Source organism: Galendromus occidentalis, unplaced genomic scaffold (assembly GCF_000255335.2).
Source record: "Galendromus occidentalis unplaced genomic scaffold, Mocc_1.1 scf7180000077446, whole genome shotgun sequence".
Taxonomy (NCBI): domain Eukaryota; kingdom Metazoa; phylum Arthropoda; class Arachnida; order Mesostigmata; family Phytoseiidae; genus Galendromus; species Galendromus occidentalis.
The window spans coordinates 727,050-791,322 of record NW_003805434.1 but is presented as its reverse complement, the minus strand read 5'-3'; the positions used below and the strand labels follow the sequence as shown (position 1 = coordinate 791,322).

Sequence of the window (64,273 nt, the reverse complement as noted above, 5' to 3'; positions counted from 1 at the left end):
TAGCGGACTCCGTGATCAAGGCCGCAAGGATACGGCTCTTATCGAAATTTTAATTAAAACAAAGAGCTAATTTAGTTTTTTTTTCGTGAGCTGCAGCAAGGTTGAAGGCGTTTTCGGCGGATCCGATTGTTGAAGGCGTCAAAGCTTGTACGTATTTTCGACGCAGATATATCTGCTTGCCACCGCTAGGAGATACCCGAACGGGAATCGCGATCCCGCCATACGTGAAATAATTGTCCCAATAGCGAGCAATTCGATGAGGGGTAGACTCTGGAAATTCCGGAAACACTTCGTAGCCTCACTGACGATGGGAGCTGAAACTCCCCACTTGATCGAGATCGTTGTCTCAGCGATACATTCATCGAAATCGTTATTGAGACGAACAGCGGAATGGACCGCACGAATCAAGGCTCTGAAATTCATGTTTGTGATCAGTCATGTATGCATGAATACCTCCATGAGTTCGTCAACAACGCATCGTTTCAAAATTTAATCAGCGTGTGAGCTTCTTAATTGATTTTTTTTTCACTACTAGGCAGGTGCCACGAGCGCAATCCCTGGTGATGTCTAACGTCACGTCTTCCGGTGCGCTCGTCACCGAGAGCGTCGTGTCACGTGGCAGGGCTCCGTAGACGTCTACGAACTTCAACAGTGAACGCCCCTTCCGTTGAGGCACCGAAATCCAAGCAGAAAGTGGTGGCTCTGTGGCTTGAGCGGCTCAGGATCAGGGGGAGCTCCAAAATCCGAGGCTCCGAAAATTAATATTCCCAGCAACTTCCCCGCAAGCTACCCACTTCTCCCCGTAGAGATCCCATAGTCGGTGGGGCTAGAAAGGCTCGGATGAATTTGGACCGACAAACTCCGAAGTCATGCCGTAGCGGCTCGAAGAGCAACGCGTGCCGATCAAGGTTACAGGCCGCACCCTCACCTTTCCGGGGTCAGTTGTGGTCGACAATGCGGCGGTCTGTCGATCGATCGGTCGATCGTTTGAATTCTCGCTCCTCTCGCGGCGGAATAATTCGATGTCGGTGCGTGTTAAACCCGAATTCTGAATTCTGTTTTCTTCTATCGGATACACTATCGACCAATGTATCTTTTGTTTTCTCTAAGTTTCTTACGGCTGCGTCGGCCACCAATAGGAACACGAGCACGACGACGTCGAGGCACGAGACACGAGAGAAACAAGGAATCGCCGTTGTTACACAGGACGCCCCCCCCCCCTAAGGTCCTATATTTGTTTGATGATGTTCTTTCGAATTTTTTTCCACGTCTACCCTGTAGAACTGTAGACGCACACACGCGGAACCGACCCAAGGCTACATGCTGCATTTGGCAGTGGTAACCGCGGCGCTGCCTGGCGGCATCAGCGCTCGGTTGGCTGCGATTGCTTGCTTGTTGTTTCGACCACGCGGCGATGACGTTGATGATAAATCCACTCCAGATCCCAGCCCGGCGAGGGCGGCGGAGGTTACCGCCCGAAAATCGTATCTGATACTTTCGCCATCCGTCGAAGATGTCATCAGCATTGAAAACTCCCAACTACCGCGAAACAATTTCTTTGGACGTTTCCCTCATCGAATCGAGCCGTTGTCACCGGACGAGCTTGATCCGATGACGCGAGGGGTACTGGGCCACCGGACGAGCCTTGCCGCTGCTCTCCGCGTGACTTATGGATTGCCAATGATTGCGTGCCTAAATCTACGGTCTCGATCGTTGAACGAATGGTCGGGAAAATTCGTCGAAGAGTCTCTTCGGGAGGACGCCGCTCACGCGTGGAGCGCCAGACGGGTAGGCGGCCTAACGGGCCCCCGTAGACGCAGCGTGTGCAGAATTAAGTGCGCTTCTGTTGCAGCCGATTTTCGATCGCTAGACACCGTTACGGTGTGGCATGGCGGCGCCGGCACCACCACCGGTGGCTCCATAAGCGTTCCCCTAGCTAGTCGAGAGAGCACCGATCCGACCTGTACAGGGATGCTTAGGCTGAAACCACGACATATGCACTGGGAAAGCGAATAGAGCACTAACAACAGCTCACACGCACGAGTTAGTGGATGGGGCATCATCGATTACGGGAGGTCACGTGGGAGAATTTGATTGAGCGTCGTTCAGCGGAAGAACGAACGCCAAAGCACTTGCCAAATCCTAATCAAAAATAATTCAATGTTTATTCTACCATTCAGCGGCGCTAGTCATGTCGTCCCGCCAGATTCATGTGAATAAAAACGTCAGACAGCTGTCCCCCGTGAAACTGATCGCTGTTTCGAAGGAACTCCGATGAGCAAAGTTTTATGACAGCGGTCTCCCACATGACTGAGAGAGAGAACTTTTGACTTGATAGATAACAAGAGTCACAGCTCGAAGTGATCTCTCTATGCAAGAGGATGGCTCCAGTGTCATCGAATTGATTTCTAAGAAATCCGCGAACGATTGCCTGTAGGCAAACGCTAACAAATCACTTACAACTAGACTCAACCGTAAACCGACAAGAATCTCTGTGATCATTCGCGGGGAGGAGACGTATCAAAACATCGATCGCCATAAACAAACAGGCGTCGTCCGCGCCGCCGGAAGAGATGTTCCGAGCGAATGATGTGCAATCGATCTCCATCGGTACGGACCGCTAATTGTCCGAGTGAGATACGAACCCGACCAAAGCGACGCTGTGAATTCTCAGGAAACAGGATGCCGGGACTCGGAGGAGGAGGGCTAGAGGTCTCTCTGTGTTCTTTCGGAGCTGCAGCTCTCGACCTCTCCGGACAACCCAGAGCGCGAGCAATGTTGGTGTAAACGAATTGAATGTCCGCATCATTGAGGAATCGTCGGCAAGCTCCGAATGAGTCCAAAAAGAGCATAGGAACATCGGTTCAATGATGACGAAATGTCAATGACGAGTTTTATCGGAGCAGACCGTCTCTACGCGACGCTCGCCGCAGCAGCTTCTGCTGCTGATCCTGTTTCCAGTCGCATGACGTATCGGAAACACGCCGCAAACTCCTCCAGCTCTGTCGATGATGTCGAAATTCTTCTGTGCTGCAATTCATCGGGGGCTGACCATTGATCGCATCGCTCCCTCAGCTGTTGCCGCTCTCTCCCTGGTTTTGCATTTGATTGTGTACATGGAGTATGAACAGTGGTGCCGTGAACGGTCTGGCGCCGGGGACTGTGGAAGTAGTAGTCGTAGTCTGTCGCGCTGTCTCCACCCGTCTCGCAGACATACAATTAGAAACTGGTTCACCACCAGCGGCAGCATTCAATGTCAGAGCGAAAAGTATTTTTCTGACGCCCTCTCGTCGAGTCAAAAGTCGGAGGCGTACGCATTCGTTCCGTAGGGGTTTCGATCAGCTGTTGCCACCGCCGCCAACATACCGCTACGTATGTCGTGGAAAGCCCTTCGTGACCGGAGTGAGTCGATCAATGCCCCGGAACCCCGTTCGACGGTCGTATCGTCAGACGCATTGTCATCCGATGCACACGGAATCCACACAAGAGTCGGTCGGGAATCGTCGAACTTCATTGCGAGGATCGCGAATCCTCAGTTGAACTCGATGTGTTCCGACGCATCAATCTTCTGGACCGGTCCTCATTAGAAATTTCACCATCCGTCAATCTCGAATGCGCTCCACTGACTGTCAGAATACATTCGGTCGCTCGCTCGGTAGGTAGGCTGATGGGCCGGTTTGTTAGTCGCTGGCTCGATCGTCAATCAATCGTCCGGAACAACGACAAGAACTCGTTCAGAGGCCATATACAAAAAATATGTCAATCTAAACTTCTGTCCGCGGAGCTCTGTGCAAACAACCGGACGCTTTTGATCGATGCTCATCTCTGGTGGGCAGCCGAAAGACGTCGCGATCGTCCATGCGATCAGCTGATTGTCCGAGCCGTTTCCGAATGCCTACCTGTAGCCTCAGTCTTTTCTGGAGTGAGTTCCTGGGCACTCGAAATGACCCAAGTCCAAGTTGCCTTGGATCTGAAGTCGTCTCAAGGACATTACCGAACGGATATTCGTCTGTCGTGGTCTTCCTCCGGAAAAGAAGCACTTCTCGGAAGGTAACAAGGAAAATTACATAACCACCGAATCGACGAAGCACCTTTTCTCAAACCTAGAGAACAGCGATCTTGGTGTCCTGCTCGGGCCGCGCGGAAGAGCTCACCATGAGTCTTGGGCGAAGAGATCGCGAGAAAACGCTTCTAGTGAGATTCTTGTTCTCACATCATTCCAAAAATCTCCGGGCTGAAAACCGCTCCGAAGGAGAATCATCCGATCGAATCTACCCCGAAAAAGGCACATAATGAATTGCCACACGAAATTCTCTAACTGAGTTCCTCGGAGGGCTCACCTCGATTCGGCAGTCTGTTGGCCTTGGCGTGGAGATAATCTCCGTGCAGATCCGATCTTTCCACTCGAGAGCTCTCGTTTTCGATCGATTTCTGACCTCGGAGACGTCGACGACTTTTCCCGGAGATTTCCGAATATAATTACGACAACTGTATCCAGAGATAGAGTTTATCCAGAACGGAGTCGTGAGAAACGAGCACAAACACAAAATTATCTCTTCTGCACTAATTCGGACCGAGCCGACACTGGATTCACGTGCAGCACGAGGGCACTGATCCTTCCTCTCTTCTTTCCGTCTCCAACGAACGTCTGAAAGTGCGCCGGCTTAGCTAGTGTAGTGTTCCGCTGGCTTTCTTGCTCGATCAAAAATTCGGAAAGGGCGACTGACGTCCAGAGAGGAGAATCCGAGTGTTCGCCGTGCCACTCATGAACAAACCCTCGATCCAGTCAGTCACACTGCCGGTGGCTCGGTCGGCATGAGCTGCCTGCCGCCATACGCGGCGTTGCCCCTCAGCGTATTTTACGTCAGGAGCGATGCCGACTTCCAATGAAAAAACTGAACAGTAACAGTAAGACTCCTGGATGATTACCAGCCTTCTAGCAATGATTACGAATTCTGCTGAATAACGTCGGTGACGGTTTCCGGCGTCATATGTATTCGTCCCGCATTCTTCACCGTAGGCGCATCGATTACGCTGCGACGGATTTATCAAGGTGATTGCACGAGAGTTTTCGAGCTCGGTACAACAAGCCTGCAAAATTTCCCGAGCACTTCAGACCTACCCGTCGAAAATTCTCATTTTACCCGAATCCCGAGACATTCGAGTGCTAACTGACTGCTTTTATTTCGCAGTTGAAGTGTAAGAAGCGTCATAAGGGGAGTTGAAAACCTTTTGTCACAAAACACCTGTTTCCGGGTGATCCCGAGCGCGGGGACTAATAGATCGATCCGGGGGTGCGAACAGCGTTGCTCTGCTTCCGATGTCCTCCATATTTGAATCCGCTCCTGCGTTGGATATTTCATCGATCGGAAATGATCGGAATCTTCGCGCAGATTATGCGAAAGGAAATTGTTTTATTTTGAAGGCCCCTGTTTCCCCCATTTATAATAACAGATTCAATTGATCGATTCAATTCTAATACTATGTGCGAAGGATCGCTGGAAGCAGAATAAGAGATCGCGACGAGCGATATGTACATCACGAGGACACTGAGCACCAGAAATTCAGGAGCTCGAGAGGCGATCGTGATGCACGAAGGGCAGTGTCTGCACGAATATTCCCCAACGGAAGACTCCCCATGAGGCATGCCGTCGTATATCGCTCTCATCCGATTTAGTGATGCCCTCTTCTTGGGCTTTGGTGGACCCTGTCGACCTTGTAGATCGTTTCGAGTGCCATGGTAGGCTACTCTGGCCACGATCCTTCCGAGTATCGGATGCGAACGGGGAAATCATACCTCGGATCGCTGACACCAAGCGTGATTCTCGAGGATACGTCGCCGCACCGTCATTGGGCCATTCTTGAAGGTCCGGAATCAGTGTACTCCGACCTTGGTTTCGAGGAAGAGCTCGGCCATCAACATTTCTTATGATTCGGATGATGAATCCTGTGAATTTATGTATCTGGGGTCCGACCCGCGGTGGAACCGGGAGGTCTCTGGGGGAATGGATTCTTTCCTAAACCCCCCTCATACATGGCGCTCCGCGTCTGGATCCACCTCTTGCTCGAACGAAGGAGCGATCAAGGAGATAAATGCAAAAAAAATGAGATGCAGGTTTGCATCTGACAGTCCGGTGGGGTTTCTGTGTTCCCTGTCGATTCGACACCAGGGTTCGCTTTCGAGAGGAACGATTTAGAACCCAAATAATTCCTCTCGTATGATTCTGCAATCATCTCGAGTAGACCTTCATACGTATTCCTGTGATCCGTTGTAAACAGCGCGATCAGCGTTACCGTCGCGGGATAATCGTCGATTCCGAGAACTGAAGTTTCCCAATCCAATCGAATCAAATCAACACAGCGCGAGAATTGCGATTCGCAATCCTATGCCGCGCCGAACCTGAAGGAGTCCCAAGCTCTACTATGTTTCAGCCGCCTGTGACGAGGAGGAATACCTCAAACAGTATTCGGACGGGCTTGGGATGGGGGTCAGTTAGAGATAGGGCTGTGCGGTGCCCAACGAACGACGGGGATGACTCAGCTAAATTCGAGGGAAGAATAGTTTTCGGGATCTCAAAGGAAGCAATGGATTGCGCATCATTTTTTCTTCGAGGATCTACGACTGCAACGAACTACTTCCGCTTGAGATTACCGAACGGAGTGGAACCCTTGAAGTAGTCACTGCACAGAGCTGCGAAAGCTTCATGAACACTCGGAGCGTTTTTGAATTCTGTTTTTGATTTGATAGGACTCGCTTATAAAATAAAATAATTTCCCATGAGTAATAGGTCCGTTTGGTCATGGGGAATTTCGCCATATCGTAGTTTCTGAAAATCGTCATCATATCTGCGTAAATCACGTCACGCCCCGTAGAATTCCTCTCGGTATACCGATGCTATCTACAGCATGTGCAATCACTAGATAGGTCGCGTTCCGCTTCTGGGTGCGCAAAAAAAGCCCCTCGTGGAGGTATGTATTCGCGAATTCGCGAAGAAATTGTCCAATTGATATCAGTAAACTCCACCGTGAATTGACGTGTTCTTCCCAAGGAACCCACGAGTGTGCGGAGCCTCGTTCAAATAAGCCCGATAGCTACTCTACTCATGAGGGCGTACAGCTCTCCCCCCTGTTGCTTCCCACTGATCGGTTAGACTCGAGATCGGATCCAATTTTTCTTTGCTCAGGACTCAGGTGCCCCATCCGCATATTTCCTTTCGGAACTTCAGACCCTTTACCGTACGTCGGCTGACGCTCGGCGCAGGAGACGGATTTTTTCGATGTCCGAGTCACTTGGTGTTCAAGTCTCCTGATTCCGTATTCCTGCGGAACGGGAATTCCCAACCCCGGTAGATCTTCAGAAGATTCCAAACTTCCGCGAACCGTCCCGAAAGGAGCCGTGACGTTGCATTACGACCGGTAATGATATTTTCGACTTTGGGCGAGTAAATTTCTCCGAGAACATACCGCGGTGTTACAGGCATATGTCCATGGGTATCATATATCGAAATTCTGGAACCCAGTCGGCGGAAGGGATCCCGACTTGGATATTCTCATGGTCCAGGGCACCGTGAACTCCCCACGGCATGCTGTCTAGCATAAAATTTCTGAAAGGCGATCGATCCTTAGAGGCTCTTGCCACAAATCGACATTACCGAATTTCGCTATATGTCTCGGGCCCCGAATTTCGCTCGCTAGTTTTACCGAGAGACGGCTTTGAAATTCGGGTGATACTCATCAGCTGGCTCTGAGCTCTTGATCTTCGAAATTCTCCCTATCTACAGCCTTCTCTATTTCATTTCCATTCTCTCTGCCGATTCTTCCTGGTCACTCGGGAGCAAAGCAGAGAAAGCTGAGCTAGAAGACAGACGGATGACTCCCTGCGAGCTTAGAAGTAGTACGGGAATCTAATCGTAAGAAAGGTGTCCGGTCGAATCGACCGTTTATGTAGGAGGGAGGGATCTTCTTGAGTAGGCGCGTTTGAGGCATGCTTGGAGCAATAATATGTCGTGGCCGACGCGTCGAAAGGAGGTGGAAGTCGCCTAAAGCCCATAATCGCCGCCATCGGTCGCGCTTTTAACATTAGTCTCGGTGGGCTGATTCGTAGGTAATTCAAATCGATCTTCTGGAATAGGCGAACTTTCGGTCGGTCTCTGGAATAAGATCAGTTTGGAGCAATGCTCCCCTTGGAGAAAAGAGAATCAGCTGTGCTCTATATTCTTCTCGGGGCTCGCGGGGAAGAACTGACTCCTCGAGTTGGGAAGCATATTTTCTAATTTCGTCGTCCGAAATGATTATCACAAAAGGGTCCATAAGAAAATTGTTTTCTGATTCTGTTCGACGGTGGCGTGGTTCCCTTTCGCATGCTGATGTTGATTCGGACGTTGCGTTTGTGGGCGATTCGGCATCCGTCCAATCCAAGACCGCACTCAGACTTGGACGCGGCCGCAGACACACTCACGGAGCCGTGAACAAACAAAGTCAATCTGTAGATAGATGAGTGCCTCATTGTGATTTTCACAGAAACTACTTCGAGTCTTGTGAAGAAATATCAGTCGGGTCGACATCCTGCGTTCTTTCTGCTACACAGATATTGCGTCGAACTCCGGACGAAGAAGCAGACCACGGTCGCTCGCGCCTCGGGAAGATCTAGGATTTTTCTGAGGTCTTCCAGTCCATCGCCCCTGCAATTACGGATTTATATCGCTTCCCTGCCAGCTGATATCCGATAATATCCGGGAGGGGGAAATGAGAAGCGGACTCATTGTTCCCCAGTCTTGTGAGCATTTGGTGCAGCTGAGTCGATGGAGTCGAATGATGCATCGCCGCAATCGAAATCACTCCTCAGCGATTCCTGGATTGGCTTTCCAGGAGCCGAAAAAGGTCGTGTTTTCCCGCCATGAACTTCCAGCGAGCATGAGAGAAATACATTCCGAGCTCGATTCTTCAACCGTGAACACCGCACAACCAATCGGGAGCGATTTATTCTCGATTCCGGATTTGGGGTGAAAAATGCTTTTTACCGTCGAGTTCCTCCACGGTGATTTCGGGAGGGATCATTCCTAGCGAGGATCACTCGTTATTACCCTCGAACTTGTTCACGGCTTCTTCCATGCAAGCCTGTACGATGGCCAGCTCCGACTTGAGCTTTTCTCCGCTACCAAAGTAGTCCTCAAGGGTCCCTGCCCACTGAAAAGCGCCGATTACATTGTCATGGCAGGGAGGAGTACGTTTCTATCGACTTTACGAGGAGGCATCCCACTGGTCGTCCGTCAGTGCGTATTTTGAAAGTTTATACCATCATCGTTGTGTTAGAAGGGTTTGTTATGACAGTAAATTTTCTCACACTCGGCTGCTTACAATAGTGGTACCCATATCGACGTTCTCCTTACAGATCATTCGAATAACTTCCGCTTCTGTCAATTGACCGAAAGCGCTCAGTCGGGTTGCCCAGTCGGTGGTTAGCTGTGAAGAGTAAGTCCAAAGGAATCGATTGCCATCTCCGTTGGCTCTTAAAGAGACGTCAAATCGTCGATACCATGTGAGGAGGAAACTAGCGATCTTTGGATCACACGGATGCACTTACCTCGGGGTCGAGATCCCGTCGCAAGCAGACTATGGCATAGTCTAGCGGGACGTCATCGAGGGCTGCAAGACCAACATCGGGATCGTATTGTTGGCGGTGCCCATTTTACGCCTTGATACCTGACTCTTTTCGATGCTTTTCGGATGTATCGAAAAATCCCAAGTATGATGAGCTCCAGGGCGCGAGTTCGCCATCTGCCGCATGGGGACATCACACGGCTCGGAGCTGGGAGTTTCCCCGAAGATGTTCCCAACAATGATCATCGTACCAGAGGGGGAAAACTCAATGATTCGACCAAGCTCTATGGAGTTTCTCCCGCATACTCGGCTAGAACTGTATGGAGTCATCGGGCAGGTCCTCAAGTTCCGAACGATCGAAAGAGCATTCGAATGGATCGGGTAAGGAAAACGAGTGCGGAAGGCATTTCATGAATCCGGTCGTCAAGTCTCGGAGTTTACCACAAATGTTGATGTCCCGAGCTTGGATCGATGAAATGAGCAATGGGAGGAGGAGCGCGGCACACGAAGGGCACATTGTTAAGCTCGATTCTGTTTTTCCGCCTGGACGTGAGTGAGCGGCGTCGGGTTGAGGACTGTAGAAAATTTCCCGCTCATGTAAATATTAATTGATACAGATTAGTTGTACGTGACGCCAAAGGAGAATAAGCGGAGTGACCGCAGTCGAAAGATTCTGTTTACCCCGCTAAGTGGGATGGAGGGAGGCGAAACTGCCCGGACTCCACGCTCGGTGTATCATATGGTTCTCCGTGGTAGTGTTTCTTCGGAGATAAAGTTTCCAGAAGCTTGAATGTTCCGGTCGGGGTATCTGAGATTCCGATCGATTCAGGTGGCCGGGGTCTTATTCACGTTTTTGAGTTGAAAATAATGATGGAGTCAGGACTTATTGTTTTGACAAGGAAATCTAAAAATGTTTAAAGTAGAGCTGTCTGTGCTTGCGCTTCCCTTGCAGATTGTCTGGCTTACTTTAAACTCGAACAAGGTACTTGTATTGAAAACACGATGGCTCACAGTCCACTGCGTGACAACCTGGCTTGGCGATTCCAACAAATGACTCATGCTGTTTTCAATGGATTTCAGCCCGAGGCTTCTCCAGACGAGGATTTGCTTGGCGCTTCCCGGAGACTCCGAGAAAACGCGGAAAGTTCTGGCGCCGGCTCCTTATACTGAGCAAGGATATCGTCAGGAAGTCCCGAAGACGATGAATCCAAAATTTCCTTCAAAGCGGTGAATGAGGGTCGATTCATTGACTGTGTGGGTCACCGGAAGGTGATGCTGCCGGCCTTGGCGTCTTTATGCGGGATGATCGCTCGTCAACTTCACGAAACTTATTAGAAACTCCTTCTTCCTGGATTATGTCGAGCCTTCGCAGAGCGCGCGATGTGTTCAGACGCCGGCTCACGAGCTCCGAAGCGACGAGCGCGTATGTTCTGATATTCATGATTCATGACTTTGTGAGCTGCGAGCCATCGATTGCATTTAGATATTGTGTCGTCTTGACAAGAAATTCCCCGACGAATCTGATTTCTGCCCATTATCCGTCAGGCTCTCCGCCCTCAACTACCTCGGGCGATCAATGCTTATTTAATGGTGAGCCCTCCGGATCGGGCTTTCCCCCGCGCGAGTGAAAAGATCTGTGAAGGGATTCGGACTCGAGAGTTCGATACTGGATGTATCCATTTCTGAGGACAGGGAGGAGGAGCAGACGGAGGGAGGGCAGCCCTTCCCCCTGGTGAATCCGATCTCGAAGTTCAAGCTTTGGAGCAATGCCTCAATTCGGTCCGTCTAGTTTATGTACTCGGCTAGGATAAGGAGGACAGATGAAAAACGGATGGGTCAAACGACGTTGAACGTTCTTTTATATTTCCCATGATTATTCGACTATTCACGATGCAACGCATCGATTATACTTTCAATTTTAGTGTATATCATGAGGATGATAACAATTAGGAATCATGATTCGTTCGATGGAGCATGACAATGATATTGTCTAAATTGGGCAAGGTATCCAGAAAGGAGACTGGAAGTCACAATTTCTACGGGAATCCCAAGCGAGAACAAAGTGAACAGTCTTGGATTTTCGAAAATTCGCGAGTTCCCCCCTTCCACAAAGGAACTCCATCCTGCTAAATTGCATTAGGCCTCGGCTTGTTCGAGGATCAGTTTCTCCTATGACCTCCCACGACAAATACATTATATCAGCCCATCATCGTCATCATCAGTTGTTCTAAGATTCGTGTCTCTACGCCACAGTTCCCATTCGGTTCTCTAAGAATTTCGTTTTAAACTCCCACTCGGTAATGGACAAGATTCGGGCGATTGATAACAGTTTCGCTATATACAAAACATAGTATCTCCTCTTCACATCGCTTGCTGGCTTACATACAAACTCACATCCATCTCTCTCTCGTGCACATAGTTCTACGTTCAGACAGAGATCCGAGTGCCAGGACTCTTTCTCTAATGGAGCTATGTAATAATAGCTTGATAAGCTTTGTACAGACTAGCCAGAAATCGTCCAAAACGTCTGCCGTCCAATAAGCATGGCTAAAATGGCACGTTCATTCCGTTTCGGGTAGAAAGTTCAACATGAGGTTGGAAGTTCGCCTCAGCGGAATTTCCTCACACAAGAGCACGTCATATCCTGGGAGCGTGAGCTTTCGCACCCCACGCAGTGATTTGAAGGTGCTCCGGAGACCTGCTGCTCACAAAAAGCTCTATCCAGTTTCCTCGAAGGCGACGTCATCATTACTGTCCGGTGCGCAACTCTGCGGTTTTCCTCTTCACGGTAGGATCGTTCCCGGTTCCGGGCTGTCTTCCTTCGTCCTCATCCACAAACATACTCAGGTTTTCGTCTATTAAATCGCTCATGAGTTATGAGGAGCGACCGAAGACCGACGAAGTGTCTCCTGATTTCACAAATTTAGGGTACAACAACGGTGTTACGCACCGGTCTCGGGGTTGACGGCTTTCGTAAGTCGAACGAATGCGACTCGCTTCTTCGCTCTCACCTCGTGATGTCAGAACGGACGAGAGATTCAGTTGGGAAGTTAACACAACTTTTGGTCGGATACGGAATCAAATACTACGATCAGCGACGGCAACAGCGACAGGGTTGAGGGCAATTCCAATCAGAGAGATAGTGGAGCCTCATCGATTTCTGTGCTTCTAGTGCTCGTTGTCTTCTATGTTGTTCTCCTCGTCGCCCAGGCCGGCGAGATCGGAGCTCTCGTGATTACGATCATAATTATTCGTTACTAAACGTCATATATTCAAGTTGCATATTATGGATTGGATGCTACGGGCTATTGCGCTGCGAGCTCGATCATGTCACGAAGCAGAGTCTGGTGAAACCGATTCCTCGTGAAAGTTGCGTTTCCTGCGAATCGAAGAGAAAGTCTCAGAGCGACGTCCGGGTAAAGTTCTTGTCTAAGCGGATCCTCGTGCGGTCAGGGGTTCAATGCGGAATCGATTCGATTTCGGAAGAGAGCGTTCCTCCCTCGGACATCAGGTTCTCCAACTAACCTGGTGTTTTGAAGCTGCAAACTGGTCACAACTTCCTTCTCGAGCTGCTGATCTTGGAAGATACTCAACGAGCATCCGTGATGCGTTCCGTACTTTGTGAGGTAAATCTCCCGGAATTTCTGCCAGAACAGAAGAATATCCGTGACAGCCTGTAGGCTCTGCTGAGTACCTTCGGACCCGGGGAAAAGTTCGGCGAGCAGGACGAAAACCGGTCGCACGACGCCTTCGATGAACTGGACCTGGAGCTCAGGAATGAATGCCTTCTCACGATCCATCATCTTGTCCGGATTGATACCCATCGCTTTCTCCAGATCACCTACGATAAACAAATGGAGCACGTCAGAGAGTCCCATTGGGCGCTGCATGTGGCTGACTGAGTCCATGAGGCTCGAAACGTGACCTGATGCGTGGTCACGCAGAGGAAACCTCCGTGCGCCCTCTGCACGCAATCAGATGCTTGATTGAAGAGACATCCAGAAACGATAAGTGAGCGACCAGAAGACTCGTGGAGGCTCGAGTCGTACGGAATCGATGTATCATAGACCAACAATAGGAAATGACGATATCGGAAAGCTGTACGAACCCTGTGAGAAGAATTCCTTGTAGATTAACTCGGCCACTTGCTTCGTCGCTCTCCAATCTTTCGTTTGATCAGAAAGGTCGCACGACGTTACTAGGAGACACATTAGAAGCGAATGATGAGCCGGATCCTTCTTGTTGAACGATTTCACCATTCGGCCAAGAGATGGCAGGATTTTAAAATGGTGACTCAAATCTGTCGCGAGGATGATGTGACCGATGTTCTCGAGAATCTTCGAATATTCGTGGCATTCAAGATTTTCGAAGATGTTGCATCCTTCGGTATTGAGAATGGCCATGGCTTGAGCGATGTGGTGCCTCTCCATCACGGAGCCTTCAGATGAGTAGAGCGAGGCCAGGATGCTTTTCGAATTCACTTGGAAAGTGTTTGTTGTGCCCCTATGATCCAAATCATGACACAGACAGGCCACGAACAGTGACAGCGCCTCGTTATCCCTGCAAGTTGAGAACGACGTAAATAAATTGTTCCCGCGTCCCAGATCGGCCAAATTCCTTTCAAATCTGAACTGGACAGGATCCCCGAATATAAGATTCAATAGAGGGATATGTGCCCCCACCGATAGCATGCCAATCGGAGGGAGAGTCGATGCACGCCGGATTGGAATTGAAGTGATCATATTCGTATCATATCGTACTCACGTGAGGTAACCTTCTCGGTCGAGATGCAAATTCTTTATCAGGAGATAACTATAGTGGGCTACGGCGAACGCGTGTGTCCAGTTGTGATAAGGTGGATCTCTGTATCCCTTTCGAACCATAAGAGTGAATCGCGCCAAGGTTGTTCTCGAAATCCGCCACCGATGAATGAAACCGAGATCTTCGAACATCGTCACCACAGCCTGCAGGGAAAGTATCCGTGACTGTCGGCTCGAGACACGATGCGGTCAGTCACAGCAACCGCAGATTCCGCGCAGAGGACGCTCTGCACCGGTATAATATTCATCAAGAGACGGCGAAGCAGAATAAGACCGGGAACATAGATAGATCAAGAGCGAAATTCCTAATATATTTTCTAGTAGTCTCCGTGAAGCGGTTCGAGCATCTCACCAGTGGAGTATCTCTGTCAGGTATCCCCCGAGGGACCCCGCGGAAAGTTTCGAACGACGGGTGGAAACGCTCGTGAGGTTTCGGGACGAGATCATTGCCGATTAAGGTCACTAGTTGATGGACCTCTTCGTCGGGCACCAGAATATGGTACATCATCAGTTCATTTGATAACCGAGAACGATGCTGTGCATCGCGCACCTGAAACCCAAGCAAAACACCATGAGAAGGTTATCTTTTTCGAAGGAATATGAGAATGCTGGAATAAACCGCATAAGATGATCGCCGGCTCTGGTTCCGATTAGCGGATTATGCAACGATATCCACTGACACATGCCCGTCTGACCTCCATGCGTCGTTCCCCCCACATGAGCTGACAATACTCTACCTAATAGCTCGTTCCCCACAGTTCGACCAGTACTACCACCGATAAACAACTTCGCGCACCTATTTCGTTCACTCGTCTTCCCACGACACTCTTTCCGTGACAGTCTTTGTCTTCGTTTTTCCTGTGCAGGCTCTTGTCACTCTTACTGTCGGTGCTCACGCTGGCTCTCTAATTTCACGGACTCCTTCTCAATTTGGACTGTCCTGGTCACTGTCTCACGAACTCCCGATCCGTTTCGTTTTGCTTTTCGCGCTTCAGAACTCGTGATTTCGAGCCTCTTTCCGACCTCCGACGCCCTCTGGCGGTCTCTCGTCCACGCTATCTCACATGATGTCCTCATCCTGTCCTTGCATGACTATCGTGTGCCCCTGAAGCCCCTGACTATCGTGTGCCCCATGAATGTCCTACTCCATTCTTCGATTCTTCAGCTAATTCCTACTCGAGCCCTAATGTTTTTATAGTCTCATAGCCATTTTCCGTATCTGCCTTCGAATTTTGCCGCTCTTCCGGGGTTCTTCCTTCTTTCTTCTGTCTCTTCGGTCTCTCTCGTCGGTTGCTCAATGATCGCCGAGGTGAGATCGACTTCCGTTGTTTTCTGTATTATTTCTTACCGACCGCATTGTCCCAGCAACATCGACAAGGCTTCGATTTGTTCCTCGTTCTCATCTACAAGCTTCTGCATCCTCGTATAGAAATCTCCGTGAGAGCTCCACTTTTCTGAAGTACTCGCATGTTCTCTAGCCGCTCCTGGTGCGTCTGGGGTTCCGTCAGTCAATGGACTCATCGCGTCGACCCTCAAACCACTAATATTGGGTATACCGACGGAGTCGCTGGCAATAGGCGGTGCATGTTCAGTTCTTATCTTTCTCCGAATGTATTAGGCTATACGGGTCTTTCGGCTTCTCCGGTCGCTACCAAGGCTTCTCTGAATTCCGGTTGTAGCTCCGTCGGTTGCCCCGTATGAACAGGCGATCTCGACACTAGTACCACATTTCCTATTCCATATCTGACTCCGTAAGGTTTTCTTTTCTTATCGTAATCAATCGCGTATTCCCTCTGACTTTCATCGATTTCTTTCCTGATTTCGTCCTGTATTGTTTCTGCTGGTCTTCGAACCGTCCCCAGAAGTTTTTTTACGACTTGCGAGAGATTATCGACCCTCGGCAGGATCTAAGGACGCCCCGGAGCTCGCTGTGGTGGGACCACCGCCGTAACTTCGTTTTTCCATATTTTCGTTCAGTATCGAGCGGGGATATGGGGGATATCGAAGCATTGTCGAGGTGTGAGGAGAAAAACTGCTCAAGACTCAAGACGTCAGAATTGTGGTGTAAAAGGAGCGTACACACTGAGGAGTGCCGCAGACGAACCACGGCGAGACGTTGACCCCGCGCTCGGAGGGCGACCCCATTCAAACGCAGATGAGCGCAGCTTACTCGCGTCTGGAACTCCCCGAAGGCAGACTTTATTTATACTAAACGCAGGGGCTCTCATTCTAAACCGAATCCGACAAGTAGGCTCTGAGCTCTTTGTCTACTTTGGGGACTCTTTCTTTCAAGCTTGCTATCGGAGCACTTGCTCACTACGAGGGCCATGTTGGAACTCTCCAAACTCCGATACATGTATCCCTTCGGAGTATGTACTCAGGTCTTTCTCGTTCCCGAGCACGGGAAGCATCTCTATGCGGGAAGATTTCGAATTCCCAAACAAAAATCCATCGTCAACGTCTACATTTTATGCAGACGTCTACTAGATGGCATGTATCCGACCGCACCTTTTTCCACATTAACGAATGCATGATGGAGATACCGCAGTAAATCGAAAACGCCTTTGCCATTTCCTCGTCGAAGAACGAAAAACATTTCCCGTTCACCTGGAAGAGAGGGAGTAGATTTTATTATTCGGAGAAAATCGATACGAATAGATTCATCCCTACAGGATGCATGGTAGAAGCAGCCGCTGCAGTTGAGCGGCTATCACTCTATGGAACAAATGGAACGAAGATTCCATGGAAGCTTGAGGAACGAATCTCCGGTTCGAGTGGAAGATGCCGCCACACTGACGTCTGAAGATTTGCCCACAGAATCTTTATCCATCTCTGGCGAGTCGAAAACAGTCAGACCAGCCCGCGGCTGGGGAGAAAATTCTGCTTGTGTCGAAGACAGAGCTCTGCGGTGAGCCAACGCCCTCGAGAGATTTTCGCCCTATTCGCGCAAGCTCGGAACCGTGATGAGATCCAAGGCTCTTGCGCGGAGATTAATCGATCTCGTCGGAATTGATGAAAAAACGTCACTCGCTTCACTTTTGAGGATTTTCCGAAGTCCGACTAGGCTATGCGATCCATTGAGAAGCAGGTTCTTTGCAGCTCCTATCCACCCACTCGAGGAAAGAGGGGATAATGTTCTCGATCCAATCATGGAATCTATTCGTAGGTTCATCGTCAAACAACTGAACCGCGCGTAGTACATATTAGCACATTCAACGAGCGATGAGTCGGGGTACTGCGCATCGCACACGGCTCCGCCGCACCGTCCCAGGGCAGAGGAAGACGACGGAAGATTTCAATGGAACGGCAGCGTACGTTGATTCATCGCGACGCGTTGTAGTTGTTACGATCTAGCCAACCAACGACGCTTGTGACAGCAGGGAGCTGATGGAGCCATGGCTTGTTTCCAGGATTCCGAATTCGGACGGACAGGATCCTATACGATGTCTATGGACTGCTCAATTCGACCTCAGGAAGGGCTCACAAGGCGTTTGCCCCGTCGAATCCCCCCAGTAATAGGTGGCTTGGTATCGCTTGGAATTTTTCGCCCTCCTGATCAAAGCCCTGAATTCATCGAAGCCGAAATGTGTCCGAGTAAGTCTGTGTCTACTTCAGATAGCTCGCCGAGAATTTTTCGCTGCCGTTCCCGTGCTAGCCGTTCGTCCAAAGAGCCGTAGATATGAGGCGAGAGTCACAGCACTGAACAAAAGAGGAAATCCGTTCGCTTTAGATTTCGTCAGTGAACCCGAAAAACTCAGCTTCGTAGTCAGTTCCATTGCCGACTGTCCTTCGGCTAGTGCGTCAGAAGACTCCCGGAAACGGGAATTGAAGCAACTGTTAATGTTAAGCCCGCGGCCTCAGACACGGCAAGTCATCAGACTTCGAAGTACTGCGTTGGCATTTGACTCGGAGGCAGACGGGTTTTTTGGTAGATCGCGGGTCTGGATTTCGCGAGAGACGAAGGACTTCGGCTGAAGTTGTAACGGGCGCAATGTGTCGCGATCGAATTCTACTTCGTATTGGACGACGCGAAAATTTCCTCCTAGTCTCTTGAGCTTACCCGCTATCTTTTCCGCTATAGGACGGATACCAGGGAAGGTGTTTTGTGTGCTTAGCAAGAGCTCACCTTGTTACACAACTCGGCCACTCCAATGACTTCCTGGTCATCTTTTATGGGGAAGCAGAGTATATTTCTAGTTTTGAAACCGGTGACTTCGTCCATGCCCCGGTAGAAGAGCGGGTGGTTGTAAGCGTCTCGTATGTTGAGAATTTCACCGGTGGTGGCGACATGGCCCGCTATTCCTGCAAAAGAAGGACATTCGTATCCAGTCTGCGTATATCTCTCCCGCAGCGACTGCCTCGAGCCGGTCTGTCCAGTCCACGGTTCAGGAAACCGCCTCTGCGTCTGAACGTGCTGGCCGAAAACGCATTTAAAACCGCGAGCGGCTCCGCATTGTTGTGTAGACCGAATCGATTCACTGCTGTCACGACAGGAGCTCCACCTTGACATCGTTGCATGAATCGATGAAACATTTGGATGCAACATGATTTCCAATTAGCACCATGTCGAACACGGTCTAAGCCCGGGGTCGTGGACCTCCAACATGGGACGGTATCGCTCGAACTATTATCTCGAGCGCGACAGCTTTGAACCGGCACTCAAGCGAGCGGCGATCTTCATGCAAACAATCCTCACGCGGGATCAACGAGTAGGCTCACCTTGGTCGACCGGAATTCGAACCTCGTGGCAGGTTTCCTGACCGTCTTCAGCGAGATCACCGTCGAATACCTTGGCCACTAACTCCTTCTGTTCTTTATCAAGCAGAAACAGGGAGCATCTCTCGGCTCGCGTGAGATCGCGAGCATCGGTCATGATTTCGCGGAGGAGCAATGTGACGTCATCTGCAAATTGCAAAAGTTGAGTTTAGCGTTAGTGAAAGTCTGAAAGTTTTTTTCTGTCTCTGGGTCGTCCATGAGCTCGTCGCCTGTCGTAGCTCCAGCGAGCGATCAGTATTGAACAAAACGGTGTCTCGCTCGGGGGACCTTGCAGTATAGGTCTTCCCTTCAACAATATACACACAGTGGTAGCTCGGTGAGGCCAGCACCGAGCCAATCAGCCGGTTGGCCAGCCGAATAGTCATTCATCCATTCAAACATTGTAATTTGTCATTGTTGTCAAGCGTCGTTCATGAAGGTAACATTGGCGTCGCGACGCTGTTTCTTGCGGACTTCGAACAGGCCGCCTTCACGCAGACGTAGTCTGCCCGTGTCATGCATCTTCGTTGCCGAGATGGATTGCTCGAACTGCGACTTTTGCCCGTCTGGTGATCAACTTGATTGCTCCCCGTCAAGTGTTTCCGTTCCGGCGGCCAGAATACGGTACCGATCAAGCGGTTTCTGCCGGATCCACCGTCGACTCCAACTTCATGAATCGAAATTCGAGCGAAACTCTACCATTCATTCAGGGATGACGGTGCCCATCGAGACATCGAAACACTTTCGCCCTCGGAGTGGTCCTCAAATTCGCCGTAGCTCGAGTGCTCGGAGCTCAATTGCTCGAGAAGCGGCAACAGAGCGGCCCGAAAGCATTGGAGACCCTCGGCACCTCGACGCGAAACTCGAGAGGTTTGTTGAAATGAAGACCGAGCGGCGTAGAGGTGAGCTTCCCGTGTGAGCTCAGCTGGAATCGCTCCCGCCCGACAATAGACGCGGTGCAATCGAGTCTAGTCGAAGCGGAACGATACGAGCGACGATAACAAAACTGAAGGTTTTGCCTTTCGCAAAGCCTCACCGATCTGGGGTCGGGACCATGGGTCGAAACGACTACTCCGCATACTCGACATCGAGCTAGGTAGATACACTACATGGTTTTCAGTTTTCAGCCTAACTCTTGGGCGTGTCGCCGTCCCTTCAGACAAACGTGACAAGTTTCGGATATCTGCGATAAGCTTGCGATCCGATAATCCCTCATTGTTAGAAGGAGCGAAAGAGCGAAGCTTCGAAAATATCGGACCAAATCAGGTGGAGCAACAATAACGTCGCAGTAGAAGCAGCTGATTTCTCTTGGGAACTCGAGTATGTCAGGAAACTACCTATCGTAGATAACATTCAATCGGAAGCTCGATGCTCGACATGTGTTTCGGAAGAGAGATTGGTGATTTCTCAGCGATACAGGGCTGATTTTGATTCCGCTGCTCAATACCGTTCCCAGATTCGACCTTCCACGTAAACGGGCCAGGAACGGGGAGAGAACGGAACAAGGTCGTCACAAGTGAACGAAACTCTCTCAGTTCAAAGGTCTCGCGACGTGCCGCGTATTTGGAGCGGCGAAATATTTTCGAGAAAGCATGTTATTCGGATGCGAATTTTATAGGCGAACAACAGCAACGACAATAGACCGAAGAGCTACGCTATTGGAGCGATACGAGCTCGTTCAGTCTCTCTGCATGATCACTGGCGATCCGAATCGGTTCCACGAGGCAAGCTCTCTTACAGGTCCGGCCCGTGGCGACGTTGGAGCGGAGATCCTTGGGCAGCTCGGTGGCGGCTCGAGCCGCGCTCCGCCTGATTGCCTCCAGCCAGTCCACCGAGTGAGCGGGCAATAGCAAAACCCCCGGGCACGGCGAGTCTCTCTGATCGTAAAAAGCGTGACTAATTAATATAGTCGCCCCCGCTACCGCTCCCATCGATATTATTACGAGTCCGCCGTGAATCAGTTGCTCGTGATGACCCTTGGCTGTAGTCACCGGCGGCGCTGGTCGCATTATATGTGCATTTCGAATACATGTCCGAAAGATGCCGTTGTTAAGACCGTTTCTTCTCTTCTTCTTTCTTGTCATCATTCGCTCTCGCTATCTCATAGAGGATATTATCGCTTGAGTCGCTGCGACTGATTTCTCTCATAAAAATGAGAAACTATCTTTCCATCCTCCAGGCGGTCGGTCGGTGTCGCCCATCGCGCGCTGGTGGAGTTGCTCGAGATCGGGGAACGAAGGGAAGGCGACTCGACGACTCAGTCGAATGATGAATTTCTCGGCTGGTGGATGAACTGGAACATCGCGCTCACCCTCAGAATCATCAGTGGAAAGCCCGCCTCTTCTCTTCCATGCTCGACCGGCCAGCTCGCTGGCTATCTGCTTGGTCGCTGTCGGTTGTGAGCTGGCGGCGATGCCGACGCTGCTGCTGCTGATGTTATAGAGCGGGAAGACCACCGAGTGACGTCGACTAGCCTTGGGAAACTCCTCACGGTGTCTTTGGATGCGACCGCGGTAGCAATGCGAGCTTAGCCAGGAATTGCCTCTTCATCACGATTGAAAGCTTTTGGCACGTCAGAGCGGGTAACCATCGATGATATTTCGTCGCGACCGTTGGTGATCTTACGGAGACCTTCGAAAATCTCAACATTGAAATGAACACAACCCTTGACCCTATCAGCGAGATCGACGTCATCGTTATCGCGACACTCATCCTAATCGTTTCGTGGGTTTAGACGCGAGAAGCCAACGACGCGCCTTGTTTCGTGCTCCGTAGATACTACTTCCTCTTCGTAATCTCGAGGAGTATCTCTCATGCTTCCGAGTGTTTCGAAGGATCCAGATCCGGGAAATCTCGACAGAGCATTCATTTCGGGACGACCAAGTGGGGAGTCGAAAAATCGCTGGTTGCGCTTGACAATCGAGGACTTGAGCTCACGATCGAGATATTTCATTTCGAGCCGCTTCGAGCGAGTTCGAGAAACTCGAGGAGCGGAGAAAAAACAATTTCAACGTCAAGGTGTAGAGATCGCAGGTCAAGCGAGCCTGCTTGGCTCGGATAGAGTTATTTGAGGTAACACTGATTGCAGATCATGCGACGTGAGCCAAGACCCGGCGAATTCTATTCGAATATGTCGCTGCAGATGCTCGCGGCGTACGAGGCAGAGAGTTCCGCGAGAATCAAAATCCGCCAGCAGTTTTTCGCGAACGACACACTACGAGTCCAGCGTTTCCGAATGGCCTGAAGCAGGAACGGAGCAGTCGGCGATAGACGTGCCTTGACGAAGAGACACTCCAGAATCCTTCGAATTGTCGTCAGCGTGAGAAATGGATCATACGGTGTAATCATGCTTGGTGAGACGAAGTCTTGTTCTCAGAGCACCCATCGCTCCGTCCACGCTCTTGGACAGCCGGATTTTCCGAACGGTTTGCTCGCTTGGACGTACGTTTTCCTACCGTGGCTGGCTGACTTTTATTGCCGGAGCAGCCTCGGTGTCCGATCTCATGAGCTGGATAACGGTTGCTGGAGCAAGGCACATGTCTTATAAGGGAGATAGATATTTAAACAAAGGTGCCCTGCTCGGCAACCGACCGACTGATCTAGGTAGCTTGCCTTTGGGAGAATGGAGCACATTCACCTAATGGCTCACCTCTGGCGTCTCGCGGCCATAAAGTAGGAAGGAATAGGACACGGAAAGCCATGCACCGAGAGACATACCATGGCGGCGAGGAGGCCGACCAGAAGAGTAGGTCTTCGTATTTGGTGAAAATATACCTCGGCAGGCTCCGGCCGGAACGATTCATTTACGAGCAGAGCAACCGATGGCCAACTTCTGAAACGTCCAGCCCACGAGGCTCGTTCGGAAATCGCTCGAGCCGCTCTCTCGAACGCTTCAGAAAATCTCCGATACGGTAAACCCGATAGGGAGTGGTCTGACGGACCGACGGACGGACGGACAGACAGACAGACCGACCGACAGTCTTCGAGCCAATTTAGCCCGATGGTACCAATGAATCAATGGCGGGGAACTTACGCGTCATATGAAGTCTACGAAGTTGAGATCTGTACGAAGCTAACGGGAACTTCCCGCGCAAATCCGGCAAGCCGCACTTTTCACAATGTCGCTGAGAGCCTCGACAGGAATTCCGCGAGACGGCAACGCTCGTCGGTTGAGAGTCTGTCTTCGCGAGGGCATACGACGATCTTCGTTGCAACGTACACGACATTTTGGCGAGGAAGCGAAGCTGATGCCCAGCGGACCGGATTCAGTGGAAATCTGGGGAGGCCCCGACGATGAGACCCCAGCAACGGATGAGCGCCCCGCAACGGTTCTCTCGGGCAGTCCACCCGGAGACACCGTGTGATTCTAATTCGAACGCGGTTTCCACAGTCGCACTAAATATGCGTCGTCGTAGAGCTTGACCGTCGGCCGCTCGAAAGAAACGCTCGGCTCACTGCCTGGCCGGTCGGGCGGACGGGCAGCCTTCGGGCGGGCAAGATGACGAGCGCTGGGAAGACGGAAAGAGGAGTTGACACCGAACAACACTGTTCACCACTCTCTTGAAGCATGTGCTCGTACCGAAGCGAGTTCACGTGCGTCCAAGCGGCTGCTACCGAGAGTCTAAGGTGGGAACGGCGCTCGTGGACGACCAAGAGGCGAGGAGAGGAGGATCGGCGGTGGCAAGAAGCCACACAACCGCCATCTCTGTCTTTGCTGCCGCCGTAATCGTCATCATCAGCATCACTGTAGCCATCAGGGTCCAGGCGGAGTCAGCTGTTCTATCTATCTGGTGACTGTGACACCCTGGCACAACTATGAGTGGATTTCATTGAGAATACTCGTCCGGTATCGGAGATCGTCTTGTTTCAAGCGCGAATCGCACGCGACCCGCGGGTCTCAATGGCTGTGAGCCATGTCGCCTGAGGAAATTCGCAAGTTCGACGCCGACATCGTTTCGAGTCGTGGACAGAAACGCGGCGGGTTTCCCTCGACCCGGTTGGCGAGAAATCGGAACATGCGCCGGATGACTCCCAGCCGAATAGTAATACCTAACCCAACTGGACGGCATAATAAAGGAATGGCCGACTAACCAGGTTCTCGTCGGATGCGCATGTCGAGTGGAAAATTGGATGCGTTCCAATATGCTCCAAGTGGTCTCTTTCCAGAGAGAATGGAAAACCTAAGGCGTTCATGGGGAGCGACGAGAAGGAGCTCCGTCGCTTTCATTAAGAAATTCGGAGTTCTCCCGGAAGCGCATCAAAATCGCCTCTTTCCCCTTTCCCTGTTTTTTCCCCATTCGATTTTCCCCTGATCGATAGACCTTCGATTCCTCGAAGACTCGGGACGAGGACCCGGCTCTCCGCGGATATCGAGACGTCTCAGGCCCCTAACTCGTTAAGAGAGTTGAAGGAAGGCTGATTGTGTAATCGATTCGGAAATCCTAGTCTTTGGTCCGATGATGGGAGGAGAAATTCGATTCTACATAAAGAGGCGATCTGGCTGGGATCCCGGAGTCCAGATCTCTCGATCAATCTTAACAGGATTTCATTATTTCCTGGCCGGGGAGCACGAGAACACATAACAAACAAGGGGATGATCCAATCTCTGAAAATACCCATTCTATGTAGATATCTGATGCAATGGGAAAATAATTCCAATCCTGAATTTCTCCGGGAATCTTAAAATTGAAAACACATGACGTGGTCTACACGAGGCAGGAGGGAGCGATTGAGATGATCGTCGGCTTCGAGTACATTAGCGTATGTACACGTACAAAGATGCTTTCATTTTTTCTGACGTCGCGCATCAGCGGAAGCTCCCGTTTCATGGCATACGGCTTTTCAGCTCCCTGAGTGATTGTTTGTCGACTGTTTGTTTGCCTGCACAGTTTCCCACGTCATTCATGTGTCCCATCGAGTTCCGACGTCGCGATTATAGTTCATGGCGTTTTCGGCCGCGCGAAAGGCGAAACCCGCTCGCACTCATGATTATACGGAGCGAAATCGAAAACCGCTGGCGCCGACAGCCGTAATGACCGTGATTGTCCGTAAGTGCTTCTATCTCGGTGTCTCTCGCGCTAGTTTTCCATTTCTTCCGAGTGCTCATATCTGGTGAGCTTTCGGAGAAGCGCTTGAATGAGTGAGCGGAGGAAATCACGGATCCGTCCGACGCACGCTGGCGACACGAAGTCGGACGCCTGTCCGGCGTTTTTTTTTTGGCTCTGCTTCCCGATGCTCGGACAGCCTGACCGTCGGCGACAGCGGGCTAAGAGAAGCTCTGCCGATGCGTAAGGATCCTGAATGCGAGCGGCGGACTGACGCACGTGGAAACGTTTCATCTGTGGTGTAATCGGTTTCCTTTCAGGCGGACCTTCTCGTTCGACGCTCGGTGAGCGGATCGATAGGCCTCAGGACGATTCGAGCGCATCTCCAGCATCGTTTTTTTTCCTACAGCTCCGTGAAATTGTCGCTGCCGCATGTGGCTCGGAGCTCATAAAGGCTCCTCGGAACGTCGCTGAGCTCGCCATGCTACAATGTTTACCATCACCGTTGATTTTCATCAGGCTGATACTGACGTTCTCACTCTCTCCCTCCGCAGCACGGGACAAAGAAAAACACATGTGTCTTACGAACACCGAGCAAGTTCTCCGAGGAATCGATTAGAGCTGGGACGGATGTCAGAGGGGGCGATATGCACTTAGTCAGGAATTAAGGGCTTGATTAATGACTCTAAAGCGTTTTCGGGCCTCCTGCCCAAGTCGTCTAGGTATGTGATCGGCTCCTCTGTGCAAGAATTCTTCTGCGCGGTGGATAGGAACCTCCCACGGCCGTTCATTCGCCGACATGATCGAAATTCCATTCATGTGTGAGCACAGGGCAGTCAGAACACCTTGTGTGTGCGATCGGAGACGACTGAAATAGGGGAGCCGTGGGCTTCTCCAGAGAGGCGGTCTGAGCAACACGAGAGAGACGACAGGCCCAAACTAGTAGCCGAGACAAAAATGCCGCTGGTCAAGTGCCGGTGTGTATTATTCTGCGGTTGTGTAGAACACGGGGAACCCCGGTCTACCCGTAGACTGAGCAGGGCAGTGGGATTTCCAGAGGACCGAGCACATGAGGGTCGACAGAGTTCGAAGTTTCAAAAAACGGAGAATCGATTTCCGGCTGACCAAATAGTCGGAAAACCTGCGACAGACGTCCCCTCTGTGACGGGTCGGTCGTGAGCAAGCAAGCGAACGCCAACCACTGAATGACTTCCGGCAAACGTTCCTCTTCATTGTAGCCGCGGTCGAAGTTCTAGGGTCGTATCTGTAAATCACCCATCTGTCTTATGGGCTTAGGCAGTCCAATTAAATTATAGCTCAGGCTTGCTCAATTGCCCTAGAGCCGCGGAAGGCTTAATCAAGAACTTGTCAGCTTATTATTTCTCCGCTTGATGCTCTGGGACTTGATCGGTCATTCCGAGCGAAAGATCAAGTCAGACTCCAACGATCGGAGTGAGCTCGAGGAAGCTCTCTACCCAGATCTTCTCTAAAAGAGCGTAAAACGTCCAGATCTGGGACTCCCTCTGTTGAAAGCCCTCTCGTTCCACCGGGACAGTGGTCAAAGGATATTATTCACCGACGAGAGATGGCGACAGGTATTCATATGACGCTATCGATGGTTCAGCGCTCGAACGGCGAACTCGGGCTCCTTTCTCTCGCTCGAGATTATAGGAGATAATTCGAATACGTATTCGAGTACGATGCCTCAGGAAAGCGCCTGAGGCTCTAATGGTCGCATTCGATTGAGTCATTCCGAGTTGAAGGACGCGGAACACCATGCCGTAAAGTATACAAAAGTACTCATCCGGAAGCTTCTCAATAGCTCCGAACGGGGCGTTCCAGTGATTACTTTAGGCAGGTAAAAAGGCTGACGGAGTCGCGGACCCTTGACGTGTATGTATGTATTCGCTTACAAAGAAGCCGACGTCACAACCAAATAGAAACGAATGAGTAGAACTGACTGAGCGAGTCCTGCTAGCTCTACCGGCTGTCAGGTCAGCGAGATGCAGAGAGTGCGTAGTAATTGCTGCTTATCTGACTTGCATGCCTTCTGGCCGTCGAGCTTGGGACTCAATGACGTTCCGGGCTTCTCTTTCAAAGTACTTTCGAACGTAGTAGATATATATTTCCATGGAGTCGCTCGAGCGCGATGGATGGCTCTGCAGAAATGAGATTTTCGAGATGTTTCTCATTGAATTCCCGGTCGGGACACTCAAATGGGATCCAACGACGAGCGCGAAGCGTCCCGAACGTTTAGGAGAACGACGCTCATAGAAACGATATCCTTAACGTTCCATGAGCAAACAGATCATCAGTGGCGTAACGGCGAAGATACGTTTTGTTGGTGGACACCACACACTGATAATGGATATCTATTTTTTTCCAGTATCTTGCTCGGGGGAAAAGGAACGGGAAGAGGAAAAAGAGGCCGGGGTCTCAGGCTACGTGATTTTCCATTGACAACAAGCACCGCGCTGTCGACACAGTGAGTGTCTCCTTTGCCGGTAAGGATAGCTCTCATGTCGGCGAGGAGAGCTTATGTAGTCGACAAGTCATGCAACGAGCCATGCGGCTGGCACAAGAGCGAATGAGCTTGTTACGAGCGATCTTCGAGCTGTTTTTGACAGCGGATCCCTGTCCTCTTCTCCCCGGTCGACCATTCGAACGTGTTCGTTGGCACGTCTCGAGGCCTTTAGGATGTTGATCAATCGATCGATCGGGTGGTCAGTCAGTCGTTCGCTCAACCCGTCCATCGAGCTCCTCATCGGAGGTTCTCTCCGCGACAATCGGTCGGCCCATTTGTGAGTTCGGACCGATCCACCTGCGGTTTCTCTGAACTTCCTGCTTCCCCTCGACCCCTCAGTCTCCTTCCGTCGATGCGGATAGCGATGGTCGCACGCGATTCCGTCGAGAGCACGAAACGACGCCGGAGGGGGAGAACCGCGCAAAAATAGGAAAGTGCGGAACGCGAGAAGATTGAAATCTAAAAACTCGTCAGGTCGATGCACGGAATGCGCAATTACGTCGAGAGCGGTCTCGAGGTCGGGCGGGGGAGGAAGCGGTTCTGATCCTTCTGCAGGATGGAAGCCCCCCGGGAAAGTCTAGCTCCGGGAGAGGGGAAATCGTCGAGGTTCCGCGAATCCGAACCGAATTTCGGGGAAGAATGCCCGTGGACAATCGCCCGCCGAGCTCGACCGCGTCGCATCTCGACGTGTCAAGGCCGCAGGCTAAGAGCGTCATTTACAATAGGAAGCAAAATTCTTTCGACAAAAGACTTGAGTTCCTGCTCCAGCTCTCGGGAGCGTACGAATGTTGATTCCCCTTTGCACCCGTCGAGTCACGTGGATCGCGTCCATCTCCCGAACGTGATATGCTTCGGAGGCAAGATCTAGAGCAGGACGCGGACAGGTCCATCAATTAGGCTATGGGGCGAGCAACCCCTTGAGAACGAGGCGAAAGACCGGATACCGAGACGTAGGAGCGGATGTGAATTAGCTCGGAGATTGTCAATTATTCAGTCTTCGGAGAGTCTCGTCGGCTCCCGAGTTGGCAGTTCCAGGCCGCGGATGAGATCCTCATGACATCTGTTCTGGCGGACGAGCTTCCCCGAACCAGTTCGATCACGCACTCATTGATTAACCGAAACGCCGCCCTCACCGAACAGCGAACATGTCTTCTGGTCACGGCCGTGTCGACGAGCTCGGACCTACTTCAACCAAAGTCTGGAGCGTGGATAAGGAATCGGTCCATTCTATAGGACAGGTAAAGGCGGACTCCCTCCGATACAGGAAGTCACCGAGCGAACTATAAGGAGGTCGAAGCAGTAAGGCCACTGGGTGGGCTGACATCGGATAGTTCGATCGGACCTATTTAAAATGGATTCGACGCCGCGGTTGTCGTGCTTGACACGCTTTATACGCTCCCTCGTTCGTGTCTGCCCGTCTGCCGTGCTGACTGACATCGTCATCGACAGCTGACATCAGAGTCCGGCGTCTGTCCGGCTCAAGCCGTGACCCAGAAGTTTAGGCCGTGCCGTCCCCTTCGGATCCACAGGAATTCCGAGACTGCCACGCCGCTCGTCCGCGCCAGAGATGCCGCCTGAGTGATCCGACACCGATTCTCACCATCCGAAGCAATCGATTCCGGAATCCATCGAGGAACTCTTGAAATCAATCAATAAATGAGTTCGAGGGTGCGACGCATATTTCTCACTCAGAAGGATGGCGACAAATTTTCGGAGCAGAAAATCAGACATCGGGGCGCGCCGAATCGGCGGGAGACACCGACTTCAACTCCTGTACCAGTTCGCAGTTCAATGCGAGACGAGCCTCAAAACGGCTCAAGACGACGAGATATCGTTCGTGTTCTTGTTTCATAAGCCGTTGTCCGAAGCTTGGTTCGTTCACTCCGCGGCAGTCGAGCGCTGACGAGTAAGCGATCGACCGAGCTGACGAGCCAGCGAACAGGCAAACCGTCAGACGGACTGCTTTTGCTAGGGTAGACCCCGTGACGTCAGAAATGACGCTTCATCGTGAGCGGGCATGCCGCTACCGACAGTTCTCCACCACAGGCGCCATCTAGCCCGGCCGCTCGCTCAAGGCGAAATCTCCTCGGGAGAAAACGCGAACACTGAACTTTAATTCACCGCTTTCGTTGCTCTCTCGGGCCGCAGGCGACCAACAGAGTCGGTCACTCGACCTGATCTCCGACCGAGGAAGAACATCTACGGAGAAATATGTCGTGGGCCCGACCCGACCACCGAGGAAACCCGTACGGAAGTCGTACAAGGGAAATGAATGTCATTCGGGAATGTTGAAAACACTGACTGAGGGAAGACGGAACAGCTCCCTTCGAGTTCTCCGGGCTGGAATACGACGCGTCCATCGGTCCGAGGGATCTGAGGAATTCCCTTCATCGTTCAATTAAGGGTCTCGGAACCCACTCAGGGACCGGATCGTGAGAGCGCAGGGTGCTCGACGTTCGAGCCTCGAGACGTTCCGCGGTCAATTCGAGAAGTTTCGATTCATGGAAACCTCGATATCGTTCCGACCTCGATTTCCAGAAGGGCTCGAAGAATATCCAAGGGCCAGAAGAGAACGTTGACGAACGGGCAGGCGGATGCGCGCCGCATCAAGTGGCGCCACAGAGGGCTTTCCCGGCCAAAGGCCTCGTTCGCTGACTGTTGAATTCCTTTAGGATGAATCATTCTATAAGCCACCGTTTTCTTCCCTCCACGAGACGAATCGACGAATTCGTTCGATTCTTTCGCGATTCCGAGGATCCTGATTGGACCGGAGCTCGTAGACGTCGTAAAGGGATAAACCCTGTGCGAGATTCATATCGTTGTGGAGTGGCGCAATGAAATTTCTCCCGATCGCGGCGTGATCCCCTGCTGGCTGAAGCGAGATCGCGGTATCGCTGGTGCTAACGAAAAGCCGTCCAGAATCGGGCTCCTCCGACCTCGCATCTTTCTCCGAAGGGGGGCTCGGTCGCTGTTTTTCTTCTTTACATCGAAACTTGAGAACCTCAGAATAGTGTCTTCGCGGGCCACCCTCTGACTATGAAGTCTCCAAAAGTTTTTTCCCCCCGAGTCGTCTATGGGGCTCTAGAACATACAGCGGGGTCGGTACAATCCGGAGTTCACCGAAAGCCTCGAGCAGCGTAGGAGGCGGTGCGCGATTTCCGATAACGAATCCTAGAACTTCCAGAATCTCTGATCCGGCAGGGGCTCTGGGGATAGATCCTCATCCTTTCGCAGTCGGTGCCATCCGGGAATACACAACGAGGAGCGATTTTGGAAGCAAAAGTACCCGCTAGATCATGCGATGGGTGAATTCTTGTAACAATGCCATCCTAACGATCGCAGTACAATAAAGAGTTCCATGGATTCGCACCCCCTTGCGTTCGCCCTTCAAACCCCGCCTGTGGCTATTCCGCGAGATTTCTCATGGAATTTCGAGCTGATTCGCTGGCAGGGCCCATCCATCCGCCCAGTGGTCAAAACCGCGAGAGTTCTGAGCTCGCGGGACGGAATTCATCTTCCCAGAGTCGCGAACTGAAGGGTCATCGATGGGGCTTCAGTGAAGAGAAAGGTCCACCCGTGCTCCGCTTTCCGAAATATCCAATGAATGAATTCTTTTTTCGAATCAACCACCAACGAGAATTATTATCTGCGGGCGTCGAACAGAGTCGGATAGATGTAGGATCACCAATGATAAACCGGATTCCGATGGTCACGCCTCGAAGCGTCATATGTATGAATCAATGGGCGAATGAGGAACTTCGGCGGATTAAAAGTATTCGATAAATCATCACTTGATCCCATTCCCGCAAAGGTCCCTAACCTGCTGGAAGCTCTCAATATCGACGACGAAAAGTCAGATTACCGCACGCCCGCTGGGGCTGGACCTCTCTCGCCTCAAGCTCTCAAGGCCGCCGTTCGTCCTTTGATTTTGATGGATGAGGTAATATCGATGCTGCCTCGCCAGGATCCGACGTCAATGAGTGACTTCACAACTCGGAGCGATACAGTTCCCTTGGGCGGGATGTGGGGGAACGCGGATCTCCGGCAACCTATTCGAGCCGAATGCGGAGCTCGACAGAGGAGGAGGTGACTCGGTTTCATCGACAAGGCATATCGATCGCGTGCATCTCGTGATACAAAGCCGAGTTCATCGCCCGTGGGAAGTCGCCGAAAGGCGTCGAAATACGGCTCTCCGAGAGAATATTTCACGGGGAGACAAAAACCTATATATTTTCTAAGGGTTGACCTGACGGCTCGGAGCGATACCCAGCGTTCAAGGGTCGTTTCGTTGATTCGTTCGCTCGCTACTTCTTTTCTCGCATTCGGTAAAGCATGCTTTTTGACGTTTGCGGCCTCCGCACCTAAGAGCACTTTGCGAAGCACTTCCCCGTCTCCGGCATCTCAGCAATCGACAAACATGCGCCGGTGGTGGGTCGGACGAAACCCGGAACCAGCGGGCATGACTTCGAAAAATGCAACATAATGGCAGTAGAGAAAAAATATTACCATTTCGCCGGGTGCGCAGAATTCGCTGCGCCACTGTTGCGGACAGGAAGGGGGAGGGGGTCCCGCGAGGTTCGAGAATTTAAATCACCAACAGCTCCACAAGCAGCACCAAGTAAACATGCTCTTCGGACCTTCGAGCGAGATTCGTTGATATTATTGTTATTATCGTCGTCGTCGCCGGCGTTCGTGCGACCGCTCGGACCACGCAAACCTAGAGGCACGTGGTGCACGCAAGTTCCGGCGAGTACGACGAGTCGATTCACTTCCGGGTACGTACATATCTCTCACATCCATCCTGCAGCACGACGCTCCCAAGAATTTGTACGATTGACAACCGTGACGCACAGGCAAGCGACCGAGCCAGTGGCTCGCGATTAAAACAGCAGTGCGTGCATATGACAATTCTTGGAGGATGTCAACGATGCGATACGGGGGAAAGAGCCCGGCACTTCTTTCTGGGTGTTTTTTTTCTTGTGTCCGCTCCCCGGAAATTGGATTCCGCGGTAGAAGACCACAGCAAACAAGAGTCTTTTTTTTTCCTCGCTTTCTCTGCCTGTCCGCGAGATGAAAACCCCCGCCGTGTCACTCACGCGGGGGCGAGGGGGGAGAGAACCCCGCGGAGCTAACTCGCAGGGAGAGAACTTCAGCCTCGGATTGAGGCTTGTTTGCTCGCGCAAATGCGGCGTGTCAGCTCGCGACATCGGAGGAATCGCTCGCTCAGGAATTTGCGTCGCTTGAAATCACGAATTCGAGGCGATTATCGAAAGCTGGAGGCCGGAGACATTTTCGGGCGGGATACGCACTTTCCATGGTGGAAACGCTAGCTTACAACATGACCGACCGAGTTTGGAAGAGGCCTCCGGCGAAATCCTTCAAAAAGCCTTGTCGACGTCTTACGATTCGCAACTAGATTCTGGCCATCGGCGACCCTCTGTTCCAAACGTTGAGATGACGGATCCCTTGTACGGATATCGATCGTTTCGGGCTCACCCGACGGAGCTCAACTTTCCAGCGAGTCTGAAAGCCACGGCAATATTCCCCGTATGTCGCGGAGGCGAGGGGCCCCGAGACTCTCGGAGTTACCTCGGTCGGTGTCACCCCTGGAACACCGGTTTAGGGACGATAAAGAAAGGTTTTCCATGACGTTTCCTCGGATCAGAACCAGGGTCTGTCTGGACGCAAATGTACGGAGCGAGCGATGAATTCATCCGACCTCCTGGAGACAGACCCGAGCTCCTGAATGTCTTTCACGATCCTCCCTTTCCAATGTATCACGGTGAGAGAGCTGTCTCGGTATTCTTGAGAGAAAGAGAGCACACCTGAGCACTGCCGGCTGGTGAGTTGTTTCCTACAGGTACCCGGAAAATACGACGAGTGGCGATGTCCCCCGGGAATGAGACTGCGCCGTTTCCGTATGACATGAGCTGTGAACGCTTCCGTTCCGAAAGGATGACGTCTCGCCCGGAAGCCTCTTGAATTATGAGTATCCCGGGACAAAAAATATACATGTCCGAGGCTCGCCCAGATAATATACTGGACTACCCTTGGGGCTACAGCGACTGTCCAGAGCTGACCAGACGGAGAACTGGGATTCCCGTCTGGAGCTCGTGCGACGCACGATTCCAATCCCTTGAGCAGCCACACTCGGGAGAGACAGAAAAAGGTGGAATTATTCTATCCCCAGGTGGCGACGACGAGAAAACGTCAATTAACACGCGGTCGATCTATTGAACAGATCGATTCACAGGTCCTGCTGCTCCGTGCGTCGACACAGCGACGCCAGGCGCGAGCCAGGGCAGAGCATCTCGATATGTCGCGACGATTACGTCGTGAGCGAATCGATTCGTCGGAAAAGCTCTAACGCTGTCACTCTATGAATGCGCGATCGTTTTCTGATGTAGATGCGCTTCCTGATAAGCCGAGTAATCATCGAAGATTTCGAGCGACATCTAGATGCAAGATCGATTCGAGTGGGTTTGAATGAGAAACGCAACATCGACACGCACCTCGTCTTGCAAGCGAGCGAGCGAGCGATGTTCTCCTTCTTACTCAATACACGCGCTGGTCCAACAATCAAGCGCCGCATCGATGGGCGACAAGAAGCAGTGTCACTTGAAGTGCGCTCTTGGAACGCGTGATATGTTTGACAGGTTTTCCTAACAGAGTCGTAGAAACCTACTTTCTCCCTCGCCGACCCGCTGAAGGAGCGTGATTTCACGTGATATTTCGGGGAATCGCGAGAGGCGCGGACAAAAAAAAAAACTGTACTTACCGAGATGGGTGAAGAGATTTTTTGCAACCGTCAAGAGACTCTTGCATTCCTCCCGGAGCCGTTTCTCTTCCTCGTAGGCCATGGTTCGGAGGATCATCGGTGATACAGCCTTCATGCAGTCGGAGACCTGTCGGGAGGGAATTCTCAGCTGCTTAGGCTCGTATCCGGGGTCCTGGATAACCTCAACTCCACTGATCGATTAGCGGCAATATCCGGTCAACAGATCTGTTTCTGGCCGTAGCGATCGACGTTCCACCTCATTCTTCGACGGAAAGATACATGGACGAGTAGCTACGAGGGGACCGGCATATGATAGAAGAGCAGGATCTGAGGGAAGACTCCCTGGGAATTTCCTTGAGGTTCGAGACCGGGCGGAACGGGGTCGAATCATTCTTTTCCCTTGCATACGTCAGAGTTGAAAGGTGAAGTCGAAGGAATCGAGAACATTTTGAAGCGTTCTGCAAGAACTCACCCTGACTCGATCCTGTTCGTCGAACTGCGACGAGCTCTTGTTGGCTACGCATGCTACCAGTGTGAGTCTATCAGAGTTCGTCGGATGGTATACCGGAACTAGCAGGGTGTTCATCAGTGAAGTTCCGATCAGCTGACAAAATTCCTCTGATATCACCTACAAGGGAACGGGCCAGGTGAGTGATTGAGAAAACTAGGGGATGACTCTCCTATGTGCCGTCCCGAGAAGTCACCGTGTCTTAAAGTTTGAGACATATTTCCTACATTAGACACCCGTCCGGGAAAAGCCTTCCGTCGTCGTTCGTCGAAGAGCTCCGTCTTCGCTCTGCCACAAACAAGCTCTCATCATGGATCATTCCAATGCCGACAGGCATCTCTCGAGCGAGCGAGTGTTCGCGAGGGCGTTCAAAACAAACGAAAGATTTTATCCGAAATTCTATGAAGTGGGTAAGGGGACAATCTTCCCCCTACCTTCCAACCGCGAGCAGCGAGGCAGCTGAACTCCTCGACGCTCGTTAAGCAGTCGATGACGTCATGTTCCAATCCAGTAGCAATATCAGTTCGTACAAATTGGATATGTTTCGGACCCCGAATTCCGAATTTGTTCAACAATGGCCGAGTATGGAAAATCGTAGAGACGTTGGGTATTTCCCCGAGTCTGATTAATACCTCGCGGGGGATCTGTGTCGACCTTGTTCGAGCGAGTGCGATCCGCAATCTGAATATTCGCCATTCCTCGTCGTCCAATCGAGTCGATGACCCACAACCAGTCATCGAGCACGTTCGTCGGCATGGTGGGAGAAGCAAAGCACGACTTGACTCATGTCTTGGATGGCGTGCACACGTTCAATTAAGCGCTCCCGAAATAGCACGAGCCCAGTTCATATGCGTGTCCTTCCCAGCAAGCAACGGCACAACTTGTCAGGAAATTTGGGTGGAAATTCCATTGTTCCGAAGAACTAAGCCTCACCTCCCTACAATGAAAGAAACTCGCGAGACTGTCTCTGCGAACGTGCCAGGACTCCGGTGACATGGGCTCGGCTCGAATTCGGACGTTAGGGGGAGAACCTTAAGGTTCACTCGGGGGGAGCTTCGCTCGTTTCGAGGACCCTCGATCAGACGGGCACAGGCCCGCAGGCCTTTGGGGCCGAGGAAGCCGAGATCGTCCCGTAATTCTCTCGCTGGCGCTATAGTCACCCTCCTGACAAGGGGATGGAATCATCGAAGGCCAAGCGAATTCTTCTTTATTTTCGGTTTGCACCTCCCTGTATGACCTCCTTGTCTCTTAGACACCTTCCAAGTTCCGCTCGATTGTCTATATGTCCCTTGTCGCTAAATCGTGACAAGTATTATACTTGAGGGCTGATCCATACAGAGAGTCCATGTCACGTAACATGCATCGTCGCTGACGCAGAGCGAGGCGCCCTTAATTATTATCCAGGCTGAGCTGATTACCTAGGCACCGAGGCATTTTCGTGGAATGCACGACACCGAATTTCTGAATCAGTGCATAAGTTCCGTTGATCCCGCATAATCATTAGATTTCATTCGATAGGAGCATGAAGTCATTGTTTCTACCGTGGAATTCCGAGCAGACTCGCGAGTAGTGACAGATCTAGAACTCGAGCCGAACCGATGCTCGGACCGTGACTCCGATGCTGAGTCAACGGAGCCGGAGGTGAGAGACTGGAGCGCAAAAAGGTACGGGGGGAAGAGCGCTCGTCGCAAAGTTTACGTCGCAAACAGCAGGGCTTTACTCGAAAGCTTCTCGTCTTGGCTGAGTCACGCCACGTATGAGGGCGACTTCAGCGATGTTAGCTGCCGGATTAGCGCGGCTTGCGTCCGTCTCGCTGGCTGTAGCCCGGCGACGTAAACCTTTCGATTCCTGCAGCTCCTCCGCATGACATCATACCGCGGTGCGAACCGTGACTTTTCTGAATCGACGTGACTTTCCAAGACGCATTATGCGGGAAATCCTATGCGGGGTGTGGCCGATTAAGATTCGGTATTATAATTATTCAAATGACAGATTATCGCTGCAATCGCCGCGATCCACGGATGAAGTCGTTTTCGTTTATTATAGAAATTCAACGTAGGCGATCTGAAATACCCGATGCACACGCCGACGCTCCCCGCTTCAAAAAGATCATCTTCAATCGATATCGGTGGAGGATAGGTTCTAACGGCCAAACGCTCACGTAATCACAACACGTCTTACTCTCGGCGACCGAGAGCTGACGAGACACGTTTCACGCCATTTGAGGATTCGCTTAACAATCGCACAAGTCCTTGACTGCCTCAAAATTCCCGTATTCAGCGAAGCGGCTCTGGGTATCAGACGTCACATGAAACGTCAGAGGGACCCGAGGGAACCGCTGCCCAATTATAACACTCGAACGCGAGTGACGTCCTACGTCAAACACAACGTAAAACACCTGTGCCATATCGAGTTGAAAATTATCGAGCAGCAGAATTTCCACCGTGTCAATACATTTGGGAATGAATAGACTCGGACGATCCTCGACCGGAGATCCCGCTCTGACGTTTTAGTCGTGACGTAAACGTGCCCCTCCATGATTTCCGTAGACAAGGAGAAACTTCGGTCCTTGTCAACGCGGTAGAAAAAGTACCGTCGCCACTAAAGAGGCGGCCCGAATCCGGACCAAGACAGAAAGAAGCTACGTGACACAGAACTCAGCCGAATTGAGAGGATATGGTCGACGTGACATTGCTCTGGTATCAACACTCGTGTTCTCACCGCTAGACAGACAGACAGATATAGCCGGAACTCGCGAGAGCTACGGTGATGCAAACTTGCACTCGAGCACTCGCCTGAGAGCAAAGGCTTAGGCTAGATCGCAGAGAGGCGCATCGCGGCCGCTCATCGATCAGAGCTCGAGAGTCCGCGTCTCAAGGACGAGAAAAGCCCAATGGATCAGAATTAGACTGAGCCCGGTGAAAGTGGAGAGTGAGAGTGAAATATACTCGATGTCATCGTTCCATCAACCGTTCCATAAGATTGGGGAAACCTATGGGGGCATTTAGGGAGCTCAAATGTCAAAATTGTCCACCTCTCATGGCAGGATTCGAAGACCGTAGCGGGATGGGCGTTTTCGAAGCTCAGTGCGACCCTGGCCACGGTACTACACGCTTTCAGGACACTAGCCGCACATACTATTTCGAAACACCACGGAGGGTCGTTCGAATGTACGGATCGTTCCGCGGATCCCCAGATTATGCAGGCAGCTCTCTTATTCCTGTAGCGCTGCTCACTGAGACCTGGAACTCGGATTTCGACTATGCTGCTTGGCCAACAGTATGGATTCTTCCAACCGAGAATTCGCAAGGTCACCCGGAGCTGGCTCCGTTAATTATTTTGGAGTTCCCTCAGCGAATTTCCCCAGCACCAAGGAAGGAAGGTAACGGGAACGGCCATCACCGAATCGCTTATTTGTATCCACGGTGCAGAGCGATCGAAAATCAATTTCGGCGTAAGCGAGTTCATTTGAAGACTTCTTTCCGGGTACTGTCTCCCAAATCTTGTGAGACCGCCCGTGCGCCCCCCGTAAGGGTATCTCCCACTCTTCCCATCTTCTCTGCGGTTCTCTCGAAAATCTCAATGGGGGAACGGACTGACCGACTCGGTGAGTCCAGGAAAATATTTCTAGAGGCGTCCGGGGATCCGAAGCTTCAGAGATCGTCGAGTGACCTTGAACGACGTAGACACTACGGCGGACAATAAGAACGAAATGAGACCTGAGCCCCGAATCTGAAGGAGTTGTGATGATTTTGGCCGGAATGTTGACTCTTCTCGAGCATTTCCGGAGAAGAGACGAATCCAAGCGAGTCCCTTATGGAAGTTTTGTACACCCCGGACTATCCCCTTTTCGGGCGCAATAGGACCGCGGAAGCGGAAACTAAGCCTCTAACTCTAGAGTTCCCCGATCACAGCGAAGTGTCCCCAAACAGTAAGAATATGAATCGGTTACCCCGGGATCGCCTCGAACTCAATTTCCAGGTTTTCTGTCTCCAAACATTCCTCCGACTCTGTGGAATCTGTCGATAGCGTCCATTGTCCCTAACCTGCTTGGCAATCGAGCTTCGAATCGATTTGTGACAACTATGAACAAGCGTCGGACTCTCTCGCGATTTCGCGGACGATCGGATGCCCAGATCTCTTCTCGAAGGATTCCCTCGCGACGAGAGTCGGAGGAGAGCCCTCATCCTTCCGAGAATTCTCCTCCGTCTTGCTCGGGAGTTTCCTACATAGCCCCGCTCCCGTTGCTCACCTGAGGGATTTCGTGCAGTTGGAGAGAGTTCTGCTGCTGGAGAAGCGCTACGAGTTGTGCTCCGTGGGCCTGTAAAACATTTGCGCGACGTTAAGGAATCGTCTCGATGAGCTCCCTCGAGGGCTCAGTCCCCAAGCAGTGTTGCTAGATAGGTATGTATGTATGTACACGGATGCATCAACTACATATGTATGTCCGGCCTTCTGCCACCGAAGGCGGATGAGCTACCGCACGACTGTCAAGGCCTCCCGGAATCGCGTGCAGGTTGAATGATGGAAAACCTCTCAAGGACCCTCAGGTCTCCTATTCCTCTCCGGCTAAACGGTATTCGCTCTCCGTAAGCGACTCGCTAACTGAGTGAGCGAGTACCGACCCGTATCTATTCCATTCCAGCAGCATTGGATACAGCAGATTAATATCCGATTCTCATGTTGTGATTAGAATCCAACTACCTAAGTGCCTCCGATGACCTCCACACGGCCCTATCGGAAGTCTCCTGACGCGCATTCGTGACTAATAAGGATCAGGAACTTCTCGGGGAGGAAGAGCCCGAGTCTTTTGTTACAAGCGTTCGGCTTGTGCTGCGAGCGAGCTGGTCCTGCCGGGAGGAAGAATTATTCCCCTTGAACTTCTTTGTACTCCGAAAGGGCTCTCCCGATGTTCCGGTTCTCGGTTTGAACTTTTTGGTTTCCGCTTCGAGATTCCTATCAATCTTCCGAGACAGTTCCGGTCCATTCCCGCAGTCTCGTCTCATTCCCTCCTCACGCGAGGAAGTCGGACGACGCATTTGTGAGTTCGCGCACACAATCGGTTGCTCGGTGGCTCGGTGGGTTGTAGGTGAACACTCACGCGGCCCGCCCCGGGTCTAAGCTCCTCTAAAATGTTCGTTGGTGTTGGAGCGACTGCCGTTGGACTCAGCAAGGGAAAAGGGCAAGGCCGGCTTCAAGGCCACGAAGGGCGTCGTCCGGAATAATGCAACACCGCGAGCGAGCGGGTGGGCTCACCGGCTGCAACAGGCAACAGTCGGGCTCTCCTTTCCTCCCCGCGTTGACGGTAGCTTCCTCGCTGGTCTCTTCTCCTGTTGCACGTAGCATTCTGCTCTTCGCTTCAGTCACATATGTATGAACACACCGAGATGAGTTCGGAAGGAGACGAAAATGAATTCTAAATTTGGAGGCCGCAACCCCCCCCCCCGTACTGCTGCGGGGAGAACCTCCAGAGAAAAGACGATTCTGTTGTCCGAGCGTCTGTTTGTGGTTCCTCACCCTTCTGGGAGGAGAATGGAGATCTGGCACGCGGAAGAGCAGGAGAGGGAACGTGTTTGATCTGTTTACTCTATCTTGCCGCTCGCTCCCGCATCTCTTCCATTCTTCGGGAGCTTGCTGATTTCTCTTCTGCTGTGTGCTGAATAAAATCTAAATTCCGACGCTTCCTATAGGAATCCTCTTGTTCGCATTCATGGATTCGACCGCGATATGGTTCGAGGCTCGTCTGAGAGAGCTCCCTCATCCGATACCCAGTTTGAGACGAACGGGGAAACTCGGAGAACATGAATTTCAATTAGAGGGACGTTTTATTCATAATAATTGAATCCCGGCTGGATATTGATGCGAGAACAATTGAGAATGTTTTCCCTCACGAGGATGGAAAAGCGATCCCTCGGTACGGATTCGAGAGACTCAATCGGAGCGGACTTCTCCCGGGAAGCGGCACGGATGCGGCTAAGCTCCGGATCCGTTCGGGAATGGGGACGGAAACGGGAACAGGGACGGTTATTCGAGGGGAGAACAGAGAAAGTACAAAAAAAACTTCCATCTCATGGTCCCCCAGCTCCGACCAAGCAGCTCTCCGCCTTCGGATAGCCAGTGTTGATCTTTGTGAATCGTTTGTTCGGGCGTGTTTCGAGAGTGGAAAAAAATGAGAATCGGCAGTGAAGTCACCCGAAAGCTGAGGAACCTCAAGGCATGTGGGTAGAAACTCCCGACACCGATGACCATGTCCATCGGACCTCATGAGATTGAGACTGAGGAAGATATCGATGACTCCCGCCGTACTCATTTTCTTCCGTTAAGACTGGATGAGACCACACGAGGACGAGACAAGGGGATCGGGTCGGTGCATACACAGGAAGAAGACAACGAAGGGAATGAGTAGCAGGGAAAGCCGGGACATCGATTCCGATCGTATTTTCCTGTTCCCATCTCGACAGATGTAGGAGAATAGGCGACCAGCTGCCTCGAGTAGCTTGGGGATCCGATTCCCTTGTCGTTAGGATCCCCCTTTGTGCGATTTCAAGTCTCTAACAGTCCTGGATTTTGTTGGATGTTTCTCTTCCGTGGTCTTCGGATATTTCTGCATTTCGAAAAAAGAGGAAGGCGTTGCATCCACTCCAATGTTTTGAATACTTGAGAATACTCTCAAGTCGTTGCTAGAGTGAAGTGGATCAGAGGTCAAGCAATCAGCGCCGGCGTAGCGACCGCGTTCCATTCGTCCAGAACGCTCGCGAGCCAAACCCAGCGCGGGAGTCTCTCAGGAAAGACGATTCCGCCGCTTCCACCTCGGCTCCGCAGTCTTATCTTGCCTTGAGGGAGCTCCATAACATGATGAATTCCGAGAGATTCGAGCCGATTCGACGCACTCCAGCTTTCAACAATTGAAAGCAATTCTATCCGCAAACTAGTCTTGCATGTCCGAATACCTGTCATCCGGATCGGACGACGTGACGGCCAGTAGTCACCAGAACAAGAAAGAGTCCTTCCATGACTCTGCTTCCACCGGAGGAGGATTTTAGATTTTCGGGGTCGCTGACACAGCCCTGAATCCACAACATCGGCTACTGATCAATCTTTCAACTCCTTCGAGTTACTCTGATATTTATAGGGAAGGCCGTGTCCGTCAATTGAATGAGCTTTAGAGCTTAGAACTCACAAGCGCGTAAACGAGCTTCATTCTCAGCGTGGAACGTCAGTGTCAAGAAGAGCGGTCGGTGTCATCGGACCTTTAACACCTTCTCCGTATCGATGGGAGACATACCGCTCTGTAGGTCAGATAAGGGAGCTCACAATGAATACTGTTTCGCCACGGGTTGTACACAGTACATCGGTGCCTAGGCAGATGGCTACAAAAGTCCGACGACGGTGACGATAAGCGAGCTCTTCCACATCTGTCATCATGATCATCATTCTGTTTTTCGGAGACGTAGAGGACCGCCGATGAAATTACCTTCCGGTACCGCACTCTGAGAAACTCTCTCTCGCGGGACAACCGTTCAGCAAGCATTTTGGCAAGCATTTCAGGAGAATTTTGCAAACTACGAAGGTTCAAAAGAATCCATTCCACGTCTCGAGCTGTCCGCGAGAGGAATTTCTCTTCATGATACCGCCGCAGCGATCTTTTCGTCCAGTATTGTGATCCGCTTGGGCTGGGCTCCAGCGTCGGTAGGGAGGCGTCGGCACTCGTGAGTGAGCGCTCTCCACGAGTGTATTCCTAAACTCTGAATTGTCCGGTGGACGTTTCTCCAGCTGTCCACAAGGCCCACGTTCCTCGCAGGAGGAGCTTTAGAATCTCGACGATCTCCGACAGATTCCCTCCGAGAGAATCCCATTTTGTGCTGCCGGAGAGTTCCGAACGCTGGACTTATATGGTTTCCCAGCGCGCCGAGATTTCTGTCCGAATCCTGCAGGAAATCGCTTCCAGAAAGATTGTCCGATATCTGGGGAGATTCCCTCACTTCAATCCCAGCGACTCGAATGCCAGGTCCTCGACACTATCTCCGCGCGTCGAGTTCTTCTGTGGGGATTTCTCGCGACTCCGACACAACTCAATCATACAACAACAACGCCGCCAAGTATTTCGACACCAACCATCGCCCTGGCTGAGCGTCGGTGGAAATTTTGCCCGCGACGCCGCTTCCGCGAACTTAGGATTAGCCGAAGTGCCGATCAATAGGCGTTAAACAGAGGATCCACTCCACCTGGTCTTCAGTATAATATCCTCGTTTTCTCATTGTTGCTCTAGCTCTCCAGCCGCAATCTTGCCACGGAATCGCATGGACAGAAGACCTGCTGCGTCCGGATACGCTATACGCCACCGGCACTTGCTCCTTTATTCGTCACGGTTCATCGTTTCATTCCGATTGCCCCTTCCGCCTCATTCCCCGCGTCTCTGTACGATGACCACCACTCACAGTTGACCTAATTCCTTTCCGAATGTCCCGAGGCAATGGGTGCAGAAGATTCGTCTCGGAGACTCGGCAATCGCTCATATCATCCGGAGGTAGGTACCATGGACCAACGATCCTAAATTTATTAATCAGAGCCCGGCGGAGTTTTCCACGCTACTGTCAGGAGAGCCTTGCTCCGGATCGAGCGAATGAGCGCCCTATGCAAATGATATCGGGGAACTGAACGCGGATAGCCTCGCAGCCCGGGGCTTGCCAGCGAGGTTTTGCAAGAGATGGAACCTTCAGGGAGCTGTGGTGCAGAACACCGTAGCCTAAATAGTTTTTTTCTCACCATTGTGAAGACTTCCTCCTGCGCGCCCTCGACAGGGCCATCGTTCACCATCCGGCACGCCAAATCCTCCTGTTCTGCGGTGAGTATGAAAGCGAAACCCGCACCAGTGCATGTTGTCAACTGCAATCGAAAAATCGTCCGACGATTAGTTTTAGGATAAAATTTTATTATCCCTTTCGCTTCCAGGAAAGCGCCTGGGTAACGATGTGAGCGAAAGATCGAGAGGCGGACTGGAAGTCCAAAGGAACGGAAGATTTCGCGGCTGCAATCGAGGCTGTCGATTGCATCAATAGCCCATCATCCACACCAAGCTCATGTTTGTTATTGCCCGGATGATTTCTATTCCCATACTTCCGGAAAAGGTCGAGAATGATGACATCGTCGAGTGATGTTTTTCTGCTGATTCGGTCGATTCTATCGCGGCGACCGACGGCCCAAATGGATTGAGTGAGTTAGTCAAGCGAATCCGGGTAGAGGAACAGAGTTCATCTAGTGCCCAAATAGACTACCGGGGAGGTTTCCCATCCGTTTTGGGAATTTCTGTCGATTCATCCGACGGGAACGATCGATGGTTTCCTTTATTCGCGCCGTCAATCTCCTAATACCGAAAATGAGCTGCCTGTTTCAAGGAATTCCTCCCAAGGGAGCTTGGTTACCGGCCGGGGAGGGCGAGTCATTGATGACTTAATTACTCGAATGATTGAACACTGAAAGGATCAATCGAACTCGATCACACAAAGGGTTGAGTGCACAATCTATTTAGGAATGGGCTTCGCAATTCACTTAGGGGTATAAGGGTATGCCGTGTCTTCATTTTACGGGAGGAATGAGCGAATTTTTGTTCACGAGCACTCACTCCATCGGGTCCAGCCAGGCGGCATCACCGACTGCCGCGGCGATCGCGCAACGTAATTTCTCGCACGCAATCGCCGAGCATGTTATATAGGTGTTCGGGAGAATAGTCGTTTCAAGGGAGCGAGAGCAAACGAGCGAGTTGCTCTTTCGGCTCGATGACCCGGACGGATCGGTGGACTTTGGAGAGAATCCGAAAGTTGGGAGAACCTCGTCGTCGCGGCTGCTGTCGTCGAGATTATCAGAAAAGCGGATACAGCCTAGTTGTTATCGATGGATGATATCCAAGACTATTTCCACGAAGAGATACAGCTCCTGAGTATGTCATGACAATCGTGCAATTAGAGCTGCGGTGGACCGCCCAATGGACCAAACAAAGTCCACGACACCCATGTCGAAAGATCCTCTCTCGATAAGTCAGATGCTAGCCTAAGAGAGATATGTGCGAACACTCGATACTCGGCCTCGCTTACAACTCACATCCAATAACGATCGGTCCCGTCAGAGAAATACGATCGTCCCCGTAGGCTCGCGGTGAGAAAGATTAAAATTCATTTACTGCGCCACCGTCAAGGTCGAGCTCTCAGGAAATTGTTTCTTCCCTTCGGAAGTCCATCATAGGATCGAGTAGCATGGGAATCAGGGTGAAAATAATAGTCTCGGTGATTTCGTCACTTGACCTATAATGCTTTCCCGCAGTTGGTCATCCTTGTCCCGAGTGTTTGGCTCTGTTGTGCAATTCAGTCGATGGCATCCTAGGTCTCGACATCGAAGAAGATTGTTTCCGCTCTTGGAGGACGACGAACAATACTCTTCGTCTTCATCACCGAGGTAATGCGCAATCAGGCTAATGGCATGGAGAATGGAGAGTCAACCTCCCGTCGGGAATGCCGTTCCATGCGAGTTTCTTCGGCAGTTCACGATTTAAAAAACGTAAGTCTATCCGTGACCACTCTACCTATAACATCGCGCGGTAAAATTGCCGATCTACCCTCAAATTCTTCCCGCAAAACGCTTACCTCCTCCGCCACGAATTCCGTGAGATGGATTCTCGGAGTGAGAAGGAAGCCTTTACTCCGCCATTCGCTTCCTGAGAAGCTCTGGCCCTCGGAGGATAGGGAAAGCATGGATCCTACGGAGTTTTGACGGAGCACGACTATTCTTAGCACAGGAAAAATCAATTACACTCTCGCGATCCCGGGGAGGATTGATCTCGGAACAATCGAGTACCGGAAGAGAAAACCAGTGATCTGATCGGTCCTCGAATGCATTTGATTCATTGACCATTCGTCGCGACTCTCCTATTGGGTCGGCTGCTACACTATCGTTGATCAAACCGCAAGTCTGCGGAAATGCAATAACAACAACTACCTGCATGCGTATGTGTATGTATTCATGATCCATTGGCGATCATCCACCGAGTTGCTGAATGGCCTGATTCGCCTCGCATCAGAAATGAATTGGCGATAAATCCGGTTTTTAACGCTCGACCTCGGACATAGCGCGCTGTGAGCGAGATTCTGCGGAGCCGAAGTCCGGAGAGGTGAAGCATCGATGGCCAGCTCGCCTCGTCTTTTGACTTCGGGAAATACGCTAAGATGGGTTTGTCTGCGGTGACAGACAGAGTGACGCGTACATGTACATTGAACAACAAGCTCATATGCACCGACTGACTTGTTAGCGAGTAATTTGTAGTCGGAGTTGCCGCTACCATGGCCAAATGCCTAGCGGAGCCATGACAGAAACCGGAGCGAAATCTTGCGCTGCCGCCATGTGGCAGCCATGACGGAATCGGTTGCGAGTTGACATGGCTCAGGAACGAAAGGAGTGATGAGCCGTGTCGGCCGAGACCCCTCCTCAAGAGAGAGATGTCCTGCCGCTACGAAAAGGGGATTTCTATCTTCTCTGAGTTCCATAGCAGATAGAGAGGGATCTTGAGATCGAAAAGGGACTTGAGATCCAGTATTGCCGTAGTTCGGGGTCTATGGATCTCGAAGTGGACGCGTCAGCTCCATTCAGCTCGGGAAAATGAGCGGGAACAGGTACCCCCTCCCTCCAATGGGGAAGAGAACGCCTGTACCCTTGAAACCCTCCGATGGTTCGAAACCGTTCGAGACCGAAGACACGCCGAGAATTTCGAAGTTCTTGCCGAATGGGACGCCCCCGCGAGAGCTTCATGATTTCTCGTCTTGTCTGCATACCCTCGTGAATACGTATCGAATGAAGATTAATGGATAGATGAATAATCAAACAGATGAGCGTACAAATAAATAAACGTTGCGAATGAATAAATAAACAAATAAATACAAATAAATGAATAAAAAGAACGTACAAATGATCAGATGAATAAATATATACACCGATTCAATAGATTTGTTTGAATTGACTCGCATGCTCTCACGTGGAATAAGGTTCATACGCTGCGAGTGTCTCTTTCAAGGAGACCATCCGATTCTGGCAAATCACACAGACAAGTCTCGTCCGAGGGAAGCGCAAAACAATCGACGGTTGCCCGCTGGGCGCAGAATGATGCTCGTAAATGACAAATGGGGCCGACACTCCGATCCCCACATGCCTCGTACGATGACCATGTGACTGGGACTGAACCGAGTCGGTACGAGTTGACAGCCAACGATAGAAAACGAACATAAAAGGGAGTATTCGCGCAGATAAGTGTCCTCATTCATTCTTTCAGGACGATGGGTTTGCAGTGACTTACATATCGGTTGATTTTGGAAAACACCTCCCGACTCGTTGATTCGCATAGACTGCCTGAAAATGAAGAACGCACACTTATTCAGTGAGACGAGAGGGCCCTGAAGTTTTCCTGTATCGAAGAACTTTCGGATAGGCGATTGAGTGTAAGCGGCAGAGGAGCTTCCCGTGCTCCGATTTTAAGTTCGTTAAGGAACCGGCTCCCATGACTTCTCGGTCAACGAAACCAAAGCGGAGCATCATACAAGAATCATGCGATTCTCTAGGAGACTTCCGAGAGCCCTCCCTCCCACGATGGGAGTCTCTAACTCAATATCCTTCGGCAGATCTCTATCGCCAGGCTCCTCAATGCGGTGAATACTTCCCCGCGGGAGTTATCGATCTCCCTAGGTGTAAAATGGGGTTCCCTATCGAGAAGTAAGGTAAGTCGGGATTGCACCACGAGAAAGCCCGAGCGACAACACTGATACCCTCCCGTGCCCTTCCCGTGGTTGTACCGAGAAAAAACCTGAAGATCTACAACACTTATTCATCTCTATATCACTCGCTGTGTGACGTATTCTCCGCTTGGTATGATGCACCGAACGGTGTCGTGGGGTATGGACGGTTGGGGGGGGGGGGGAGAGTGTGAGTAATTGAGGGAAATAAAGGGCAATCGGCCTAGGGATAGAGTCCGAGAAGAAGCTGATTTCCCGCTCATGCTGTTAGTGGCAGTGTGCTGCGGGTCAGACTTGACGTCACAAAAGCTTAATAGCGTCCCCCAGTCAGAGCGGCGGTTCCGCAGGAGCAGTGCAGAAGGTCCTGCCTAGTTTTTCCCTCGATCAAGTCTAACAACAGCTGGCGAGAATCTGTTTCCGGTCCATTCATTCGAAGTAAAAGAGTAGGTAGACGATTCTAGATTCCTGTTCGAAGTCTTTCGTTGATCAAGTTTCGCAAAATAACATCAGCATTGCGGTGCTTTAAAGTGGACGAGAGGATGCGATTCCACCGAACTGTCAAAGTTCCCCGATGAGCCAGTAGACCACAAGCGTGTCGATGGGAAGCTTCATCCGGGAACATTCCGGGAACCATAGAAACGGTCCTGGCGATGCTTTGTGAGATCCGAGTCTATCTCCAGCACCGTCGGGCGCTAACAACATTCGTTCAATCTCCGGGGTTTGTACACAAAGCTCCGGTTCCCGACACGAACTATCGAGACATCTGGGTCCCTCCCCGATGTGCGAGAGCTCTCCGTTCAAAGTTCCCCATGGAGGGAATATCAGGAGCGAATAAGGGAATATCACGCAAATCTCTCAGGGATGTCCGTTTGGGGACTCACGAGCGCTGGAGGACGACGTCAGTGAATCTATCCATTTCTGATCATTAGGAATCATTCGCCTTCAACGATTACATGCTGAAAACATATTGGTGGAAAATTCTCAGCCGTTCCAGGTCACCATGTCGTCCGTGTATGCTGGGTCGGTGTATTCGTCTGCAGGGGCAAGGCCGACGGAGCATGTGATTATGTTCTCCTCCTCCCCTTATGGCTATCGTTCCATCGTTTTCCCATCCTGTACATGGAATCTCCCGACCGGCAGATGCGCTTCCGAACGACGTCATATGCACCAGCGAAGAAGAATCCCAGACGGAGTGGTAGGCCATCACGATCAGCTGACGCTGCTCGTTGCCTGCCGTGCGCTGGAGCGAGGGAATTCTGCCCATGGTCTCGTACCCGATCCCGTTAGGGAGGCACGTAGCGAAGCGGAACGTGTGGAAAATTCAATTTCTGAAGCGCTTCTGGAGGACTTCTGGGTTTTGAAATCGGACCGCTCGTAACCTGTTCAGACCTTGCCCGGCTTCGATTCCGAGGAGTTCCCAGAGCAACTCTAACAACATCTCAGCCAGCCTCTAAGTGAGAGGATATCGACGTTGCTTCCGCTATTAGGAAACGTAAAGAATTCCACTCGTCGGACTCGAACAACAATTGAAGCTTGTCCAGCCGGAAGCTGTGACCTCGCTCTGCTCTCCCGGATTCTCCTCTGGTGGGCTTTGTCCGTCGGACGAGGTCGGGCTCACTCGGAGGAAAAGAAGCCAGCAAGGAGGGAAGGAAGGCTGGAAGACCAGCTAGGTAGCCCCGTTTCCGTGTCATTAAGCAGCCCATTACGTTCGCTAGACGCTCGTTCAGCTGCCAGTTTCGCCGTTGTCGCCTCTGGGTTGACACAGGAAAGCGAACGAGTTCCTCTGAAGTTTACGCTGCTTTGGATTCGCTCTACCTCCGACCGACGAGAGCTCCGCTCTCCCCCAGGCCCCCGCACCCTCCGTCGCCGAGTCGATCGGAGCGCTTTGATCATCGATCCAGAAGTGACGGAGGTTTTCTGATGAAATGGAGCTACGATTCCCCGTGGGACAAGTCGCGTCCGGAAAAAGTCTCCAGGAGTCAACGTCGCAAGTACTGGGACTCGGAACTTCCAAGCTTTGTGGAGCAGTACCGGTGAAGGTTCACGGAGCTAACTCTCGGATGGATCCTCCGGACCCCGAAGATTCGGGCGGCAACAAAGATCAGAACGCTCCTCAACTGGAAAGAGCGCTCAGAAGCCTCGCGAGCTGCCGGCTCAGAAACTCGACTATTGCAGTCGCCGGGGCCCACAGCTGCTGCGGAGGTTTCAGATTCCGAGTGCGCAGCCGTGCAGCGACGCGTGCGGCGGACCTGATAATTAGAGTCCACACATTCCAGACACTGTCGCCGAAACAGAAAGTTCTGAAGGGAAAACTCCTGCGCGTGACTCCCTCGACCGCCTGATGGCCGCCCCACGGGTCGTGCGGGCGCTTTTCCGGGCGGTTTGCTGGTTAGTTGTCGGTGAGCTCGTTCCCTCCTTCGTCCGTTCGTTTATCCTTCCGTCTTCCCGGCCGACTGGATGGTCAACTCTTGCATCGAATCTAATTTAACATGCTCGACAGAGGACGCTGATTGGATGATGCGCCAACGGGGTACCTTCAACGCTATGTGTGCCTCCGGTCGAGGGTTATTGTCCGGACTCCTGGCAGCCACTTACCACAGATGGGGAGACGAAAGTAGCGACCGTTATCGGATCGACAGCTACCGACCGCGTCTAACACCTCAAGTGGTGGATCGGGACATTCCGAGTTTGAGCGAGATAACTCGGGGATTTCAAACACGTAGCCGCCGGTACTGGGCGTACCCGATTTTCCGAATCCTTGCGGAAAGACTTCGGATCGTCGTTTTGTTTCTGATTCGAGCCGAAAATCATCAATCGAGAGAAGCCGTCGTGCCATATGGCCATTCTCAGTTACGCATCTCAAATGTCATCTTTGAGCCTGTTGCATCGCGTCGCTCTCGGTAAGTGAATATACCTACCTAGATTGGCAACTGTGATAATTGTCAAAATGAAAATTCTTCGGAGAGCAATATTCATTGAAGAACGCTCTCCCGTTCTCCACAGTCACCGGACGCTGCCGTGTCCGACGGATCAGGATCGAGATCGAGATCATGGAAGCCGGGGTGAGCAGCGGAAACAGTCGATGCGAGGAAGAGCGATAATTCCTTCGAGTACCGCAACCCAGTCGACAACTCATCTCAGCAAGCGCGCAGACAGTTCGAATCAATTACAATAATGGAACTGCAGCGCCATGATAGCGAGATGATCGTCGACTCACATCGTCGGCTCGCTATATGCTCCATCATTGTCATCATCATCCGGAGCGTAATCTTCATCGCCATCATCAATCGACTCCACCCTGGGATCACTTCCATCGTCTTCTGCCTCGCATCGACGGCTCTCACGACGGGGCCCGCGACGAGCCGCGGTCCTGCTCCTCGTATCGGTCGGGAATTCATAGCGATCCTCGAGGAGGCTTGTCCCGTTCAGACCCTCAGAATCGAGGCCATCCGAGCCTGACGATTCCGCGAAACCATAGCTTAACTGCCAACCCCGTACCGCGACATACATTCGCAGGAATACCGTAGATAAACGGAGCTCTCGATTTTAGGAAAATAATAAATAATCGATTGTCCCAATCATCGTTCCATTCGACTGATCCAATGTCTGATGGAATGGCGACACTCCGCCGCCCGCCCCTGTCGATTCCTCTTCCGCGGAAAGTCTGTTTCCGATTCCGCTCAATCATCCTCGTACTTTTCGTGGTCCAACCGGATAGATCAGAGTCGGAATCAAGCTCAGCCATATCATTGGAGCCTCCGAATCAGAGGATTTCAGTTGCTCGCCTTCAAAGTCGAATCGAGCTGCCCACTTAAGGATAGCGAATTAAGGAGCTCGTGCAAACACTCGTGAATGCCTGGTTGCGCTGAAAAGACGAACTCACCGCTTTGAAGACAATGATGATGATCGGAACGAGGTCGAAACAAAGACGTCAGAGCGTTAGTTCGGAGTGATCATGTTCAATTCGAACTTGATCCCTCCAAAGCCTCCGTAAGGAGAAAAGCTCCCGAGCAGCTGCTCGTGACGCACGCTCTGATCGACTTGCGCATCTATAGCAGATGTTAGCGAGTGCGAGAGTGCTCACTATGGTGTTTGTTTACTTCTTGTGCGAAACTCCGCAGCTGACGCCCCCCAGGCGCACAGTTCGAGTCACGCTGGGAGAGAGAGGAGAGATTCTAGAGCTCAAACACTCCTGCTCACAGTCAAGCGCTGGAGTGGGTAATCAAGTGAAGCATTCGACTTGGTCCTTCTATGGCAGATCGTAACTGAGCAGAGCGAAAAGCTGAATGCACTCCTGACATGATTCAGTACCCGATGAGGGTTTGGAGAACTTTTCCAAACCTCTGAAGGGTAGATATCGCTCCTACCTGCCCGCAGAGAACAAACGGCCTTGAGACAGTACTATGGCGGAGGTATTCCGCTTCGTCGTGCACCTGGGCCTACACCGCCGGAAACTCGCTCAGCAGACACTGAATGGGATCCTTGGGTTGACTCCCGTTCCGCTTCATCGGAGGACTCCGCGATCATTTTTTGGTCGACTTCCAGGAATTCTTTGGGAAGGAAGCGAATATTGCAGCGATCACTCGTACCGCCAGATGCCGCGCTTGAGTCCGTCTAATCCGAGATCTATACAGAACAATCTCGGTATGGAGCGAGATACGCGCCTAGCCTGATGCAAACGCTCGGATTCTCTGAGAGATGACAAGCCGATAGGATATCGGCGAATAATTTACCACTGCTATGCCTCTTCGTTTCCGTGCGACGTATCGCTATCCGTGACAATGGAATAGATACACAGAGCGAAGAAAGAATCTCCAAGGTGCAGCCGGGCATCCGGAAAACTCCTGACTCCTTTGAACTCTGTGTCTGTTCCTGATTGCAACCTGGAGAGGAGCAAGAATTCGAATCTCCGGACGTTTACTCAATGGCCTGAATGGCCGGGGAACGAGGGGTAAATAGCTGCTTCGTTGCTCCATCGGAATTTCTTTTCCGCCAGAGGGGGGAGGGATGATTATTCCCTGGATATCGCGAGGGAATTAGGTTGAGGGTGATCATGGGATGCATGGAGGAGGAACTCTGCGGAGCGGACACGACCGCCGCAGAGGACAGTGGCGGATTCAGAAGCAACATTTGGTGCGCGCTTCGTCTCCGGAGTTTCAATCCACAAAGATGTCAGAAAGTCGGCTCGCCTCTTCGGGATTCTCAGTCCTTGCTTTTCGGGAGAGAGCAGGGCAACGGCGCGGCGGTTTTCTATCTTTGAACACTCGCCCGTCTTTCAGCCGGACTCCTGACTTACGCCCGAAGACTGGAGAAGCGTCTTGACGATGTCCCTCGGTCTGGAAATTTTCTAGTCTCGATGCACATATTTGTCTGCGGGATTTCTTATCGCCGCCGCTCTATCGACCAGCAGGGAATCCGTCTCAGTCGTCTCGACCGAGGTCGAGATGCGTGTGAGCGTTCCGCGCTAGCGGAACAAAAGTGACACACAGAGCCCCCCGTCTGGCTCATAGAGAAGGAAACTGAGATTTGTAGAAAGCCGGCCTTAAGCGTAGACGGAATACTCACCACAGAGGTCCAAAAGCGCCTCGACACTAGATTTCATTCTCTTCGCGTGATTCCAAGTCCTACCGACCCTGCAAACAATCGGAAAGGAGCCTCAATTAGACAGATCGAGTCGGATTGTGTCCTTCGGTAGCTTCTACATGATCGTTCCGAAGTATGACAACAAACACTACTATACGAGAGACCATCAAAAAGAAGACGTGATGCCGGCTCCGGACCGCTAGTCGACAGTCTCACGTGCAACGAGCCCGCCTCGGAGCCGCATCAGACGGTTAAATTAGAATTCGCTGTATGGGTGTTCATAGCATTTCAATAATTAGATAACGATGAATCAGCTCTCGCGGTATTTGCCCTCGGCTTCAGTCGAACATCCCGATGAGGAAATCGATCGCTCTTGATCCGTTCAGCTTCAGGTCGTCTGGATAGGGCTTATTTCTCTCAACGCTGCGTACATGGATCGCAGAACGATCACCTACGTGGGACGGTTTTGCATTTACAGCTTGCATCGTTTTGTATCTTGTGTCTATCAGCGGTGGCTCTGAATAGGTCTCGGACTTGTCGAGCCACAATGGCCGTCATTTCGGTGGATGAGTTTTTTCAATGGCTGAGTACTGAGTAAATATACCCCCCCCCTTCCTGATAAAATTCTCTGCCATGATTGGATATTCGGGAAATGAAGGCTTCGTTGGAAAAATCCCTGAGCTGTCAAGACCGCCGCTAAGAGATCTTCCTTGTCGTTGAGAGGGCAGTATCAGTCGTCAGAGGGGTGCTATTGAAGGTTTCGGAGATGATCGCAGATCGGAACGAATAAGTTGCTGTTTGGCTCTCAGCAGGCATCAGAGTTTCGGTTTCGAACTTTGGAAGCAGGATGAGCGAAGGAATACAACTATACTGGCCGATTCGAGCTGATAGCGTACGTTCTCAAGAGAACCGCGACAACTTGTCGAGTACGAAACTGACATCGTGTCAAACTTTCCGACGATGTCTCTGTTTCGCTGTTCGTACTTGCAGAGTAGTTTATCCACAGTCAAGTCCCTCAGCGTTACTCCGCGGGAGTTCAGTTTTTCAAGCTTCATTCCACGAGCCGAGATTGGATTCATGTTCAAGACGAAAATCGTCGAATCCTCGGAGCGTCGATCTCGCCCAAAATCAAATTTCCTGTCCAATCCATCTCTCACGATAATCCAGAGATTTCCTTTCGCAGCCGGGGGATTTCAGGGATGTTCTGCCGACGCGAACCGGGGCAAAGAATCAATTTAAGAATTCCACGCATACTTTCCAGCTCCGAACTCTACGATTTTCGTCCCTGCTTCACCGAAAGCCGCCAGCGAATTTGGATTCTATCTCTGTCGGGGAAGGACTCTTTCGCGATACACGATCAACGATTCGTGTCGAAGACTTACGTTCCGTCGCGCCATCACGATTAGGTGTCTACCGTCACGAAGCCGTCGTCATGAATCCTCGTACATTCAGTGCGAAGACTTCGATTCGTGTCCCCGTACAATCGAGGAATCGAAATATTTAATGAGCCAAATTCACTCCGACTCGGACAGACCAGAGGTCCGCTCGATTCGAGTCTCGATCGCGCTCCGAATCTCGCACGAGCACGCTAAGAGAAGGAGCCGCAAACAATTAACGGTTCTCTGATTGGGCCGTTGAACTGTCGACTGAATGATCCGCTTGGCCATTTGGAGATCGGGAATGTCTCGTTGAGTGCTTGAAGAAAGCCGAGCGTCATTTCCGTGGCCTCCAGCGGCTTAGACACATTCGAATTTTCGGAGTAAATGATACATGTATGCATGTCGAGGGAATGCCAATCATGCGATTTCCGCGAAGAAAAATGTTTGCACTGCCTTCGGACAGCGCTGCCGTGAGAGAGTCGTGGACTCTCTCCCGATCCAACGACTTGTGCGAGTCGTGCGCCTGGAATCTTCAGTCCTGTCCCTAGCGGGAGGCGATAGATTCACAATCAGAGGATGGCGCTCGTGGCGGAGCGCAGAATATTCCCTATCGGCTATATGGGCTCAGGGGGCCCTGAGCACCATATCTAGTGCGGTAAGAAAGACGGAATGCTCGAGTCGTCCTATCCGCATTTGATCCGGAGCGTCAAACGAGGACTTGCTCCGGACCGTCAGACAGACTGAAAATAAGCCGATTATCGTAGATGTTCCACGTACAAGAAGCTTCGACCGGAAGGGGCCCGCAGAGCTAGTTTCGCGCGACCGTGTTTTTTTTTCTACTAGAAGCGAATCGAAGGCGCTCGCAGAATTCGAATACCTGCTTACGCTCTCGAGAAAAAGATCTACCGAACCGTCAAAAATGGGTGAAAAGTGAACCCAGTGCTCAGCTATCGGTGAGAACACCTGGTTACGCTACGACTACACCCGATCCGGAAAAGTGAAATTTCGCCGGACACCTTATCCTTGCGGAACATGACACGTTCGCGGTATACTCCTGGTGTTCATTATATATTGTACACACCTATGTGCATCGCTCATCGATAAGTCAGAACCATTCGGATAGATTTGCGCGATTTGCCCCGTAATCGGTCACGTGAAACACCCATGAGTTGCCGCATACGGTCATACACATTTTCGACGTAGGAGCGACGAGGATCGGAGCACGTGCTAGTGAGGGCAATCTCACGTTTAAATCAACATCGCACAGAACTTATCAACGTAATTGGTATTACTCCATGGTGGTTAACCAATTGTCTCACGACAAGGGCATAAACAATTTCAGATTGAATCAGATCGACGTTTCGCTACATAATATCGTCGTCCTCGAAGACGAGATGATACAAGTCGAGATGATTTTTTCCCTCGATTCCGGTGAGCGAATCGCTCCTCGAGCGCGGGCTCCGGGTGATGCTCAAGTCAAACTGAAAGAGCTCTCCGCCGTGTCTCTCGGTGGCTCCTCTCTTCCAGTCGCATGTCTCGTTATCAGCACGGCGAATGTTGGCTTTGACCACAATCGACGACCTCCTGCTCGTTTGACTGCTCGCCAACCTGCCAGCCTCCCGGGTAACCTGCCACGCGCATTTGTGACGTCCTTCGCGCGTCACGCACAGCGCGCCCCGACGAACAGGCTCTCGAAATGCTTTTGATGCTTCGAGTCATGAAGAGCCGTTGATGATGTGCATTCTGGGTCCACACGGGAAACGCGCTGGCTGCGTTTCGAAAAATCCGAGAGATGAATTCATGATCTTTTCAATCCTTCACCCCTTTAATTCCGACGCCCGGGATCAGGGCGGGAATTGTCACTCGCATCCTCTCATAGCCGCATTGACTCAATGGTGGCCAACTATGATGAAAGATACTCGCGAGTTGAGACTTTCCTCGAGTATCGTATATCACAATCGTGTGTGAATCGCTTGCTCCCGAAGGGTGGCGAGTCTATCCCCGCGCACCGAAAGTCCAACTATTTAGTATTGGGAGCCGTTTTCGCATGAGTTCGAAAATAGAATGCCGATCCAAAGTTTTACAATATTAATGTAGTTGGAGATAACTTACCGTTTGACGTGATAATGGTGGGCTAATTGGAACTGTAACGGACTAGTCGCCACAGTGTCGCTGGCCCTTCTTCGCGGTAGCCCGACATGGTCAACGTGAAAGTCCGCCGGCGGGCTCGCCATCGTTCACAAAGCTCGGATTATTATTCATCAGGGAACATTCGCTCGGGAGTAGACCGCTGAGATAATGAAGACCTACCGAGTGTGTATCGGAAATGAGGTTCCTCCCGAGTCTAGAAATCGGAGAGATCTTCGCTCGGTCACGATCGGTCTCAGAGCTCAAGTTCAGTCCGATGGACTTCTGTCATCGCTCACGAGCACAGTAGATGATTTCCGACTCGCCAACGCTAGTCCACCCGGCAAAGAGTCCAGTGAGCAAGAATTTGCGAGCGAATCCCTCCGAGGGAGCGGCGCACATTGACCGGGGTAACTCGAATGACGTATAACGAACAACTAGCGGATTAAGATTAAATGGAGGGTCACTCTAAGAGTTCTGTTTGAGCCGCACTCTCACCACGACAACGACCTTTAGAGCAACAACGACGACAACGGTGACAATAACAACGTTGAGACTGTCGACACAGTCAAGCGCAGAAGGTGCGCGTAAGGACTGCTCATTCGCGAACGGAGGAGACGAGCTGAGTGAATGACGGACTCGTTGCCTGCTTGCTGAAGCGAACGAGCCGCTGGACGACCAAATGAGTGAGTGAGCGAGTGAGTAAAAGAGCGAGCGAACGAACGAACGAGCGACCGACCGAACGCCCGCCTGCCGCCCGCCAGACCAAGCGTCCGCTCACCCGGCCGACTGCCTGCCTGCCTATCTGCCCGTCTGGCTGTTTGTTTGCTTGCCCGCCAGCCAGCCAGCCAGCCAGCCAGCCAGCCTGTCCGACTGCCTTAGTGTGAGCCTTGCTACTACGATGTCAACTCTCTCACCGAGCGACAGATCGACCGACCGACCGACAGACGTATGGATCGAACGAGCGAGCGGCCAAGCGTCGGATAGATGGGCGAGCGGGTGGGTAGACCAACCGAGCGAGAAGACTGAACAAGACTGGGAGTCAGCTGTTCTCTCTACACACGAGCGGCGAATTTTCTCATGAGACCTATTAGAATGTGTTCCGCGCGGTATCCGCCGCTCACCGATAGGCAGGTTTCGGTATAGGTTAATCTGGCGCACTTTCGTGCGAGGCTCATTCGCACCGATTCCGTCGTAGCCGAATCGGCGGAACAACGTAAAGATAAGCGGTCTGCGTAATTTTTGGTAAGATATTCGCCACTGATATCCCAGAAGAGCGTCCGCCGACTAGAATATCGACTCGCTGAGCCACCGGGCGCCTACCGACCCGTGGAGCGCCCAAAAGTTCTTCGCGACGGTTTCGAGGTTTCGGGACGAATTTATTCTCGCGTCGACATTCATCGGGGCCGCCCTCCGAGCTCGAGGCATCCACTGTCATGTTCTCCTTCGGATCGTTTGTATCGGAGTCATGCTGTAACCAAGATAGGAGCCCGAGAGGGGTCGAGCTGGTCCACTACGGAGATCGCACTCCGCATGAACTTGAATTCGAGTACCTAATCATCGCTCATGCTCCGTGTCACGAGAGAGTCGCTCGGCAGACTTCCATGCCGAATCATTGACTTCTGAAGAGCGGGCTACTCGCAGGACTTCTGGATTTCGATTTTCAGACGTGCGTCTCGTCGTCCGAGCTGCTCCGGTGGAATTTTTAGCCGCGGAGAGTCTTTTCATATTACGGAAAGTGAATTGTAGGCTCGTTCATAGGTCGAATCGCTGTGCTCAGAAACCTGAGACAGACTCGATCCGAGGCAGCACGTTATCGAAATCGTATTCCGCGGGGAGTCGGTGTACCATGTGCAAGAAGCTTCGACGAGAAGGGGCCCGTAGCGCTGGTCTTGCGCGACCGCATTTTTTCCACTAGAGGCGAATCGAACGCGCTCTCAGAATTGGAATACCTACTGAGGCTCTCGAGAAACAAATCATCCAGACCATCGAAAATGGGTGAAATTTAAACCCACTGCTCAGCCGTTGGTGAGAGCACCTCCTTACTCTACGACTATACCCGATCCGGGAAAGGTTTGAAATCACGCCGGACACCTTATCTATGCGAAGCATGACACGTTCGCGGTATTCTATTGGTGTTCATTGTATGTTGTACACTTCTACATGCTTCGCTCATTGATGAGTCAGAAGGTCTGATTCGCGCGATTTTGTTCCATAATCAAATAATCAGTCACGTATAACACCCATAAGTTGCCGCATCACGTTTAAATTAACATCGAATAGAATTTCTCTACGTAATTGGTATTGTTCCATGGTGGTCGAACCAATTATTTCCTTCACGACGAGGGCTCAAACAACTTCGACGGATCAGGGAAGACGTTTCCTGGTGTCCGCACAAAACGATCTCTAAACAGCCGCCGTCTTGGACGCATGCCTTGAACACGACGCACTAGCTCTCGAGAGGAGGTCGCTGTGACGTCGCGAGGCTTTCCCGAAAGCCATCCGCCTGTTCTAAAGAGCGGATGCCAGCCGCCAGCGTCAGCATTCTGGTCAACCACCTCGGGCCGACGCGATTGGAGGCGAGACTGCCTCAGCCGACCGGACAAGCGTTTGGGAAGCCTAGGGGAAGCCACATAATACGGGAACGTCGGTCGCGGCAATGATGTCATCGCCGAGCTAGGCAAACACTTCTATGCAGAGGGCCCACCAGCGCAGTCAACGAGCGACCGTCCGTGCAACTGATTTAGAAACTAGCCTTCCTTCCATACCCGAGCTTCTTTCCCTGAGACACCCTACCGGGTTGGTTGCAAATTGAGAAACGACGCAGAGGTAGCTTGCCTCTCGCAATCGGATAAATTGTCACTGACTCTGTCGCTGAGAGATAGGGTCTGCCCGCCTGCCTTCCAGCTCTTGCCGAGCGGGGCTGACACCGGTTTCTAAGCCCGCAGGCGTCACGCTTTCACCCGACGGCGTGTCCGGCAGGTCGTCATCGTAACCGCTGCAGGGCTTTCCCGCTACGCAGTTCCCGAGTCATTGCCTGCCGGGATATCTCGAGATATGGAGATAGACTCATGCACGAGCAATGACTCAAGGATGGGAATTTGGAAGCAGCTTCGGGAACATTCAGTCGTCATCGTGCTCTTAAAGGCTCAGGAGTGCCACCCCGTAGGGATCATTGACATTTTCGAAGAACAGCGCTCTCGTTGGGCTGCTTCTCGTGATCTTCCTCGTAATGGGGCGAAATCTTTCACTTTTGACTCTTTCTCTCTCAAATTTTTAGTTGAGCCGACCTCGAGTTGATCATCAGAGTCTACCAACAGGCAATTTCTGCCCCGAGAACAGAGCCTCGGGAGTTGCATCGACTCCGGGGCGCCCAATTTGAAGGTCTAATTCAATCTGTTTTCGATCAGGGCTGGAAGGACATTTCCATCGAGGCGTTGAGGAACTAGACCCGACAACGCATCCTTCGTTCTTCACGACGTATCTTCCGGTGCGTGTCGCACAAACTTTGACAGGTGTAAGCGATGCTCTATTTCCAGCGCCGGCTAATCGGCGACCGAGTGGACTCCCTGAGCCTACGCTAGGGATAACACCATTAGCTCAGACGGGAGAAGGGGATCATTGCTTGTCAGCTTACGAAAATCGCCTGCTCTCGGGCAGCCACTTCGCTAGTAATTGGATGAGAATAAAACTAAAAAAGCGAGCTCTCTTCTCGGAACAGGCGTGTCTCCTTCGTGTTCTGCCGGCGCTCTCACGCTCAGACATCCCCTCCGAGATTTGTTTCAAGTTTCACTCTAACCTAGGGCATACCGAAATGGCGTTTTCATGAGTGCCTACGTAGATTTCGTTTGCGCGTCGACTCAGCCGGCCGCGAAAACTTCCGACCTCATTCGGCCGGAGATTCGCGCTTGTGGAGGCTCGCGCAAGCAGTCCATTGAGGAGTCCCGAACTTGAGAAAGAGCGCTTCGGGCTCGGGTGGATTGAAGTTCGAAATCTTTCGATCGCAGTCAGCACTCTGAGGCTGTTTTCCGGAGCCGCTGGTCGGAAGCGAGATCTTCCATTGCGGAGTTCTGCGGTCGGTCTTCTCCTGGTAGGGTGGGCGACACGTTTTAGCTAGAGTCCGGTACCGTGGGAGAGCGCGGTCGGAGTGAGTGCAAACTCTGGATACCGAAGCGGGGAATCGTCCCTATGAGCTCGTTTCCTTCCGTGGATGTTTGATTTTGGGCTGGGAAGCTCCGATTTTCCATTCGATCAGCGAAATATGCGCGATCGTTCATCGACATGCATACGACCCGATGCGAACGGGGGAGATCCGCCTCGCATTCATTATTATATGTATGAGCGGTTGTGCACTCGTCTTTCTGTAAGGATCAGCTATGAGCTGACATCGTAGAGCGTGGAGGAATCTCCTCGTCGCGAAGCCGCCGACGGTAACGACGTGGAGAGTGTTTGAATAATTTGATCGAGTTGGGCATCGGAGCCATATTGAATTAAAAAGCGGCTGCGGGTGAAAGCAGTGCGCGACAGTCGACAGCCTCGGCTCTGGATCCACTTTCCTCCCATCCTCCTGCTGTCCCTTGAGTCTTCTTGAACCAGGGTAACCAAGGTGATGTGACTGGCTCTAATTGGACCCAGAGGATTTCTAGAGTGACAGACCGACTTAGATTCCGATTCTAGAACTGGATTTCCAGACGGCGATGATGAAGAAAGAAAAACAATTATGTTTAGCAAGGAATTTCCGCATCGGCGACTCCTAGGCACTGATCCCGCCGATGAGAATCATGATTGTCTTCTGACTGAAATCCTGAGTCACTCAGTCCACATGGGCATTTGAGAAAGCAGTCTGACGTAAGCGTCGTTTCAGCGTCGCAAGTTGTGACGTGGGTGAAAATGACCTATTCCGCGGGAGAACCATGTCCAATCTCTGAGATCGGAAACAATCGATCTCTCTAGAATGCTGGAGAAAGCGGTCGGGTCGCAGGTGAGAGTGCACTCCTCGATGTCGACCTCAAGGCGGCTGGGAGCATATGTATGTCCCATGAGTCCGTACATTCCATTTCCGGATCTCATCGATCTCACCCAGGCGCGGAGGAAGCTGTCCGGCGACGGGAATCGAAATTATTATCGGACGATTCAGCGCTCCAATCATTTCCAGGCTCAGGGGTGTCCTTGAAATTAAGATTCGGTCCGGCGGGATTAAGGCTCATTTTCCCGCTGTTTCTGCCGTTTCCGCTCTTCCGGTGATGCTGTCGATCGATTTCGGGAATGGGGGAGCCGCTCCCCAGGGGGAAGAAGAGTTCTCGATAAGTCGAAGTCAGGTATGGTTCCCCTTGCGGGAACGGCTCCGCGGCACTAAGCGGGATTGGCTTAGAAACATAAAGCGGTCGGTAAAAGCGAGACCCCCACTCCCTCGGGACGCTGAGGATTTTGCGTGAAAGGTTCCCGAAGAGCTCAACTTGAGCCTGGCGGTAGGTCCACTAGAATGCAACCGTTCCCGAACTCTTCGGAAACAAAGGAAAATGTCCTCTAGAGGAATATTTGCCGATCCGGGATCCGGAAGAAGGAGATGCGGTGGTCCGTCAGGCCTAGGTGACCGCAGAGGAAAATTGATTCGATTACAATAGGCTACCCACTGCCTCGAGCGTTTACCTTTCTTGCGTGTTTTCGCCTTCCAGGAACTCATTCCGCTCCTGATCCGCGTCGGTCCAGCAACGTCGCTCATCGGTCCTATACGACAGCTCCGAATATTCCGGATCTGAGCCTTCCTGCAGATTGCGGAAATTACGGATCTGATCGAGTCGGAGATCGGGAGGTCCGCTCATTCGCTTCCGATACTGCTCACTTTGAAGTCTGTCAGACAAACTCCGATCTGGATTTGAGATGATTCAAGGCCGGTGCTAAGTTCACCTGAGAAGGGTACGCACGCTCCCACGCGCCTTCTCAGAGGACCCACTTCTGTACTGACCTCCGAGAGAAACATTGGGGAAGGCTGACAGTGTACAGAGCAGGGTGAACCTTTGGAGCTTCTCTCCTTTCTGAGCGCTGATATCGGTTCAAAGTCAATTTCTTATTCTGATGACTGATGAAGAAACTGAACCCGACCGAATCTTCCTGCTCAGATCCCTCTCGACCGAGCCGGAGCTGGGCAAACGCAACTCCCGACGTCGATGTGAGAACTGGGTTTCCCACATCGCTGTGGAGCAGATGTTTTTCTTTAAGATTCCACTTAAGGGCTCGAATCCTCGTGGAACAGGCGACGGGGAATTCCTCTTGATAGAGCCTCGATTGATGCCCGACCACTTCGCGTAGAATTTGCTCGGTCGATCAGAATTAGATTGGCGCGAGCCTCGGTAGGCCAGATGAGGGATATGATACACAACGGATTATACCTCCTTATCATAAGAGTCCCCGGGACGGTGTTTCTGTTCAGGGATGGCCCGGACCTCAACGATATTTTTCGGGTCTGTTCCTCTCTAGCTTCCTTCCATTATCCGTTCGTCCACCGCCGTCGATTTGGCCATCGTATTTGCCGAGTACACAGCTGGCTCATTTCCATGTGGAGCAGGATCGATTCCGTACCTGGGAGGAAGAGGGAGAGCGAGCCAACCGCGAGAATCAGTAACAACTTTCGAGAGCTGCTTGCCGCACTGTGGAAGAATAAGATAGAGATTCGTTCTGCTCTACCCGGGATTACTCGTGTTCTTCTCCGGGAATCCCTTTTGTTCCCTCGGAGCTGCTCCCACTACATTCACTCGAGCAGTTAACCGAATCGAAGGAGAGAGTCGGAATAGGTCGGCTGATTTCGAGAGAATGTGCGTCTTGATAGCCTCAATATTATTTCCGACTTCGGCGAGGGCACTCCTCATCGAAGCTTTCGTAGGCAGCCGTACCTCGGAATACATTCAGTTCCATGTACCGTCTCGGTCGTAAATGTCGCCCGGGAGTGACCTGTCCGGGAGCTCGTGGAGGCAGATGACCGGATCAACTAATGTTGGGATTAAACCTCGATGAGGTCATCGACGAATCCTATGGACTCGGAGGAGCTCCTGCATAAGGATGGTCGAGGAGAGATGCCCGAGTTCCAGAGAGTCGAGACGAATCGCGCACGAGTCTGAAGAGAGACATTTAGAGGCTCGTCTTCCAATTTCCGGGCATACAATCTCCCCGGCCTTCTCCAGACTACTGTGCCGGATCTCGATCTCTCGGGTCGATTCGACTACATTGCAGAATTCTCATGAGATCTTCTTCCTTCTGGGTTGAGCAATTTGATATTCCTCGAGACGAGTGACGTACCTCAACCACGAGGTCAACGAATCCGCGACGAGGAGGATCGATTCTGACTCGCCGTTTCGGGGTCGGCAACCGGTTCTCGTGGCCGCATCCAA

The 64,273-nt window shown here is 51.7% G+C and overlaps 1 protein-coding gene across 1 annotated transcript; it reads right to left on the bottom strand.

Annotated features, from left to right (window-relative positions):
• Positions 1-12,888: 12,888 nt before the first annotated feature.
• On the bottom strand, positions 12,889-56,995 carry LOC100897598 (cGMP-dependent 3',5'-cyclic phosphodiesterase). The gene is made up of 14 exons (XM_018639595.2): positions 56,874-56,995; positions 47,367-47,439; positions 43,796-43,915; positions 39,282-39,350; positions 34,994-35,149; positions 34,522-34,648; positions 19,140-19,322; positions 18,547-18,722; positions 16,929-17,027; positions 14,773-14,970; positions 14,365-14,564; positions 13,709-14,160; positions 13,126-13,441; positions 12,889-12,979 (listed from the first exon to the last, which is right to left on the bottom strand). Exons 1-14 carry the CDS (start codon positions 56,993-56,995, stop codon positions 12,931-12,933), a joined length of 2,340 nt encoding a protein of 779 aa, XP_018495111.2. The 3' UTR covers positions 12,889-12,930.
• Positions 56,996-64,273: the final 7,278 nt, after the last annotated feature.

What these genes read in the sequence shown, in the direction of transcription:
- LOC100897598 (XM_018639595.2), bottom strand. Translation starts at nt 56,995, where the DNA reads ATGGCGAGCCCGCCGGCGGACTTTCACGTTGACCATGTCGGGCTACCG. An exon ending in AGGAGGAAGTCTTCACAATG is followed by an intron (nt 39,351 to 43,795) that starts GTGAGAAAAAAA and finishes AATGTTTTACAG; the next exon opens with GCCCACGGAGCACAACTCGT. An exon ending in TCGAATTCCGGTCGACCAAG is followed by an intron (nt 18,723 to 19,139) that starts GTGAGCCTACTC and finishes CTTCTTTTGCAG; the next exon opens with GAATAGCGGGCCATGTCGCC.